At 32.9% G+C, this 72,089-nt stretch overlaps 1 protein-coding gene across 1 annotated transcript; it reads left to right on the top strand.

Moving 5' to 3' along the window:
- Nucleotides 1–23,750: 23,750 nt before the first annotated feature.
- LOC111393060 (VAN3-binding protein-like) lies at nt 23,751–48,358 on the top strand. The gene is made up of 8 exons (XM_023018460.1): nt 23,751–24,065; nt 44,848–44,958; nt 45,476–45,589; nt 46,083–46,500; nt 46,705–46,938; nt 47,218–47,267; nt 47,494–47,551; nt 47,723–48,358. Exons 1-8 carry the CDS (start codon nt 23,751–23,753, stop codon nt 47,935–47,937), a joined length of 1,515 nt encoding a protein of 504 aa, XP_022874228.1. The 3' UTR covers nt 47,938–48,358.
- The last annotated feature ends 23,731 nt before the right edge of the window (nt 48,359–72,089 follow it).

A 72,089-nucleotide genomic window follows, 5' to 3' on the forward strand; every position in this document is an offset into this window, starting at 1 on the left:
ATAATATTAAATAATAGAGTCCGTAAATTCAAGTTTCAATAATTTGTTAATCATAATGAGTTGTGATTGTGATATACAAATTATGTTTAATTGGATTTTAAATAATCTATGGTCGTAAGTAATAACGAGATAAAGATACCGTCATTACAGATAGACCATAATGTATGATATTTTTTACTTGTGAAGTAAGTAGCTAATCTCACAAGTTAAAGTGTAGTGATATTTAAATAAAGGCGTGGATGTTTTGTCATAGAACAAAACATTAGAAACTCTTTGGGAGATTCCACATGTATTACCATCTGAGTGTCAATGATTAATCTCTAACGTTCGTTAGTAGAATTAGTCCTTTGACTTGAGGTCATCATAGTGTCTTATATGAGGACAATCATACTTTGGTGGTGTTAGATGTTGCTCTACTAAGGGCTGCTAATACGACATCGCTCAGGTATGTCAAGAATTGTATGAAGGTTGTGAGTAACCAATAGAGGATTCTCGCTCTTAGATAGTAAGAGATTATGATCCACAATTTATTCAATTAAGTTAATAATGAAATCTTTGGCCAAGGTGCACTCGGAAGTCGAAAATGAGTTTTCGACTTGTATTGACTTGATAGTGAAATGAAACATACAATTGATGATCAGGATTGACACACTTTCATATCTCATAACTGATTGGATCATATTAACGAATGGATTATAGTTTCACGGTAAATGAATGAATTTAGTTTTATCATATCACGTGACATTTTCCATCACATGTATTGCTCCGATACATTGCTAGATGTCAATTTAGGACGGCAAACGTGAGTTGGTGATAAATTAAAATGGTGTTTTAATTTATCGATTTTGATCAGATCAAAATAATAATTCATGTCGTTAGGTTTCGTGATCGGGATCTTGATGGGTAGCACATAAAAGGAGAGCTGGAAGATTGTGATTTATCAATTAATTAATTTAACAAGCGTTGGATAAATTAATTAATTGAGTTGTTATTTTATAGTCCCAAATTAATTAATTGGATTAATTGATTCACGTACCAAATTGAATTAAATCGGTTAATTAAATATTGGATCGGATCAGGTCAAGCCCGTTTGGGCTTATATAAATAAGTGAGTAGAGTTTTCAATTTGTAGAGAATCATTATTCTTGCTAACACAAGAAGAGAGGACTATGATTTTTATAATCTTGTTCTCTGTGTGGAAATTTCATTGAAAGTTGGACAATTGAACAGCTGTAGGTAGAAAATCAAGGTTGTTGGAACAAAAGATAAGTAAAAGAGTTTGCAAATCTTGCAAAATATATAATTTCTATTACAATTTCTATCTAAACACAAAGTAGATCATTGGTGGGAATTGAAATCTATTTTTATTTCTGCTGCATATGATAAGTAAATTCCCAATAAAACTCCCTGTTTTAACCCTTTTTACGTGAAGAATAATACTATTTGTACATAAGTAGTTACAGAATAGTTTACATACAGAAGATGAGTCAAAAAATAGTGGTGAATTTATTTATTTTTAATTTAGTTGAAGAAATTTTGATTCAATCATATTTCATAACCATCATGTGTATATAAATAATTATGTAAACATGTTATATACGTGTAATAAAACCGTTCCATGAGATACGGTTGTATAAGAACAAAACAATCATATTCAGTAGACGTCCTGGTGTTCTAAAGCAGCTACTTATTGGAAGTGATTATAGGATATGGATTTCAGGGGTGGTGCCAATCAGGATTCTAGTAAGTATCAATGTTTAAACAGGCCAATTGATGTTAAAATCCTAGTATCATTACCCTAGAAACACTAGATGTTCTCTCTTCCACAAAACACCACATTTGTCCAACCAAATGCAATGCTTCATATGGGTTTCCAACACATTGGAAGTTGGTGGCCATTCTAGTATTTAATTCATATTATTGCACACCACTGAATTTAAGTTCTATAACATCTCATTTTCCTATCACATCAGTTGGTCCATTCTAATAAGATTTACACACTATTGCCTCATGTCTTTGCTACGAGAATGAATGACACATCTTTTCACTAAGATTGTAGTCATAGTACTTTGATAACGACATTAAAATACGGGGATTTTGCATAGATGTCCCTACATTATTAATTGTAAAAAAATTTGTCACTTTCATATAAAGTACTCAAAATGTCATTTTTTGGGGCAAAATGTCCAAAACACCCTCGTAAATACCTTTTTGGGTGCATTTATTGCTCATCAATGTATACATTTAATGATAATTAGCCCTTGTTTGAGCCCCATTTTGAAGAAAAAATGAATTTTTGAATAGGGTATTGATAGGAAATGTGTGGTTAAAAAATAAGAAAAATTTTTGGATTTATGTGTAATATTATTTTATTAGAGAATGTATGGTTGAAATGATGTCAAAATAGTGTAAAAGAATGTATTTTTTCTAAATAATGCGGCTCAAACAAGCTGTTAATATCATGATTTGATAGTTGACATGTGTAAGAAAATCCTATAAATATATCTAATATACAATGTGTAATAGAAAAGTTAATTTCACAAACAGTCACTGAACTTACCTAAAAATTACAAAATAGTCACTGAAGTTTAGAGCGCTTTCAGAAATGGTCACTGAAGTTTACAAACTTGCAGAAATGGTCACCCAAAATTTTTAGATTTTTGGGTAAGTTTTACGACAATTTTTCGGCAATTTCTGACCACCAAGACAACTGAATTTGGATACTGTTAAAAAGCCCAAAATATCCTCTTCAATTACTACCCAAAATGTGCCCATAATTCCAAAGGATTTTGCTAGAATAAACCCACAAAATCACCTCTTCGAAATCTGAGAATCTGCTAAGATGTTTCAGATTTTTGGGCGAGTTTTGCAACAATTTTCGAAAACTTCCGACCACCAAGATCGCAGGATTTGAATACCGTTGGAAAGCCCACAATGTCTTCTTCAATCATCACCCAAAATCTCTCCATAACTCCAAAGACTTCGGCCAAAATAAATCCACAAAATCAACTCCCCAAAATCTCGTCCAAAAATTTGAAAAATCTAGGCAGATTTTCAGATTTCGGGGAACTGATCTTGTGGGTTTATTCCGATCCAATCCTTTAGAGTTATGGGGATATTTTGGATGGTAATAGAAGAAGACATTGTGGGCTTTCCAATGGTATCCACATCCGACAGTCTTAGTGGTCATAAGTTGCGGGAAAATTGCTGCAAAACTCGTCCAAAAATCTGAGAAATATGGGCAAATTTTCAGATTTCAGGGAGCTGACTTTGTGAGTTTATTTCGATCGAATTCTTTGGAGTTATGGGGATATTTTTAGTGGTAATTGAAGAGGATATTTTGGGTTCTCTAACAGTATCCAAATTCGACAATCTTGGGGGCCGTAAGTTGTCGCAAGGCTCGCCCAAAAATCTAAAAAATTTGGGCAAATTTTTAGATTTTGGGGAGCTGACTTTGTTGGCTTATTCTAGCTGAATCCTTTAAAGTTATGGGGAGATTTTGGGAGTAATTAAAGAGGATATTGTGAGCTTTCCAATGGTATCCAAATCCCGCGGTCTAGGCAATCAGAAGTTGTCGAAAAATTGCCTCAAAACTTGCCCAAAAATCTGGGTGACCGTTTTTGCAAGTTTGTAAACTTCGGTGTCCGTTTCTGAAAGGTCTAAACTTCAGTGATCGTTTTGTAATTTTTAGGTAAGTTCGGTGATTGTTTGTAAAATTAACCCGTAATAGAAATGTTAACCACAAAAATATATAATTAAATTTATTTCATAACATTTTGCTCTGTAAATGAGTGATAATTTTTCTAAAACAACACAAGTTTTATTTATTTATTTATTAAAGTCTTCTTCATTGAAAACACAAGAAAAAAGTAATTTTGGATTCATCTTCAAATTTGAGGGTTAATATTTATAAATTGTTAATATTTTTATCCTATAACTTATTAGTATGGAATTGTTAAATACAATATGCTCATATTTATTAGCAAATTATTATTCATTCATTTGAGTTGCTTTTGCAAATTTTTTTGAATGATTATATCCTCCATAAAATTTTGTTGAGAATTCCCTATTTAATGAAGTACCGTGGGTTGCTTTTTTTTTTTTTTTGGGGGGGGGGGGGGGGGGGAAGATTTTGTCATTTGGTAGTTGAACATTGATGAGCACACCTAATGCTATGAAGAACGTATTCTAATTATACCCATTAAATGATTTCCATCAGCTGCGAGCCATAAATACCAACAGTTCAACTGTATGACTAGACTGTGCAGATTGATAGTTAAAATGTCGAATTCGACAGTTTGTAGATGTCAGGAATGACAATTTACTAGTCGGTCTCACCAGTTTGCTACAATTCAGTATTGTCTATTCGTAGTTATCACTTACATGCTATTAAAGTCCGATATATTAATGTGCCGAATTCTTATAGTTGATATCTCAAAATTTTCAGGTATTAGTAATAATCTAAAATTCATTGTCTCGCATTAAGGACAATTTGTCCGCATAGATACAAATGAAAGTGGCAATATCTATTCGTAGTTATTACTTACATGCTATTAAAGTCCGATATATTAATGTGCCGAATGCTTATAATTGATATCTCAAAATTTTTAGGTATGAGTAATAATCTAAAATTCATTATCTCGCATTAAGGACAATTTGTCCATGTAGATACAAATGAAAGTGGTGAGGAAATAAGACCACTTCAATCGTAGTTTCAAGTAATATAACCCTAACAAGACTTGTATTACAATTGATAGAGAAACTTCATACTCTGTAATATTGATGGAGAAACTTACAATATCACGTGGTTGAAGAAATGCAAAACATGACAAACAATGCTATTGAAACTGTAATCTGTAATATTGGGACTGCCTCTCTACATGAGAACTCGGATAAATATAGCAATTTTCTCTATAAATTTTTGGGATATTCACTATTTTCATATAGTATTGTGTAAATTCTTTGTAAAGATTTGATCATTTGGCTGTTATGCATTGATAAACATATTTAATGTTTTATCAATAATGTTTTTCCATCATACACCTTAAATGTTATCTCGTCATATGCTAATTGTCAAGACAGATGGTTCAAATGTCAATCTCCACATTTCTAGATTGTCAAGATAGACATTGTAACTTTTCGACTAACAATTTTTCAATTGGTCGGCATAATTTATTCGTAGATGCCTTGTGTATGAATTTAAAATATGATATATTAAATTTATACGAAACGTAACATGCCTTATAGTTGTAGTGCTTGTCTTGACAGTTTGATTTTATGTTCATCGATAATTCGAAGTCCTACACATTACGTAAGAATCAACTTACGAACTAATGTGTACGACATAATAAAACTGATTTTTCACATTTGAACATAAACTACACACATCCACAACGAACATAAATATATTTTCCCAAAAATCCTAAAACTACACATGAACATAAAATTATTTAGAAAATCATTCATTTACATGCAAAGAATAATCCATAGCATTCAGTTCAGACAGTTCAAATGTAGATCTTGACAAATTTTCTCTGACTTTCTCGACATTTCTGCTTGCTATAGGTCACGTAAATTTATAGATACAAAGAAATTACGTGTAAATTATAAAATTCAAGAACATAAAATCAAAAAATTATTAACAAATTAAAACAAGAATCTAAGCAGCTTAATTATCAGAAGCAAGAGAGGGATGAGGGGGGTTATGAAACAAAGTGGGAACAGCCTTTGAAATAGGGACAGCAATTGGGACGTCAGTGGCAGATTCAGCTAGACTTTGAACCATACTGGGCAAAGCTAAGACACCAATGATGGATGAATAATTTTGTGAACTTACTAGTCAAAAGCATGATTTCCTTTACTTTTTTAGTTTCCGGCTCAAAATTTGTCCTACTGCTGCATAAAATCCAATCAAAAAGTTATAAGCTAAAAAATTATAAATATCAACCCATAAATTCAAGGCTGATAGTAGACAACAATTTTAACTTGAGATTAGTTTTCTTTTGAGAGATAATGAGCGTGTTGAGTTTTTCGTGGGTCAGAGTTTTATATTTCTCCATTCTTTGAAAAAATTTCGCCGTCTCAATTGTTGGTGGATCTCCTTTTGTAAAAAAAGGATTTTAACAACGAAGGAAGAGGATGTGAGGAAGAATAAGTGAAAATTCTAGCAATGATGTGGGTTGTGTGTTAGCATGTGGGTGTAGGATGGGGTGGGGATGAGTTTGGTGCGATGTTTTCAACTTTTTGGTACAACTTTTTTAACTAGTCAAATTAAAAATTAATGAAGGACATGTAAGGTATTTAAAATTATTAGAAGGGCAAAAAAATCCAGAAGTGAATTTTTTCTCAAAATTATTAAAAGGTGGCATTTTTGTAAATGTCAATCCAAAAAGTGAAATGGGTTACAATTTCCTCTTAAATAAAATCTTATGTTTCGATGTTATATATACCTCTATTTGATTTTAATAAAAAATAAATTTTTAATAAATTTAGATAAAAATTGATGAAATATGTAATTGATAACTTGATAAAATTGTTGCTTCCATTAAATGTATGATTGAAAATGAGTTTGAGAGAAAATACATTTTAAGAAATAAGGGTCAAACATTGGCATCTACTTAATAAAGCTTGAAGTTCAATTTTGAAATATCAACCTTATTAAAAGAAGTATTTCATACCATTATATGTTTAGTTGAGATAATTTATATTTAAAAAATGTAGGGTTTATTATTTAACATGTCTTGAAAAATTGTTACTCCTTTTAGCATACCAATATTGAAATCTGAATGCTAGTTCATTTTTTCGACTAGTCGAACTATTCATTTGAACTTAATTAATTCAAATATCATATATAACCTGTTAATATGATAATATAATTAATGTGGGACTTATATCATTTAACATGATTTCATGTACCCTCAGAAAGGGAATATCCACTTAATTGCAAACAACAAAGAGTGACTCTAAGAGCCCTTTTTTTCCCAAAGAGTATATTGGATATAGGAGATTAATTTTTACCACTATAGTTTGTCCCTCACTCTTTAATATGAGTTCTACTCGAATTAAAGAGTAGTTTGGGCTTAGGGTTGATCAAATCCTCGGTTGAGAGCGCGCTTTGATTAGAATACGGACCATCCGATTATATAGTTTGAGGTAGTCATAGGATAAGTTGTGGTCATGAGTGGAGACAGTTCGACTATTAAAAGCTTTTGTTGGGAGATTACCGCGTACTTGCCGAACCGTGTGAATTTTTGGAAAGCCGTATGGCACTTGGGAGAATACCGTATGGCTTGTCGAGCCTTACGATTTTTATACTAATTTTTGTTTGAAAGCAGTTTGATTTTTGATATGGTATAGCTTGAAAGTTATTCGATTTTTCGATACCAAATGGTTCAGAAGCTGTGTGGCATACTTTGGAAGATTTCCGTACTACTTGTCGAGTCATACGATTATTTATTACTGATTTTTGTTTGAAGGTCGTTCGATTTTTGGTTCAAAACAGCTTGAAAGCCTTTCTCAATTTTTTTTATTTTTTATTTTTTTTATTTTTATGTTATACGACTCGGAAACCGTGCTGTATACTATGGAAAAGTACTGCATGGCTCAAAACCATGCATCCTTTGCTGCCACATGACAAGTTTTGCCATGTACCAGCGAAATGCCAAATAGTGACATGCACAAGCACTTGTTGCATAGCAAGCGAATGTATTACCAATCGGCAATCTACCAACTGGTGACTTCTGTTCTTCTCTTTATTTTTTTTATATATGAATCCCTTTATTTATTTATTTGTTTGTTTGTTTATTGATAAATTATCAATTGTTTAGATCGTACGACATATTTCAATTGTAGTTTTAGTCAATCGGTAAATATGTCCATCCAAAAGATTGATTGCACACGGTTGGTTGACGACTTTGAACAAATTTGGGGAGTTATTTCTCCACTTCGTTTAGCGTGCCTATTTTTACAATTTAAAGACTTCATTCATCTTATATGGCTTAGGCACAAGCCAAGGATTTTTAGAGATTTTGGTGAATCGCTTTTCGTTCTTCAAGTTCTTATTTTATTTTTAATTTTTTGAATGTTTGAGTTTTCTTAAAATATCTTTTCCAAGTTCATCAGTGGTCGCACTTGTTAAGAGATTCCATCTGCAAATTTTTCTTTTTTTATTTAAAGAAAAGGACAAATTTGTCATTTAGTGATCAAAATAGAGAAAAATGCGAAATATTTAGACCGGTTTGATTGAGGATATTTTTCGTGGATTTTTTCATTTTTCAACTTTTTTGGTATTTGATCGCAAAAGTTTTATATGTAATTCATTTTCCATATTTTCCTCACATGTATGCATTTTCCTTATTTTGGTGAAAAATCAATTCTCACCAAAACGGTGAGAATTGGTTTTTCACCCTTTTTTTGTGGGGCTTTTTTTTTTTTTATATTTTTGGTAAAGAAAGCAAATTCTAAGAACAATTATAAAAGGGGATATTCCTTAAATTAACAATTTTCCTATAAAACAAAGCTAAACGATAAATGATTTTCGAATTTTTTTCTGGCAATGGAAACAAATTTTAGGAACAATTATAGAAGTGAATATCCCTTAAATTGACAATTTTCATGAAAAACAAAGTCAAACGAACATTAAAAGACATTTTTATTTCAATATTTTTCAGTGAAAAATTATATCAATCATACACTATTAATTGACAATTTCTAGTAAAACACTTTCTAGACAATTCAATTCCCTAGAATTCGTTTTCTTTTCATCCAAATTCCATATTTGCACTCAAACGGACCCTTAGGCCATCTCTAATCCTGCACCAAATTTTGTACCATTTTGCACCAAATTTTGCATCAAATCTTGCACCAAACTAAAATTCATCTCCAACTATTACACCAAAAATTACACCAAATGAACAGTGTTTTACCATTTTCTTCCCCTTTTTTATTCTTTATAATTTATTTATTCAAAATATTATTTATTTAATTATTTCATAAATACATAAATTAATAAATAAATAATTACGTTAAATTACGAAAAATATTAAATTCATTAATAAATATAAAAAATATAGAACAATTAATAAAAATACTACAACAACGAAAATATGAAATCATGCTATCAGAAAATAGTACAATGCATTTCGAATTTGGATAGACGATATTACGAAGTAGCTAAATTTTTGCAATTTAATTCTTAGAATTCATATGTTCATCCCACAAATGATCGATTAATGCATTTCAGTTAATGCACTTTTAATGTATCCTTTTTTAAAAATAAAATTATATTATCGTATGTATGTCGTTATTTAATATATTTCATGTTAATTTTAATAAATAATCATGTTTGATGTATTTTAAATTGTTTTCGTCTTTTAATTAATTTATTAATTATTATGTCTTACATTTAAAATTTATTTTAAATACAAATACAAATAATATTAATAAAAAAATAATAATTTATTGTATTAAAAAATATATAACACAAATAACATAAATACCCTCAACAAATTTATTTGGAAAATGTTAAATAAGGGCAAAAGGGACTTTTACACTTTGTACCATATTTGGTGCAACACTATTCACTTTGCACCATTTTGCACGAAAATGGTGTAAAGTTTGGTATTGGGTTGGAGCAATTTTGCACCAAAAAATGGTGTAAAATGGTGCAATGGTGTTGTGGTTGGAGATGCCCTTAGTGATTAAAATAGTGGAAAATGCAAGTTTGAGGGTAAATTTGTTGTGTTTAGCAAATGTTGAGAACGAAAATTGCAAATTTCCTTATAGTAAATTGTAAAGATAGATAACCTTAATAAGTAAACAAAACCATTCCAATCATATGTTCAAGTGAGTTGGACAATCGTTTAACCAAAGCTACCTAACTTCTGTTTGGACCGACTATTGCCTAGACCGTCTCAACTCTCAAGACAAGCCACGCACGCGTAACCTGTCTGAAAATGGAGTCATGGTGGACTTGGCTTGCTGGTCTCCTGGTTCTATTGGAGGCTTAGCATCTTACCATTTCGAGCTAGAAATTTTTGATCGTGTCAACTTGTCCATCTCAATCCGACTTATGCTATAATAATAAATAATTATAAGTAAAATATATTTTTGTTTTCTCGATGTCACAATTATCTATTCATTTGGAAGAAACAAGGGAGCAAAAGAGCAGTTCTGCAAAAGCTTTTGGATGTTCTAGAGAAGATGAAACCAACAGAGGGGATGATGACGTACACTGTATATGCTCCCCACGCTCATTTTAGCAGTACCTAATAGACTACTACTCCGCATGCGCTTATTTCTGGAATTGGAGAAATCACAGAGGTTGTGCTTCGGTAAAAACTGTCTGACATTTGGCCAACAGGCGGTAGCAAATTATTGTATTATACTATTTCCAATGTAATATCTTATCTTACTATAATATACTCTTTGTACTGTAGAGGTTAATATAAAATTTTAAAATAATTTGATAAACATATTGCTATTAATGAGTTAATTTCACTAAAGATAGTTAAAACTTCAAGCAAATTTTCAAATCATTCCTTAAGATATTTTTTGATGCATTTAGTCATTAGAATTATATAACATCGTGTCTTTATTTGAGCCCCATTTTGTTGATAAAATAGATTTAGTGATTTTTGGAGAATGTGTGTTTAAAAAAAAAAAAAAATTGAATTTACGTTATAACCCAAGAATAAGTAATCAAGAGAAGTGTTGAATTGGTTTTTAAAACCTTTTCAAAGAATTAATCTATATTCAAGCAAGTAAAGACTAAATAGATTAATTCAAATAATAAGTGCAAATATGAAAGAGATAAGTAAAAGGGTAGAGATAATGCAAACGATATATAATTGTTCAAATTCAATTCAAAACAATGAGCTACGTTTTTCGTTATCAAACTCTCCGCCACGAGTAAGACCGTTTTACTATATTGATTGAATTATTGTGCAATCTAACCCTTTACGACACTTTCGGTGACTTACGAATAAAGAGCACCAATTCTTATACAATATTGAGCTTTACAGGACCTCAATATGACCCACAGATATAACAAAATAATTTTACAAACTCCTCTCTTGATAAATGAAACAAATGAATTATGTACTAAGAGAGGTTAACACTTCAATGAATAGCCAAAAATGATAGCTCAAGTATTAGATGAAAGCGTAGATGTGTATGATAATTGAAATTTTGATTCAATCAATCAAAATTTTTTCAATAAGAAGACGAAGAGGAAATAAGTGTAGTGTAAGTTAAAAAAAATTTCTCAAAATATTTTTCTCTTTTAATGAATAATGGTAATAAATTAAGTACCAAAAGAGAGATGAGAAACTTTGATAAGTATATGATTTTACAAGTTCTATTCAATTAATCAAAGTTTTGATATAGAGAAGTAGAAGAAATAGATGCAATGAAAGTTCAAAACATTTCTTAAAAATTTATCTCTTTTATGAATGATAGAAATAAGTTAACAAAAATAGAGATGAAAAACTTTAATGAAGATGATGAAAAGAATTTTAATCAATCAAGGTTTTTTATATGAAGAAATAAATGAAATGAATGCAATGTAGGCTTAAATATTATCTTAAAATATACTCACTTAATGCATTTGAAACTCTGTTTGAAGAATGGAAAGAGTAAGAGTATTTATAGAACTCTAAAAGCAAAAGTTTGTCGTACCAGACAACCAATTGGACATCCGCCCTTGGATCCGAATGGCCAAAATAGCCGCTATGCATTTGAAGTTATAACAGTAAAAAAATTTGACCGTTGCATCAAGTAGACATCCGCCTTTCATGAATTTATAGAGAAAGATTTGCAAAACTCTCTAGGGATCTGGACAAGTATCCTGACGTCCACATACTCAAACAGGACGATTGGCTGGTTTGGTCAATTTTTTCATTTTTGACTACGTTTGATCCAATTTGAATGTTTTGACAAATGCAAAACTTTTAACAAGTGTTTTTAACTATTTTTCAAGTTAAATGGTGTTTTAAAAATATGATCTAAGTTCAAACGTCATTTTTAAAATCAATTTTACTTTTGATACAAACATTTTATGCAAGTGATAATCGGAATAGCTTTTGGTGCTCAGATTGATTTTTGAGCTTTTATCACTTATTGCTAGAAATCAAGGTGTTAGTACCATTACATTTGATATAAGAAAGCTTAGTCTTTGACATTTCTTTGAATCTAGGCTCTTAGGCTGTCATTTTGGTCTTTCTTTGACGTTTGACTCTTGAACTCTTGATCTTGATATTTCTTTGACGTTTGTCTTTTAAACTTTTGTCTTGAATGTTTGGATGACTTGATGGCTTCGATCTTGACCTTTATTGTGAGATTGATTTGATAGCCTTGATATTGATCTTTTGACAATGATCGATTAATTTATTATTGAGTGTTTTGAAAATTATAATCACTTAACTTCAACTGTTAGAAAATTAGATTAACTTGTTTGTTATAATCAAAAGTTTAAGATTACAATCAACCATAGTCAACATTTACGTGTAAATTATTTTATTGATAGAATGTATGAATAAAGATAAGTTTGAAAAAATGAATTTTGAAATACAATCACTCTATTAGAGGCATTCATCGTATGTATGGCTGGCATTTTTAAATCTTGACATGATTTACCAATCTCAATGTCCAGGACGTGAAATTAAGAATCTTCAAAATAAAATACAATTCTCAAGAGAAAAAGTTTTATGTTCAACTAAAAAGTTCCAAATTGCCCTATTTAGCCATGATGGGATTCAAGGAAGGTAATAAACTATCAATGGCTCGATGCATGTTAAGGAGAGGCTAAGGGTAACTTCGAGATCTAATAGAGTCAATGAAACTATGTAATCACTTGTTCAAGCTACGGAGTTGAAGAGGAGTGAAGTTAACAATCCAAAGACCAAGTTTCATGTTGGCATGGGAGCGAAAACAAGTTGGACTGCATTAAAATAAAAAAACTCAAATTTGGCAGCAAGACGGACTATTATGCGATCGCATGGCACAAATCTGGGTATGGCCAAATGTCCCTATACCGAGAATCAAATGTGACATTTTGGATGAACTATACGTCGCATATCAGAATTCCGGAGTGGAATAATTCAAGTTTTGGAAAGATCCTAGTTTAGTTAAAACTATAGTTTTATGGTAATTCTTGGTATTTAAACTATTAATTCCGTTTTTAAGTAGATTTTATGGATTTCCTATAAATAGGACCGAATTATTTCACAGTAAAAACACACAATTTGAAAGATATTATTGCAAGGCATATTGCTTTTGACTCGTTCTTCATTGAACTAATTCCGAACTCATCAACAATTAAATTCTTGTGGTGTTGAACAATTCAAGTAAAGTTCATAAGTGTTGTGAACATGGGGTCAAGATGTTGTTTGCAATTATCTTAATTCTTGGGTTCAATAAATTATTGGGTCAAACTTTCAAACCATGATATTTGACTTTTTTAGATTCGATCTAATCTGTCGCGGGTTTCATAATTGTAATTGCTATATGGGTTCGCAGCAGTTGGTATCAAAGCTTAGACTTCAAAAATTAAAGTTACATCAATTACTTTTTTGTTTGGGTCATCATCTTTGTTCTTCGTGTTCTTCATTTTTGAGTCATTCGATCCAACTGAAATACAAAAAAAAAAATTCAAAAGTCATTTGTGGGCTAAATTAGTGCCCAAATCAATTCAATTTTGATTTTTTTTTTGGGCCCTTTGTTGAATTTTCATGCATTTAGTTAAAGCATCCAATTCAAATTCAAGAGCACGTTTTTGAATTTATCCTTAATTAAATTCCTACTTTTTTGAGTTATTCTAGAGTCAATTTCCTTACTCAATTCTTTGTTTGAATTTAAGGGTTGAATTTTGTTTGAGATTGAATTAGTTCTTTGAAACTCTTGCAAGAAACATTGAGTGGAAAAAAGATAGAGTGGTAAGACTAATAGAGGGAAAATGTAAAATTGAGTAATGCACGTGCGAACATGCATGAGGCAAATATTATTCTAGTTTTATGTTGTCTAACAAAAATGATTCTACTGCAAGCGGAAGAATAATCAAATCATCTTGATGATATGATGATTTGAAAATTTGTTTGGGGATATGGGAAATAAGATGGATAGACAAGAGGCTTGAATGAAAAGACATCACACTGATCAAAGAAATATGAAAGCAAGTAGAGAAATCAACTTTCTCGAATGAAATCTTGATTTTGGATGGATAATCTTCAAGAATCTTACACAATTTCCTTGAATGTTGATGATTTAGCCTCATTCTTCACCTCCAAAATATGTTGAGCCGATGAATTTTATTAGGTCTAGGAAGGTTTCCACGTTTTGGACAGATTATGTTATTTAAAGGATACCCAAAATATTGTTACCAAAATAGAGTTTCAATTGGAAAAGAAAAGAAAATCTCACCTCGAAAAAGTACTATGACGTTGCATTGTACAAATCGAAGTAGTCGTATAGAAGAAATCATAACGGGTCTTGGAAGCACTGGAGGCATGGATGTTGTCGCGTTAAATTAACACTATGCGACCACATAGATACACCTTTTTTCGTCGGACATCTTTCAATATTTTGGTCATATCTTTTTGTTTCGATATCTGGTTGAAGTTATTCAAAGTGTGTTAGAATGATAACTCAAAATGCTACAATTTTTTCAAAGATATCATTTTTTCAATTCAAACGTTTGCTATGTCAACAATGAGTCTCAAACTGAGACTAAAAATTTGAAACATAACTTTTTCATCTTAAAGTTGATGTGTGATAATATTTTGATTGGATTTCATCTTTTTGACTCTTTCCTCATCCAATTGATCCGTAACATTCTCAAATATTTATCGTGAGGTTCACACAATTTATATGTATTTGCACTTTAGTCCCTGAACGTTAGATTTGTTTCATTTCGACACTTTCTCTTGTAATCTTGTTCCTTTATCTTACAATTGTATCCAATTAAATCCTTGGCTTCTTCGATCTTCATTTTATCGTCGGTTTCATCTATGGATTGTTTGCAATTTAATTCCTGAATTTTAATTTTCGTCTTTTTCACTATTTTTATATTCTTTTCTCCAATTATTCATTAAACATCGAGTTTTACCAACAAAAGGCAATATAACACAAGTTAGGTAGTATTTTATCCAAAGAACAGTAAAACATAATCTTAGGACCTTGAATAATTGCAGAAACTACAGTTATCAATAATTATATCAATTTGAAAGGCATACTGGATGTCAATAAATGAACTGACCTAAATTTTGTCTATTGACACTGCAATCTGGACATTATTCTTAAGCATGAATAATTTGGTTATATACTTGAATAGCCCTTTCCAGAGACAATCTCTGAGGATTCGACTAAGGAAGGGGTGGCTACATATAATAAACACAGTGATGTCGATAGTATTGTAATATATGTGATGTTTGCAGCTATATTACTTGAGGTGCAAAAGCAACATGAGGGTATGGATGCCAATTCAATGATCTTTTATCTCAAGGAGTTTTATGATGAACTATCACGAGTAGAAATATCTGATACTTCCAAACAACTACATTGGTGCAAAATGGTAGAATGATCTTCAGTCAATGCTTATCTACTGAAAATGATTGGCTTTATAGAGAAGTTTTCTCAATTGTGTTTAGTTATGAACCATGAAATAATTAAGACTTGATTTTGCAATCTCTGCTAGAGAGCTTTTTCATATTTAATTATAAATTTCAACATAAATAAGCTCGAGTACACATTCATTGAGTTGCTGAACATGTTTAAAACTGTTGAGCCCAACATCAAAACTAGTAGTAGGCAAGTCGTCGCTATTGATTCCTCTAAAAGCACTAAGAGGAAGTCTAAAGGAGGCTTTATGAATGTATGCAAGATGGTTAAGACAATCAATGCGAATAAGGAAAACACCAAAATCTAATGGCCTTTGTTATCAATTTGGAATGAATGTCATTGGAAGAGGAATCGCAAGGCTTACCTTGTGAGTTTGAATGGTATGTCTACTTCATTAACTTATTGGGTATTATTAGATACTGGATATACATTTCATATTTTTATAAATATGTGGAAATTAAATAGAAGTAGACCATTGCAAAAGATAGAAGTTGATCTGCAAGTTGGAAATAAGTAAGAGTTGCTGCATTGCTTATAGAAGCATACTCCTTTCCTTGCATTTATGCTTAGTATTAAAATTTAAAAAATGTTACTTTGTTCCCATAATTACCAAGAACATTAATTTAATTTCATGTTTGGACATGAATTTTTTTAAATTAATGTTAAGGACAATAGTTGTTCTTTTTATCTTGATAATAACTTAATGGTTATGGTAAATAACAAATTAACATTTATATTCTAGATACTGAATATTCTATATGAGTATTGAAATTAAAAGCCATAAAATGATAATCTAAACATTACCTATATCCGGCATTACAGATTTGGTCACATAAATGAAAAATACAATTGCAAATTACATAGAGATGGATATTTGAAGTCAAATGATTTTGAATGACTTGAAAAATGTAATTCATGTCTACTAGGCAAGATAACCAAATTTCTTTTTACTTTAAATGAGAAAGAACTACACAATTACTGGCCCAATATACACTATGTATGTGAACCTATGTCAATCACCGCAAGAGGTGGTTTTACTTCATAACATTTACCGATAACATTCTAGATATGGTTATGTATACTTGATAAAAATCACACATGAAGATATTGACACATTGAGATCTAATTAAGGTGGAGAATATCTAAAAGGAGAATTTTCAAGTTATCTAAAAAAGAATGAAATTCTCTCACAGTGGATTTCACCACATACACCACAACATAACGATGTATTTAAAAAGAAGAATCGCATACTATTAGATATGGTGTGATCAATGATGACCCATGCAAGCCTCTTAAAATATTTTTTGGTCATGCACTAATTGTAGCATGCTATACATTAAATCGTGTCACATCTATATCAATTGACAAAAATTCATAAATCTAATAAATATATATTTGTCGGATGTCCAAAAGAGACAATTTTATATCAATTCTATAAACTTATTAAGAAAAAAGTATTTTTTTAAAGATGTGCGATAATCCTAGAGAGCTCATTTTAGGAAAGGATAGTGAGAGCAAATTAGAGTTTGAAGGAGTTCAAGAATCCACATATATAGTTATCAGTAGATGAGTTCGAGTCTAATCCCACCCTTGTTTAGAGTCAAATTCTTGATCAAAAAGTAGAGACTCCTGAGGACAAATTAGCTTGCGTAAATCTAGTAGGATCATTTGACGACCTTCTAAAAAGTATGAATTCATGATTAATAATTAGATATTACGAATAGAGAATGATGAATCTACTAAATATGTAGATGTAAAGTCAAGTATTGACTCAAAGAGATTATCAGATGCCATGAAATTCGAGATGAAGTCGATATATGTAAATAAGGCTTGGACCTTGGTTACCCCGCATAAAACCCATAGGTTGCAACTTGCAAATGGGTTTAAATGAGAAAGATCAACATGGATAAAAACATCCATTCATAGAAAGCAACATTAGTAGCAAAATGTTATAATCAAAGACAAGGAATTGACTTTACTGAAACCTTTTTACCTATAGTTATGTTTAAGTCCATTTGAATTTTGCTTACAATAGCTACATACCATGACTATGATTTATGGCAAATGGATGTAAAAAGTGCATTCTTAAGAAATACTTGCAAGATAAAGTGTATATGACACAACTTGGCGGTTTTGAAACCAAATATGCTTCTAAGGTATGCAAACTTGATTGGTCCATGTATAGATCAAAGCAAGTTTGAAGGAGCTGGAATCTCCACTTTGATGAGACAATCAAATGGTTTGATTTTATCAAAAATAAAAATGAACCTTGTCTTTATAAGAAGTCAAATGAGAGTTTTGTCGTATTCCTAATATTATATATAGATGACATATTATCAATTAGAAATGGCATCCTATGCTTCAATCGTTGAAATTATGATTGTCAAGATATTTTTCCAAAAAAGATATGGGAAAAATAACTCAATCTAAAGAGATAGATCTAGAATATTACTTAACTTATTTTAATCTGTATAATAAAATCTTTTTAAGATTTTATATGAAAAAATGAATTGAGAGTTCATTGATAGACTGGCGCTAACTTCTTGATAGACTAGGATGGTAGCAAATCTCAAATAAGATATGGATTTACTTTTAATAATGAAGTGATTAGTTGGAAAGGTTCTAAACGGGAAATATAACTTAAGCTTAATACATCGTTATTTCATAAGTAACAATGATTGTGGTCTGAATCAAGAAGTTCATCAATAAATTTGAAGTAGTTCATAATATTTTTGATCCCATACATCTTTATTGTAATAATAATGGAGCTATCGCGAAAATGAAAGAACTAAAATCTCATCAATAATCTGAATGTGTTAAGGTGGTATTATCTTATTGGAGAGATAATACAAAAAATGACAGAAAGAAAAAACAATTTTCCACAATTGATAATACTACAGATCCACTGATAATGAGTTGTTGTAGTATAAGTATAATCGTCATGTAGACTTCTTTAATATAAGATACATACATGATTGGATCTCGCGCAAGTGATAGTTTGTCTGTGTTATACGCTAGGTCCAATCGATTTTGCTAAAACACTTTTAATATGATTAATGCATTAACATTTGTGGCAAATCTATTATTCAATTGAATTACTATTCTATTTAATTAAATTAATGTAGTTCGTAAATTCAATTCATGATAACTTGTTAATTATAGTGAGTTGTAATTGTGAGAAACAAATTATATATGAATGAATTTTAAATTATCCGTAGTCATAAGTAATAATGAGATACGAATGTCGTTATTAAAGATAAACCATCATGTGTGGTATTTCTCAGTTATGAAGTGAGTAGCTGATCTCATGTGGTAAAATGTTGTGATATTTAAATGTACATGTTTTGTTATGAGAACAAAACAACAAAACATTGGAGACAAGCTACAAAGATTCTATATGGATAACTATTTGAGCTACAGTGGTGAATCTCTAACGTTCGGTAGTGGATTTATCTTTTCGGCTTGAGGTCATTATATTGCCCTATATGAAAACCATCATACTTTGATAATGTTGGATGTTGCTCTGTCGAGAGTTGCTAATACGGTATCGTTTAGATATGCTAAAAGTCATATTAAGATTGTGAATGATCAATAGAGAATTCGTCGCTCTTAGATAGAGATTATGATTTATATTTCATTCAGTTAAGTTGATAACGAAATTTTTGACCAATGTATGTTAATATGTCAAAAAGAAATTTCGACTGCTATTGACTTAAGAGTGAGATTTAAGATATGATCGATAATCGAGATTGACACGCATTCATATCTCACAATTGATCGGATTATATTGAAGAATGATTACAAATTCACGGTAAAAGAGCAAGTTTGATTTTGTTATACTACATTACACTTATAGTAATATGTATTGTCCTAATATGTTGCTAGATGTTAATATGGGACTATGAATGCGAATTAATTAATCTAGGTAAATAAAGATAAATTGAAAGGGTATTTTAATCTATCTTATTTAGATTAGATCAAAATAATAATTCACATTATTGGCTATCGTGATCGAAAACCTAATGTCACACACAATAAGGAGAACTAGAATAATGATACTACTAAATATTTAATTGACAATTGTTGGATAGTTACAGAATTAATTTTTTGGGGTGCTTATTAATGAGATTAAGTCAATTAATTAGAATAGTTAATTTATGAACCAATTTTAATTAATTAGATTAATTAAACATTTGACTGTGTCAAGTTTAATGGACGTGCCAAAACCCACTTAAACTTCTATTAAAAAGTGTTAGGGCTTGAGAAATCATTACACATCTTCATAATCTTGCTAGCACAAGAAAAGAAAAATCCGAATTTTCTCATTCTTGTTTCTTTGTATAGATTATTATTGGCGGTTGAACAATTAGATAGTTGTAGTGTGCAAATCGTGATTTATGTGTTCCAAGATTATTAAAAAAAACTTCACAAAATTAACTAAAGGAATAAGTTTTATCATAGTTTCTATCTAAACATAAAGAAGATCCTTGATAGGAATTGAAAATTTTTAAATTTCGCTATGTTAGTAAATTCCCAACACCTTATCCATTTCTCAAGTACATTTTAATTATTATTCATTTTATAGCCTCAAGCATATATTTTTCTCTCCAATCGCTTTCTTATTTAGGCATAGGAGGAGTGATGGGAACAACTCCCCTAACATTTTACAGGTTGTTTGGAGGTCCTGTTTGTCTTGATCCCTTGTGTTCTTCAAGCTCAAGATGGTGCCATCCCGAGTACGCTTTATGATAGCATCAAACTATAAACGAGGGATATCAAGAATAAACTACAAGGGTGGACGATAATTAAGATCACAAGATATTATCAAGAAAAATTAAATTTAAAGGAAATTATGGCTCAAAATTGGCTCACGTAGAAAATGAATTGAACATTATATAGTGATATGAAAGTAAAATCATCCAACATGTTTTCACTTACAAAAGAAGCATTAAAAGCATTTTTCGTTTCAAGGCGATCCTTTGTCACCAATTTGTCCTACACAGACTTCGGTCGCTCTCTCTGGGGTGGCACCCATGACCATCGCATCTTTAATGCACGTTTCCATTTCTTCCAGTAAATTTTCAGCCTCGATTGAAGTTGCAAACACAACAATCATGGCAATGAAGAACACAGCTACAAATTTGGATGAACCCATATCCCTTATAAATATGATAATTAGTTTTATGGAATTATAGTGCTTATTAATGACTTAACAAAGGCTTTGAATAAAATAGAGACAATGGAATTATTTATAACGTGAAATACAATAACGTAGACATTTTTCTTACATACATTAAGGTTTGTGTTACGAGAAAAGAAAGGAAAAACTTACGACTATAACCATCAAAGATTAATGGTGAATTTCGGCATCCAATTACAACCTCAACTTTCACCTACATTCACCTAAAAGCCAAGGGAAAGATGAACCTCTACTGTATCCCAAGTAACATATCGTGGGTGACAAATGCCATTTTATTTATTTCCTGTTAATTTGAGTAATTAAGCAAATCTTCTATCTCTTAATTATTCATCTCTTGAGCATTTTCGGCTGTTAAGACTTTCTTTCCAGAAAATAAGTTATGTTAGTAGCATAATTGTCTATTAAACTTAAGTTTGGGAAAAAAATATTATAGGTAACTTAGCTAAACACGTTTTATATCCATCTTTACTTTGTACCAAAAATAAAAATAAAAATTACTATATCATGCCATATGATGGAGCAACGATATTTATTTGTAATTCACACCAAATTTTGTGTCATTGCTCGTCTGTATACAGTTTATTTTGAGTAGCCATGTTTTTCCAGCTTAGATTGAAAATAATTGAAGGGATGGACAAACATTTTGCATTACACGCAGGAGTCATAACTCCCAATCATTGATTATAGAGTTATGCTTCAAGTACAATGAATTTGACAATATTGTTGACAGTATGTCACATAGCATGTTGTTATTAGACAGTTTAAAAAACAACCAATCTTTTCAATCAATATTTTTTTGCCACACCCATCATTGTCAACAATGTTGTACAAAATAATTGTACAAATATATTAATTGTTGATTATAACCACTCATTGTTGACCCGGAGGGCGGGGGTAGGGTTCTTCCTGAATCATGATCTCAAATGGATATAGCCCTTCAATTAATTTTTGTAGATATAAACAAATTTAGGTTGCTGGGTAGGGTATGTTGTGCATTGACTTTCATTTTTCATTCTTTTTGGATGGATACTAAGAAGATAAAAGGGTTAGTATCTAACAAAACGATGGCCGTTTAACCATGTAAGAGACACTTTTAGTTGGAATCGTGAGATTTACTATAGTAGAATTACTGGGTAGCTATAATGGATATCGTCCTGACTCCTACATTATCTATATTTAAGTACCGTACACGTAAAAAAAGGCTTATTTTGCAAAATCCTCCTAATCTTTCATTCTATTGCGCAGTATCACCATATCCTGTAAAATTGGTGGAAAGCTCCCCTATATGACCTTTTAAGTGAGCAAGACTCCCCTATCATCCATCCTCATTACTGTTTTCGTTAAATCCACTTAAAGAGGTATAAAATAAATAATTTTAAAAGGGCAACACAGTCTTTTCACACACTTCAACCAATTTCTTCCCCACCACAACCAACCCATTCCATCCCAACCTAACCCAACCCCAAAAATCTAAACATACCTGTTTGTGGAAAAATGAGGTTACGATGAAAACCATGAAACGAAGGCTAGCAATGATCTGTTGATTGTGGAAGAAGAATCAATGACCAGATCACAAGAAAAGAAGATCAATGAAGTCATGAGATTACTTGTTCAAGATACATGGGCCGAGAGGCTTGGGCATGGAAGAAGAACCAAGGCGGGTGCATTTGATTCAAGTAAAGGATGAAACGGAGATTCCAGTGAACCAAGCATCCGTATAGGCTTAATATGCATTCGGTTGCAGTCAAGACTCAAAACCAACCCAAGAAGAAAAGAAGGCCTATATTTGGCTGCACAATTAAAAAATTTGGACTCGTATTTTAGTTGTTATCTTCATCAGAGCTCATTTGTTTTTGTAACTTTTAGATTATTTCCGTTTTGTTTAAGGTTTTTATGAGTTCCCCTATATATATGGCTCATTCTTTTCGTTGTAAAAACAACAAATTATTGAGAGATTAAATCAAAGCAAGGTTGCTTTCTTATTGTTTTCCATTGAACTCAATTTCGAACTTATCAAAGATTTCATATTTGTGGCATTCAACAACTACATAGCACGGTTCATAATTTTGGTGATTAATGGATCAAGCTCTGTTATAATTTTGATTCAAAAAATTATTAGGTCATCCTTGATTTTAGCTTTTTGGGATTGTAATTCAATCTTGTGTGGGTTCGGGGCTACTATTGCTACATGGATTTATATTAGTTGGTATTAGAGCTTTGACTTTAAAATCAAGATTGTATCTTTATCTTTCCGCAATTTTTTTTTAGTTCCCATTTTTTCGTCAAGTCTCCATCATTTTTTGAGTCTTTTACATCAATATAAATACCAATAACATTCAAGAATTGTTTTGTGTATTAAGCTTAGTGCACCAACTACAATTTTTTTTTCTGATTTTTCTTGCATTTGTTGATTTTCCCCATAATTAAAGTAAAAAAAAAAAAGGAAAACTCTAGAAAAAAATTCCCGTAAAAAAGAAAATTCAAGCCAAAAAGAGGCTTATTCGATTTCAAGAAACACTTTTTTGAAATTTTTTGAAGCGCAATTTCCTTTAAGTAATTACCCAAATCATCAATTGGTATCATTTTTTTTTTCTTTTTTGGTGGAAAGGCATAAATCATTTTCAAGAACCACTTTCTTGGAATTCTTGATTGTGTTTTTATTCAATTCTTTCATTCCTTCCTTTCTTGAGTCCTTTTTTCTAAAGTCTTTACCCTTCTTCAATTTCTTGTTCTTGCTGAGGGAAAAAATGTTTTGATTGAGATTAATTAGTCCCTTAAAGAACTTGAAAGAAATCATTGAGTGGAAAAACCAAGACCGGTGAAAATATTAGAGGGAAAAAGCTAAATGAGTGAACACAAGTGCAAGTACGTGAGGCAATTAAATTCTAGCTGCAAAAAAGAATCAATATCTAGAAGGGAAAAAAATCGAGCCTTCATGATGAAAGCCATGCAACAACAATTTGAGCGGATGAATGTGGTATTTGGAGAAAGTAGAGATATAGTGGATCAACATGATACGATGATTGCAAACTCACAAAAGGGGCAACCTAGAGGAGTTCTTAATGTTAGGAGGCAATGTAGGTGTGACCCTGAAGTTGAGTTGGATGATGAGACTAAATTGGGTAATGAGAATGATGATGATCAATTATTGGAGAACGAAGTAGCTAGGATGAGAAATAGAGGAAATATGCATAAAAGAAGGCCAGAAAAAGATTATAGAGACTTTAGTAGGGATGGGGTTGATTGGAATTTGGTTAGCATGAAGATAAAATTCCTTCATTCCAAGTTGTAGCTCTCTTCTTTCGGCAAAAACAATTCAGAGGTGTATTTAGAGTGGAAAAAGAAGTTGGAGTTATTTTTATTTTTTACCAGAACTATTCTAAGGAGAAAAAGGGAAAATTAGCAGTTATAGAGTTTACTGATTATGGAATCACATGGTGGGATTAGGGCCAACATGGTCCGGTTCGGTTAGGTTCTTTTCATTAGAACCGAACCAAACCAAACCCGAAATTTTTGGGTATTTAGTAAGTGGAATCGTCAAGTCCAAATTTAGTTAAGAAATCGTTAGGGTTCGGTTCCATTCGATTCAGTCTGATTAGGTTCGATTCCAATGTTCTGTACTATAATTAATTTTTTAATATTTGCAAAGCTAAATTAATTCAACTAATGGCATATTCAATCTTATCTCTTACAAAATAACGGAGTCCAATGTTATATATCTTTAGCGTCTCTCTTTAGTTAAAATCACAGGAAAATGATGATAGCAAGCTTACAATAATGAAGAAATTAGCTATGGAGCTTCTATTGGATTTTCTCCAGAATGGTATAAACCACACTATGGTAGAATAACATATTTGGGCAAAACTTAGGTCAATTTGATTAAATTGGGCTTGTATAGAAAATTAGAAATAGTAAAATCATATTTTTGGATTTAAGCTAAATTAACTATTTAGCAAATTTATTTAGGAAAAATAAAATAATTTGACTTATTTAAAATAAATAAATTAAAAAATTAAGGAAATTCGGTTCTTGATCTACTATCGAGAACCGAACCGAACCCGTCGGTTATCGATTCAGATATCTGTTTAGGTATTGAACATAAGAAGAACCAGTCGATTCTGTTTAGTTCGGTTCGATCCGATTCGATTTTGGAGTTTTGCCCAGCCTTAGGTGGGATCAATTAGCAACAAATCGGAGGAGAATTAATGAGAGGCCTATAGAAACATGGGGTGAACTAAAGGCCATAATGAGAAAAATGCTTGTACCTAATCATTATTATAAGAATCTTTATCAAATACTACAGGGCCTTAACCAAGTTCAATGAGTATAGAGGATTATCATAAAGAGATGGAGATAGCTATGATTAGGGCAAATGTTGAGGATGATCGGAAAGCCATAATGGCTAAGATTTTGAATGTTTTGAATAGAGAGATAGCCAATAAAGTGGAATTATAACATTATGTAGAGTTGGAGGTCATGTTACATGTGACTATGAAAGTGAAGAAGCAGTTAAAAATAAAAAGATCAGCTAGAAATTCTTCGGGGTCTTCAGGTTTTAGTCCTTCTTAGAAAACAAAGTAGGATAGTAATAGAAATGATGGAACTATTTCAAAGGTTAAAACCAAACCACCAAGGAGAAAAGATGAAGTAGCTAGGAAAAGGGCAATGATCTTGTATGATAATGGAAAAGTGGTGAGTGATAGTGATATACCCGAATTGGAGGATGCTAGAGATGGTGACGGAGTAGAGTACCCAGTGATAGGTGAAACACTTGTTACGAGATGTGCTCTCAATACATGAATCAACGTGGATGATATGAAGCAGCAAAGGGAGAACGATTTTCATACTGGTGCCATGTCAACAAGAAGATATGTAGTATGATTATTGATGGGTGAGTTGTACTAATATAGCGAGTACTATTCTTGTAGAGAAATTAGGTTTGTCTAGGTGGGTTTGTCTAGTTTAAAACATCATTGACCCTATAGGTTGCAATAGTTGAATGAATGTGGAGTTCAAGATTAATAAGCAAGTCTTGATGAGCTTTACTATTGGGAAGTATAGTGATGAGGTGATGTGTGACGTGGTTCTTATGCTTGTTGGGCATATTTAGTTGGGAAGGTCATGATAGTATAAAGAGTATAAAAATAAATACAATTTGCCAAAGATGGAAAATCAGCTACTCATTTTCTATTAACACCAAAGCAAATCTATGAAGATCAATTGAAATTGAGAGGTGAAGAATAGAAGAAAAAGAAAGATGGTCAAAACGAGAGTGAAATTGATACTTCAGAAAAAAAAAAGAGATAAAATAGAGAGATGACTAAAAATAATGAAAAGATTAGACACAGAAGAGAGAAAAGAAAAGTCAAAAGTGAGCATTTATGCAAAAGATACTGAAAACAAGATGGCTTTAGTGGAAACTAACAAACCCCTCCCTAGTTTTGTTAATTCTTTATTGCGGGAATTTGAAGACTTGATCTTTGAGGTGATAAATGAGCTTCAAAGGTAAGTGGAGAAGTTGATAAGCATTGATTGTAAGGTAGTCAACAATATCAGGGTAAAGTTTCTTCATCCCATACCTAGGTTAGATAATATAATTGATGAATTTTATGGAACAAGTAATTTTAAACTTACTAATGCACCTAGTATTTTCATGAAATTAATGAACCATATGTTACATACACTCATAGGGGCATTTTTACTAGTTTATGATATTCTAGTATGCAGCAAGAGTGTAGATGAGCATGTTAAGCATTTAAGATGTGTTGTTGATGTTTAAATACATGCAAAATTTTGGGACGTTTGATACTCATTTTTATGGAAAATTGAATTTTAGAATAGTAGATTGATGGAGAAGTGTGAATGAATAATAAGAAAAAAAATTGATTTACGTGTAACATTATTTTAATGAAAAATGTGTGACTGAAAAGAACAGAGAGAAAAATGTATTTTAATAAAAATGAGAATCAAACGGGGGCAATATGTCAATCTTAAGTTCATTAACTATTTATGAAAATTATATGGGATAAACTAGGAACTAAAGTATTATTTTCTTTTACTTATCACTCACAAACAGTTGGACAAACTAAGGTAGTTAATAGAATATTGACACAACTTTTGTGTACTATAATCAATAAGAACTAGAAAAGTTAGGAGGATTGCTTGTCATTTATAAAGTTTGCATGTAATAGGCCACACATTCTACTACTTTTTATACTCCTTTTGAAATTGTATATGATTTTAATCTACTAACTCCTTTGAATTTAATTCATTTACCTGTTGATAAAACAGGTAGTATAAATGAAAAGAAGAAGGCTAAATTGGTGAGATCAATTCATGAGAAAGTTTGACTTCATATTGAGAAGAAGAATAAATACTATACATCTCAAGCTAATAAAGGGTGGAGGAGTGTTACATTTGAACCCGGTGATTGGTTTTTGGTACATATGAGAAAAAGAGCATTTTTGGGCTCAAGCGAGGTCAAAATTGCAACCGAAAGGAGATGCATCGTTCCAAGTGCTTGAAAAAAATCAATGACGATGCCTATAAATTAGATCTTCAAGGTGAGTATAATATTTCTGTTACTTTCAATGTTTTCGATCTATTTCTATTTGATGCACGTGAAGATTTGAGGATGAATCCTTTTGAAGATGGAGGGATTTATTAGAACCATAAGAGGAAGGCTATCAATGATTCGTTGACTGTGGAAGAATCCATTAATTGTGGAAAAATGATTAATGACGAGATTGCGAGCAAAAAAGATCAGGAAAGCTATGGGATTACTTGTTCAAGCTACATGGGCTGAGAGTTCGAACGTAACGAGCAAAACATCAAAGTTCATGTAGGCATGGAAAAAGAGTCAAGATGGGTGCATTCGATTCAAATAAAGGATGAAGAGGATATTCTGGCAAACCATGCAACCGCATAGGCTTAACATGCATGCAGCCGAATTCAAAATACAAAACCAACTCGAGAAGAAAAGAAGGCCTATCACGCTAGCATACCTAAGTGCACTATGCAGTTGCATAGCTCAAAAATTTGGACACGTTTTCCAATTTTTTAATACTGTCGGAATTCTTTTGTTTTGAAAACTTTTAGAATATTTATTATTTGTTTAGTATTTTTCTGAGTTCCCTATATTTAGGGATTATTCTTTTCATTGTAAATTTAACACACTATTGAGAGATTACTTCATGGCAAGTTTGTTTTCATCTTGTTCTTTATTTCAATTTCGAACTTATCAAAGATTTCATCTTTGTATCGTTCAACAATTTCATAGCAATGTTCATAATTTTTATGATTAAGAGGTCAAGTTACTTTATAATTTTGGTTCCTTAATTCTTCAAATTGTTAGGTCAAGCTTCAAACAAGATTTTAGCTTTCTTATGGTTGTGATTCAATCTTATGTGGGTTTTGGAACTACTATTGCTACATAAGTTCATATCAGGTCACATATCAATATTCTGAAAAGTTAAATTTACTACATTAGTGCCAGTAAAAAAATCCTCTTTTAAGCAATATTAGAAATGTAAGTTGTGTTTAATTCGACATTGAAGTTATGTGGTACAAGTAATGGACACAATAGTAAACCAAGCAAAAATGATCTATCTACTACTTTTGTAGATGATTGCCCACCATGATGATTGATCGATTGCTGGATGGTCTACCAATTACCACGATGATCAATCGACCAATAGAAGCTCAACCACTAGGAAGCTCGATATTGTTCAGACGTGTTTTTCGTTGATTGGTAACCACTATATATTTACCTTTGATCCTTTTAATCGCCTAGTGAGTCGAGTAACCACTAGATACATGGATGGAATCCCTCACTTGTGTACATGGAAGTAAACACGTATAAATACCCAAAGACATACCTGGTATGGAAGACTTCTTTACAATATCTTTTTTGGCATTTTCTTTTCGCCTAATAAATGTCATTTATTCTCCATCTAAATCTAATTATTAATTTTCACTCCAGAGGTACAACATAAAAGATAGTCCCAATTTCTTCTTGTGGGTATTTTGTTGCTCACCAGAGTAGCAGAATTCACCTTGTTTTGTTAAAAAAATTGGAAAAGTAGTTTCATTGTTATTTTATTGGCATCGTCCGTAAGAATTTTTTGGACATAAAAGTTATGTCGAAAAAGTAAACTAGGAGTGATATGCTCTAAGTTGAAAACATGGGCAAAGTTAAAATCAACTGCCTAGGTTCAAAAGCCATTGCCATAACCTCAATATGTAACACAAAGTAAATTTTGTATTCTTTGGATTCAGTTGCAGCCATGATGGCTCTTTTACAAAACCAAGCTTAAAGTGTGATTGGCCTTGTCTTGAATCCACCAAAAGTTCTACCATAAGATATACACAAACAATCATCCCAAGTGATAAAAAAGGGTTGCCCCATGATTATTCAGCCAATGGTTGGAAACCAAAGAGATTACGAAGTCACTAGTTTTGCTTCCTATAATAGACTTAGAATGCAAGATGGATGAAATGATGGCATAGAAGATAGACGATGCATTATAAAAAAGGAAGGATAGACGAATGCAAATGGTTTTAGAAGAAAATTCCTTTGTGCTGGGAATCATAGGAGTCCCTCTACCAAAAAACTTCAAAAAATCGATGATAGAGGCATATAATGGAGTCACAGATCCACTTGATCATCTTTGGACAGTTTATTTGATGAGACTATATGCAGATCATTTTCACCGATGCCATGGAGAGAGAGGAGAAAGATAAGGACAACATTCAGGTTAATGAAGGTTGTTCAGTTGAAAGATGAGGCTTTTCGTGATTATTTAGCCAGAGTTAGTTGAGTTGTGCTTGGTATAAAAGACTTTCAAATGTCTACTATGGTTATTACATTAATAAAATGAGGTGCAAAATTAGGTATTTAAGATGTCAATCTAAAGAAACTCCTTGGAGTTGATACATGACTTGTTGAAGAAGAGAGATAAATACATAGATGTAGAGAAAGTGAAGAAGGTCACACAAAAATTTCAAGAAGGACGAGTGTCCAAAACTCACATGATGAGAGAAAAGCCTTTGTAGAAACAAGTTGAAAAATAGGCACATGAATAGGGGTATCCACAAGATTGATCAACCAGGTTAAGGCAAGAAAAAGTCAAGACCTTTAGAACACTTTACATGTCAAGGTAATGATGGAAATCCAAAATATGAAGAAGCTCAATTGGTCAAAGCCAATGGCCGCGTTTATTAGCAAGAGGGTTTAAAGCAAGTATTGTCATTTTTATGGAGATCACTGGATTGACATATAAAAATTTGTATTCATCCAGATAAAATTTGAGCTATTTTAGAAATGAAAGTCCTAACCAGTAAGAAAGAGGTTCAACGGCCAATAGGGCAGGTAGCTGCATTGAATCGTTTCATGAGTCAAGAAACAGACCAATGTTATAATTTCTTCAAAGCGATTGGAGACAAAAGATTTTGAATAGACCAAAGAATGTGAAGTGTCCCTCAAATGTTTGAAGCAATCGCTAAAACAACCACCAATCTCAACTAGGACAAGTCCAGGAGATGTGTTGTATTTATATTTGGCAATTTTAGCACTTACAGTCGGTGCGGTGTCAGTAAAGAAGATAGATAGTCTACTATGTTAGTCAAGTATTGAAAGGCGCTGAAACTTGATATAGCCTTGCAAAGCAATTAGCGGTTGCATTAATTATGGCAATCAGAATGTTAAGGCCATATTTTCAATCTCATACAGTGTAAATCATGATTGATCAACTCGTTAAACAAAGTTTACATCGATCCAAATTTCCAAATGAATATTAAAAGGTACAATCGAATTGAGTGAGTTAGATATTGCATCCAATCCAAGGACAGCTATAAAAGCACAAGCTCTAGTTGATTTTATTGCCAAACTTACAACCCCATCTAATTAGCCCATAGGATAGGAGGTAGATTGGAAGATTTGTGTAGATGGGTCATCACATAGCGAATGATCCGGAGCGTGTATTATTATGATAGGAACAAAATCTGAAGAGTTGAAGTATATATTGTATTTTGAATTTTTGACCACAAACAATGAAGTCAAATATCAAGTAGTGACCACGGGCCTAATTTTAGCATCCTAGCTGGGTGTCAACAGCTGAAATTTATGGTGACTCTCAATTGATAGTTATGTAGGTAAGTGGGGTTTTTAAAAATGAAAGACTGTAAATTAGAGGTCTAGTTGATAAAAGTTAAAGACTTATAGAGAGGGTTTGTAAGTTTCAAGATAGCCAAGGTCTCTTGTAATGACAAAGGACGAGCGTATGCATTTTCTAAGTTGCATTGGCGGACCCTAAAAATTTTCCAAGCACAAAAAATGTACAAGTCCTATGACGGCCGAGTGTTTTGAATGGGATCAACATTGTAAACATCGAGCATGAAAAAAGTTAGATGGACTCGTTTACAAACTATCTTGTAAAAGATAAAATGTCGGAAGATAATTGAAGTAAAGAGGCTGAGAGTTCGAGTAGCCTTTTTCACTATTATTGATAGACAACTTTACAATTGAGGTTTTGTTATGCCATATTTGAAATTTTTGTGTCCGATCGAAACATAGAAAGTGCTATTCAAAATACGTGTAGGAGTTTGTGGTAATCATCAAAGAGCAATGATGTGTGTAATTTACTCATTGATTCAGCACCTTCAAAGCTTAGTTTTTGGTTTGTTCTTGAGCACTTTTGAGTGTTTTGATGTGTTTGTTTGTACTGTTTTGTAGTCTATGTAACTTGATGATAATAACGTGTTTTGGATCTTGGAATGAAGCTAAATTGCTGATCATAAAAGTGGGCAAGAAGTGGAGATAGAAGAAGAGAAGAAGAAAGTGGAAAAAGACAAGAAAATGAGGCTAAAAGTAAAAAATTGTATAGTAGGCACCACAGCACCTCATTTGGATGCCCAGGCACCCAAGAAATCACGATAAACTAGCAGAGAGCTAGGCATCGCTAGCAAGAATAATAATTTTGATTTTTTTATTCGTTTATTGGCCCAGTCGAATCCTAACTCCTCCAAGACTTAAAAACACTATAAATATAACCCTAAAAACTAGTTTTTTTTTTTTTTTTGGAATTCGACGATGCAAGAGGCATGGAACAAGAGATTGAATTAGAGAAAGAAATATAACATCTAGGAGGAGAATTCAAGCACCAAATTAGTTTTTCTCATTCTTTTCTTCTCCATGTTCTTAATATTGGATTAGATTATGTCTCCTCTTATTCATGAAACAAATTCTAGAACTAGAGTTTGATGTAACCTAATTTGAAACATGTTCGGATTTTACTAGAGTTATTTCTTTTAATTTCTCATGAGTTTATTTTTGTTGATTCTTGTGCATTACTTTCAATTGCTTGATCAATAGTTGAATGATTTGATACTTTAAATTTTAGCACTTAAGAAAAGAAAATTTAGGCGCGATCTAAGAACAAAACAGCCTTGATTTTATAGATTTCGAGAGAAAGTATAAATTCTTTGAAGTATGTTCCACTTAGGAACCACAAACTTGATAATTTCTAAATATTAATTCGGAATAGATTTATTAGAATTAAAATGTAAAGATAGGTACTATTCGGCACTCAAGAGAGTGAAAGCATTACTTTAGGATTCTTACATATAAATATAGGAAAAATTGATAGAAGTAATTATATAATTTGAGAAATATTGTTGATAGTACAGTGAAATCATTCTCTAGGCCTTTTCGCTTAGATAAATCTCTTGTATAACTTGCATAATTTAGTTAAATTTGCCACGACATCCATCTTTAGATTAGTATAAAAACTGATTGTAAAATTTAATTTTCTAAATCAAATAGAAGATGAAATAATAATAGTACTTAATAAGAAATAAATTTCAATCCTTGTGGGTTCGACATCCTTACTTGATCTTATATTATAAAACTTAACACCGTACACTTGCTGTATATTTTACGGTATAGAAAATGCTTAACAAGTTTTTGACACCATTGTCGAGATTGGTATATTTGATTTTATTACCAATTAGCTTTTATTTTAATTTAGATATTTTATTTTTTGTTTTATCCCCTAATAGTTCTTGATTTTTATTTTCAGCTGTTTATGCAAAGAACAAGAAATCTTGAACTACTACCTGTTGATCCTGAATTAGAAAGTACTTCAATTTTCTAAGTGAAGCAATGACAGTACGGGAAGTAAGGGCAGCTAATAGAAATAATAAACAAGGGGCTATTTGGAACTATGTAGGACCAATTGTCAATAACAACTATTCCGGTATTGCACGCCCAAGTATTTGGAACTATGTAGGATCAATTGTCAATAACAACTATTCTGGTATTGCACGAACCGTTCTATAAAGCATGGAAGAGATTTAAAGATTTGCTTAGAAAATTCCATTAACATGATTATCAAAGTTGGATGGCCAAATTCAAACCATAATGGATGCAACTATAGGAAATACGTTAATGGCTAAAATAACATATGTTGTATATTCACTGTTGGATGACATAGCTACAAAATAGCTATCAGTGGTCGAGTGAGATATCAAGCGTAAAGAGAATAGCAGGTCTTCATGAAGTGGATCCCATCACTTCACTAGCAGCACATGTTGCATAACTTACTAATCAAATAGTTACACTTACTATTTAGAGTAATCAACATAAGACAGACTTAGTTATGGCTACTTCTTCATCACTACAGGAGACAAAAATAGAAAATTAGTAGACTTAGTATGTTAATAGCACGAACTATAATCAGAGAAGAAACTACTCTTCTAATCATTATCATCCGAGACTGAGAAGTGCAACAATAGAAACACACTTCAACCTCATCTTGGGTTTAACACTCAATAATCTAAAGGCAAACTATCCTTAGAAGACATTCTAGGGACTTCTATTTCAGAGACAAGATCGCAATTCAAGAAAAATGAGTCACGTTTGGATAATATTCATGAGACTAACATGGGAGCTATAATAAAGAATCTTGAGGTTCAAATTGGTCACAAATCAATGAAGTCTCAACAAGAGTAAAAGTTTCCAAGTGATACAAAGGTGAAATTGAAGGAGCATTGCAAAGCTATTACCTTGAGGAGTGGTAAGGAAGTTGAAGAGAATATGCCTATAGAGTCACCAACTTCTACACCTTATTAGGAGAAAGAGCAAATAGTTGCAGAACAAGAAAATCCGGCCGATGCAGAACAAGAAAATCCGGCCGACGAAACAAAGAAGGCTTACAAGTCTAATTCTATATCATTCCCTAATAATCCACCAATTATCAAGCTAACACTTCCTTTACTACAGAGATTCCAGAATAAGATGTTTGATGCACAATTTTCAAGTTCTTGCATATTTTGAAGAAAATTCACATATATATCCCATTTGCAGATGCCTTGGAATAGATGCCAAACTATACCAAATTCACGAAAAAGGTAATATCAAAGAAAAAGAAGTTCGAAGAATATGAGACATTGAAGTAGATAAAGGAATACAGTGTTATTCTTCAAAGGAAGCTCCCTTGAAAAATGAAAGATTTGGGTAGCTTCATTATTTTTTGCACTATTGGAGGCTCTTCTTTTGATAAAGTCCTTTGTAATCTTAGAGTTAGCATCAATTTGATGCCCTTATAGGTTTTAAAGAAGTTAGGCCTTGGCAAGTAAAACCAACAACGATTACTCTGGAGTTAGCTAATAAATCCCTAATATACCTATGAGGGATTATTGAATAATTTTTGCTAAATGGTTTATAAATTCATCTTCTCGGTCAATTTCATGATTTCGGATATGGAAGAAGATCAGGAGATTCCACTAATTCTGAATAGACCATTCTTAGCAACCGCCATGATTATGTACAAAGAAGTCACTTAACTCTAATGTAAATGAAGAAGTGATGTTCAATATTTACTGGGCGATGAAATTTCCAGAGGACACAAATACTTGACATAGAATTGACTCCATTAATTTTGTAGTTAAGGAGGATAAAGTACTCATTGAAGAGTTCTTGGAGCATTGTATGATGATTAATGTAACAAGGGATGGCATTGATACTGCTGGAGGGTACATATAAAGAAAAGACTTAGTTGATTGTATATTGGATTTTGAATCATCAACAGTTGAAGATAATCAATTTAGGTTCAAATGAGATCAAGGAAAATGGAAGTAGAAAATATGAATTGAAACAACTTCTAGACCACCTTCAATATACATTCATGGAGAAGAATTCTACTTCTTTGGAGATTATTTCTTTATCACTTAGTAAAGATGAAGAAGATAAACTGCTAAAGGTATTGAGAGAACACAAAGCCACTTCGGATTGATATGTAGCTGATATTAAGGGGAATAAGTCCTATAGTTTATATGTATAAAATTCTGATGGAAGAATCTTACAAACTATCTATTAAGCACCGAAAGATATTAAATCTAGCTATGAAAGATGTGTTAAAAGCAGGGGTTCTAAAATTATTGAAGTTCGGGATCATACTAGTAATTTCAAACAGTACATAGGTTAGTCCAGTGAGGGGGCTACGGGCAGACGAGTTGCCTAATGTTTTATGGGCGTATCACACGATGCCATGGTAGCCAATGGAAGAAATACCTTTCAAGCTATCTTTCAGAATTAAGATTGTAGTTCTAGTTGAAATCCTAAATAAAATTTGCAAGATGAGTGTTAAATACCAGACATCGTGGCTACTAGCACAGAATTTGACTACTTAAGGGACGAGAGCAAGGGTAGCTATTCAAACAGAAGATCTTGTACTCAGTAGTAGCTGGAGACATTCTATCTAAGTTAGAGCCAAATTGGGAGGACTATAAAAAGTAGTTCATAGCATTAGAAAGAGAGCTTAGTCTCAAAGATTTGAAAGAAAATCATCAGGCATACTATGGAATGAGAAGCATATCAAGAAGTACTATCATTAGTAAGGTATTGAGTAGGAGTTTACGTTTAAGTCTAACTTATTATGAATGTAACTAGGATGTCTTTCTATTTTTCTTGCAAATGTAGCTGCTATCCTATTGTAATTATTAGCACCATTCAATGGAATGTTAAGATGGCGACAAATGATAATGGCACTAAGGAAGGGCCAGCCTAGCCAGGACTCCTAATAAGCCTATTGAGTCCCTAAATCTAGGCAAGTTTTATATAAATGCATGGACTTGATTTACAATCAATTTGATCATGGGCTCCAAACTTATCCCAGTAATCAATAGCTCAAGGGGCTAGGCAGTGAATAAGAAAATTAAAAAAAAATTACTTAAAAGCTCAAAATTGCTCTATAGTCGTAGTGATGATTCTTCAAAACTAAAAAATTGGTTAAGGCTCAAAATAATTAGATAGACATCGAACACATCAAAATAGCCCCCAAAAAATTGGTTAACAGCTCAAAATTGTGGTTTACTTCGTAGCAGCAAATGCTAGTTACAATATGGGTTCCAACAAAGCCAATTTAGTCATAAGTAAGGCCAAAGTTAATGAGGGTACTACCATGAAGAAATTCAAGCCTCGAGCTCAAGGGAGTAGCTCTACAGTCCTATTGGTGAGCTTTCAAATTACAAAAAATTTAGTTAAGACTCAAAATCACTAGACTTGGCACTTAACACATCAAAATAGTCCCAGTGGCAAAACAGTGAGGAAGAAAAAAAATTTCTATAAGCTCAAAATTAATATACGGTCCTAGTGGTAAGTTTTTAAAAACCAAAAAATTGATTAAGATTCACAATCACTAGACCATGAACTCAATACATCAAAATTGCCCAAAGGGCTAAGTGGTAAGCAACAAAATAAAAAAAATCGATTATAAGTTCAAAGTCGCTCTACGGTCCAAGGGATGAGTTTTCAAAATCAAAAAATTGGTTAAGGTTCAAAATCACTAGACCACACCCTTAATATATCAAAATCGCCCAAGGAGCTAGTCGATGAGCACGAAAACCAAAAAAATAGTTAAAAGTTCAAAAATCCAATTGACACAACAGAACAAGAATTTGCTAACTAAATTCGAAATTGAGCAAACTATTGAGTAGCAAGCAATGACGACATCAAACAAAGCCAACGCTTTCGATTGCTATGCTGTCGCTATGTAATCGACGACTATGTAGTCAAACAAAAAAATGAGGCAAGAAGAAACCTCCTAACTTGTTAATATCATTTTTGTTAACAATTTTTATATGCTAATAGGACGATTTCCCTAGTTATAAACAATAATGCTAATGTGGAAAGAAACATAATGAATATTGAAATAATTTCATTCAACAACATGATTATGAGTCATTTTTTTCAAAAAGAAGCATAATAACGATTAAGCGAAGTAAAATACAAGATCCAGTCCACATCCTGGACCAAGAAAAACAACAAGTTCATCAAATGATAAAAAGTGACAACAATAAAACATATGAGAAAATAAATAATCTATAAGAGAAACCAAATCACTCTGTGTGCAATTTTCCTTTACCCTCTCTCCAAGATGCAGACCCATCTAAATACCTTGGCTACCTTGTTCGCCACTTCTTCTTCTTTACATCGACCTAAAATTCTATCATAGTTTGAAGGGTCAATAGACAAAATGCTCAGTAGCCACCCACTCCTTGGTCATGCAATGGCCACCATTCTTTTCACCCCATACGCGTCGTGTTTCTAGCAAATTCTGAAAAAGTGTTGTACTACTCTACAACGTCATTCTATGCATGGGCTAGAGAGGAGTGTAAACTATCGTTTTCCTATTCCTACTCGACCACTAGAGACTCTAACTCCTTGACGTGAGCTTTTTGAGCATCAAAAGACTTTTTCAATGCTGAAATTTTCTTCTTAAAGTGGCTCGCCTTATCATCCTCAAAGTCTTTATTTTTGCAAAAAGGCGATTAGCTTCGATGAATGAATCATGTATTCTCAAAACATCTAAGGCAAAAAGCAAGGTAAAATCATATCATTAGAAAAACTCACAGATAGAAAAAAACCAAAAACATAAAAGTAAAGTGAAAATTATACCCTCTTGTTGTAGATGACCAAGACCTTATGTACATCGTCAACGTTATGCGTGGATGAGCTTCTAGCATGACAAGGAATGGTACAAGTCTTGATCAAATCAACATCATGCCCACTCGATCACAGGAAATCGAAAGTCTAGAAGGGAATGACCTTCGCATTCGAGCTCAATCTCATGGCAACTTGAATCATCTCCTCCAACCTCATAAGGTAGGATAGCTTTTGAAAGCTCATCCAACAACTACAAATGTTTCTTGCCATGCTCTTTCCGTTTCCTTTGTCCACACGTCTTTTCTCTTTTTTGAGGATGAGGAGAACAACCCCTTATCACTCTTGAGCTCAAGCTCAAGTAGCGAGCTCAACGCTTCTCTCAAGTCAAAAATCCATATCTATATACATGCAACAAAATTTATCAAACACAATATAAAAGGAAAAAAGATACATGCAAGAGTAGAAGTAAAGGCAAAAAATAAAAGCCTACCAATGGATTGATCGATCCCAATAGATGGGACAACTATCATATTTGGTCTTTTAAAAGAGGAATAAGATCTACGAGACTATTAAAAAGATTAATTTGGGGTGTTTCCAATTAGTATTGAATGGAAATTAACATTGACGGGCCAAATGAAAAAGAATCAAGACTTTCATCCACTATTGGAATTCCTATACTTAGGAAAACATAAAGGAATCCTAGTAGTGAAGTAGACAAAAACATTGTATTAAGGTAGGTTATGTAACTCAAAAAACACCTAAAGAGCTTACTGGAGGGTACGATCCCTTCACGGAGACAAATGTTTAACAAATATAGAGCTTTCCTCCATACATTAGGATTTATCAATTTAGGAGTGAGATAAAATTCATTGCAAATCAAGATAAATAAAGGATGTAGAGGTAAGCTAAAACCTCCATCCATACAATCATTGACTCAATTTGATTGAACAATTATAAGAGCTAGGTCCCATTGGAATGTCAAGGACCGCCACCTCACCAGTCGACTCTTGCTCAATTTCAAAATTTTGATTGGGAGCTTTAAAGGAACCAATATGGGTTTCAGGATAACGCGAATCAAAAAATTGGGATCAATGAGATTTACTGAATGCCATCATCTCACAGAGTGGTTGATCGACTATCTCGTTAGGCATGGGCTGGTGGATTGACCATCGCTCCTCTTTGTTGATCGACCAACTCATTGGCCATCAATCAACCCCTCAAAGGATGGTTCGGTCGACTCTCTCCCATTCTCACCCTTATTCTCGCTTCCACCTCCATTATTTGAGCAAAGAGAAATTGATCCATTCGATGTAGAAAAAGAAGATTTTGAAATTTCTTGACTAGAACAAGAAGATAATACTACTTTATACACAGAAATGGATTGAGAATATAAAAATGGAAAGAGAAATTTCACGAAAATGAGAGTAGATGAAGATATTACCTTATAGATGAAGTAAATGGAGTCGCCTAGGGGTTGCAAGGTAAAAAGTAGATGAAAAATGATACTTCCCTCTCCTTTATATAGGTGAAATTTTTGGAGGGAAAAATCCCTCCAATAAATTGCCAGGTGTCAAAGTCGATTGAGCCTATAACTTCTAGCTATTTGCCAAAGTCAATCCCTTAACTTTCCACCAAATATCAATACATGACTAGGGGGAAAATAATAATATTATAAAAATTAGAGCACATAATCGCTTATGTAATATTGAAGAATGTAGATGCTACCTCTTAACGATGTTTATCGATAAGAGGTAGAAGGGCTAGTGATAATGTGGTATAAGTAGTGGACACGATGGCCAACCAAGTGAAGATGATGTATTGACTACCACTGTGGTGGATCAACTGCCATGACATTGATCGACCGCTAGGAAATTCGATCAATCACCTTGTCTCCCAATCGTTCAAATGTGCTTTGCATTGATTGGTAACTGCATAACTAATCCTCTTAACTACCTAGTGAGTAGGGAGTAACCACCAGACACGTAGGTGGAAACTGCTCAGTGGTTACATGAGAGTAAACACCTATAAATACCTAAAGGTGTGCAAGGTATGGAGGACCCTTTTACAATATTTTTTCTGGCTTTCTCTTTTTGCATGCTAAGTGTCATTTGTTCTCCACTTAAACTTAAGGCTAGGCAAAATCCAAATCAAATTGCTCAACCCAATCAACCCAACCCAAACCAATCGATTTAGGTAGGTTTTTTAAGTTCAATTGGATTAGGTTGGATCAAAATATTAAATTTGAGGTTGGGTTGGACTCAGGTTATGATTCAAAACCTAACCCAACCCAATCCAACCCATTGAATTAAAAAAATTAATATCTAAGATGAAAAAAAAAACCGAAAATAAACATATTGTAAAGATATGAGGAGCCCATTTTATTTACATAAATTGATTCACATAAACACTTTGTACAAATAAAATGTTATTTGATAATAAAGTAAAAAGTAAGAACATGATGATAAGATGAATAAATTTCAAAAAATTGTAAAAATAAAAAATAAAAAAATTTAATGCTTTGTAAATTTTAAACTTATTTATATATTATTCTTCAGAAAGAATTCCTTATATAAGTATTAAAAAAATAAAGGTTTTCAATTCAACAAAAATAATAATTGGATCCAACTTTAATTGGGTCGAAGCCCAAACCGACCAACCTAAATTGACCCAAACTTGATCAGTTTGGGTTGGGTTAGGTTTAAATCATTAAATGAGTTTGATCGTTTTGATTTTAGGTCAAACTAGGGATGTCAACGAGTTGACTCGCAAGCCGAAATTTTAGGCTCGGGCTCGGCTCGGGTAAAATATCCGAGCTTATTTTTGAGCCCAAACTGAGCCAAGCAAAAGCTCGAAAAAAAAATTAGGCTCAACCCGAGCTTTCCGCTCGGGCCTTTTCAAGCCGAGCCAGGCCTGCTTGAATTTTGTTTGGTTTTGGATTTTTTTTTAAAAGAGGCAGCTTCAAACTCGTTTTGATTTTAGATCAAACTAGGGATGTCAACGAGTTGACTTGTGAACTGAAATTCTAGGCTCGGGCTTGGCTCAGGTAAAATATCCGAGCTTATTTTCGAGCCCGAACCGAGCCAAGCAAAAGCTCGACAAAAATATTAGGCTCAACCCGAGCTTTCGGCTTGAACCTTTTCTAGCTCGGCTCGAATTTTGTTTGGTTTTGGATTTTTTTTTTTTTAAAGAGGCAGCTTATAAGCTACCATTTAAGGTAGCAGGTTGCTGCAAAATAAGGTAGCAACCTACTGCCTATTTCTGGCAGCAGCATGCTACCTAATTTTTAAAATTTTTTTAAAAATATATGCTCCGTTCTCCCGAGTCGGCAAGCCACACGGGCTGGCTTGGGCTTTGCCCGGCACCTAAAAATGGGGCTTGGCTCAAGTCTCGGCACGGTTCTCCTGAGCCTCAAGTCGAGCGGGCTCGAGCTTTTTTCGAGCCGAGCCACGGGCGGCCCAAGCCTACGAGCCCGATTGCCATCTCTAGGTTAAACCGATCATGTTATGTTGGGTTTGGATTAGGGAAAAAATCGACCCAACCCAACTCATGCCAATCCTTACTTAAACTCAACAACTAATTCTCATGTCAGAGGTGCAATGGGAGAGATAACTCCAACCTCTTCTCACTGGTTCACTGTTCACCGGAGTAGAGAAGCTACATTGTTCCGTCAAGAAAGTCGAAAGGTTGGTTCATTGTTATTTCAGACATAAAGCCAAATCTTATAGTAATGGAGAATCCATTTTTTTCATTTTTCAATCATCTTATTACAGCTTGTTTGGTTCGAATTAAAGACCAATTTTAATCTAAGTAAAAGTCAAACAATCAATATTAATCACATCTTTCATTGGTCTTACAACTTTTCAACCATACATTTCAAAAACTTCTATCATAATCTACTAAAAAATCTAATTTTAATCCAATTTTACACCTTATACTGATGATCTTATGAAAGTTGATAAGTGTCGGTTTTTGGCACATATTCGAACCATTAAATTTAGATATTTGTGAGTTTCATCAGCAATTTATTGCCTAATTTAATTATTTTTATTGTGTATGTGAAAACCTAATTTTGAGCGATAATTAGAAGGAATTTATGCAAGAAATGAGCTAAAGATGAAGGAAAACGAAGAAGACAACCAAAGACGCAACTGAAAACTATATAAAAAAATAAAAATAAAAAGAAAGCAAAAATAGCGCCCGGTTAGTTTGGGCAAAATATGCATTGCCTAGGCACCACTGTTCCGAGGCCTAGGCGCCACTCGGGTATTATTACTTTTTTCTAAACTCCAAGGACCTTTCTTGAAAATTTCCTTTAGGTTAAAATATTAAAACCTTAGCTTCTGGACTTCTTGGAGGAGGGAGAAATTTAGAACAACCAACTGGACTTCTCTTCTTCTTTGAGGCTGTCGGTTGTCTTCTTTTTATTTTATTTTCTTTCCCTTTTTCTTTTTACTTCTTCTTTTAACCTATATTGGTTTGGATATTTTGGGGAAGATTAGAGCTTAGAGATAGTGAAATAGCTTGGAAGAGGAGACCCATTGCTCTCATTATCAATAAGCTTTTCTTTTCTCTAATTTATTTTCCATTAATGGGTTGTAAGAATTTGTTAGTTATTTGTCAATATTTCATGGGTAACTAAATATATTTGTGATTGGGGATTAATTAAAACCGAGTTATGATTTTCAATTAATTTGTACTTTATAGTTCTCTTAATTGATGTGTTTAATCCACTGTGTTAAATATTGATTTTGTTCTTCTTGATTGTTTAGATGTACAACTAAATGATTGAGTTGTTTCGATTAATGCTATTTTGGGATTAGTAGTACGTAATAGCTATTGATTCTAAACCTTTGTGGCAATTACATTTCAAGAGATTATGAAGAATTTTCAATTGAATGTATGTGGATCAACACTTAAGTTAGTAAATCGAGATTGCGAGTTTGCTCTTAATTCAATTCATCTCTTTTGTCGTAATGCATTTGTTAAATTAAATTTAGAGAGTCTGTTTTAAGTTTAATGAATAGGGTCGAGTAAAGAGCTTGTTTTATTCGACTAACATGTAAGAAGAGATTGAGCTAACTGAGCATGTAATTATTCTCGAATTGTTGTTAATCTTGATAACGAAAATATTTGTGGTAATTGACATGAAAATCATTCTCGTGGTGATGAAATATCCCCCAATCACATTTTCTCATATTCAATCGACAACCACTTTGTTTGTTTCAAATTTCAAGTCTTTTCTATTTCGAATTCATCGCTTTCCTTAGTTAAACGAAACAAACTTCCCATTTAATATATTTCGCATTTAATTGTTAATATTATGTTTTTGTGCGCACTTGACATAATTGAATCAATTCTCTACGGGAAATGACCCTTACTTGCCATATTACTACTCAAAACGACACATTTAAATTAAATAAAGAAAATAATTGGTACACCATTTGGAACGTACACTTGATTTTCTCTCCTAATAAAAAAGTAGGATTTCAATCAATGGGTTTAAACGCTTAAAACCAAAATAGTCCTTTTCAACTGAATCACTTGTACTTGAATAATGAATAGAAGACAATCAATCGAAACGAATTCTCATGTGCATTAATTCAATTTTTTAATACAAAGGTTGAATCCCAATCTTAAGGATCCTCCACCACCTCGATCTTGGAGCATCGTGAGAAAGGTTAATTGCGGAAAGTGCCCCAACAGGGCAGGGAATAAGAGCTGTTTGTACACTAATACCCACAAAGAGTCACAATCCATGTTTTAGAAATCAAACCCTCACACTGCAACTGCTAGCAAGGTTGAGTATACTTCACCCTTGTCCTTTACACCACTGGGATATGCTCCGGAGGGCTCAATTTTCTAATATACTTCTATTTAATGTAACTTGTTACCAACAAATAAAAATATTCTTTTTTGAACCATTACTTAATATACAAGTATATTTAGGTCTTGTTTGAGCTCCATTAGGTCCTTTTAATGTATTATTGAATAGTAAATTAATGGGAAATATATGATTAAAAAAGAAGATAAATTTTGATTTACGTGTAATATTATTTCAATGAAGAGTGTGTAGTTGAAAATGAAAATTGTAGAAAAACTAAAAAAAAATAAAAATAAAATGAGAGAAAAGGGGGCTCAATCAGAAGCTTAATATAAGAAAAATTTATATTTTCAATTATATAAATTACATTTTCTTTATCTGTATGCAAATGAAAGCAAGCGAAAGGAGTGTGGTTTAATTTCTGTTGCCACATCATGATTATATTGCTATGAAGTTTCAGCATTTAACATTCATGCAGATTGTCACAAAATGTTTCATAATTCATCTGGGTAGTAAAAATTAAAAATTAAAAATAAAAAAATCAACAGTTAAATGGTTGAAAAACTTATAATCTAAAAAAAAAATGTCCTTGTTTGATGGAGATTGAAAAAAAAAATTTAGTAAATCTTAACAAAAGTTGATTAAATATGTGGTTAAATATTTATTAAAATTAATTATTAACTTTAACTTAAATAAAAATTTTGATTAATTTCGACCAAACAAGGGAACTTGGTCTAAGAATTTCGTATCATTGAATTAGCTATTTGTATATCCTTGTTGACAATAATTGTTGACAACCTTGATCTTGTCAAAATGCGAGCCTTTGAATTTAAAAAAAAAAAATTTATTTTTAAAGTGAATGGATGTAATACTGTAAAATGTGAAATTTCGATAAAAATTGCACGAGTAGTATGATTCCTAAGTAATTCTCAGCACAAAGCCTTGTGAGACGCTGACATCTCTCTCACACCCACGAACACACACTGACATCTCTCTCTATAGAGACTCAATAAAGAACCAACTCACCCATTAATCTTTCTAACACACCTCTCTCTCTCTCTCTCAACCGCTCCCATAACCGCACTTCGACAGTTTCACTCCACCTCCACTCCACAGAGAAATGGAACAGGCTAAACATAAGTCAATGTTCCGGCCGCCGGAGACTCCAAGAGAGCCAATGGAGTTCTTATCCCGTTCTTGGAGTGTCCCGGGGGCGATTTCGTCATTTTTAACGACTGTGTAGGAATGTGCTAAATTTTGACTGGTTGATAGGAAACAAAAAATCGCGCCGGCGAGTTGGAGGCTGCTGTTTCCGGGAACCCTTTTTCCTTTGCTTCTTCTGAAACTTCACAGTTTGTCATGGAACGCATTATGTCTCAGTCTGTAAGTATATACTCGATTTGATAACAAATTGACGACAAAAATATCTTCTTTTTGTCCACAACCAATCTGCTTTTTTTCTCTTTGTGGAATTATTTGACTAATTTTAACTTATTCTCTTCTGTTTTGGAATTTATTGAGATTAGATAATTAGCCTGCTTTTTTTTTTTTTATCCTTAAAAATTAGCTTTCTTGATTCTTGTTTATTTTCCTCAGTTTTGTGTGTTTATACAGTGACGGTAAAAAATGATTATTTTGGTGTTTTATGGGAAAACCAAGAGTTTCTTGGAACTATAAGCTATTTCTGAAACATTTATGTAAGACATATAATCGAGGAAACACGACGACTAATAAGAATACTAAAAGATATCACGCTTATCTTTGTCAACTAACAATCATTCCTTCCATCTTCTCTCAATGTGTTTTTTTTTTTTCTTTTTTTTTCCAAGATTAAATTTTTTTATGTGATTTGAATTTGGAAAACTTTATATGCTGATATGTGATTTTAAATGCACAGCAGGAGGTATCACCTCGCACTTCTGGAAGGCTATCCCACAGCAGTGGACCTCTTAATGGGTGTGGATCTCTCACTGACAGCCCTCCTGTCTCACCCCCTGAAATGGATGATCCCAAGGTCTAATTTGAGTTTTAAAATCTATTCATTATACTGTCAAGTTGTCTTATATTTGCAAAGCCTAATGACCTTCTTTCAGTTGAAAGAAGAATTGAAAATTTTAACCTTTCGGTACATAATCACTGCAGATTTACTGACCCTTTTTGTCTCTACATGTGATAAGAATGAGATTGTTTGGAATTACTAGTTTGTCCTTTCACTTGCCAATCAAGAATGGAGATATATGAATGATTGTTGGTAATAATTGAGTTTAGTGTTCTTTCATCTCTCTAAGAATATGATCCTAAATTATTATGTACCTAGAGGAACCGGTCCAATATACTTATGGGGGGTGGGTTAAAATGGGTCACATTAATTGAATCACTAGGTATGCGGTGCATTCTTGGCCTAAAAATGTGATTTTAGATTTATTTCATTGCTTATTTTGCAATACTTACTGGTCTACTGCGTAATTTTTGTTAGTATAAATGCTGATGCCGGTTTGCTTTTGCAGTACTGTCGGCTGAACCCCATAAATAGCCAGTACCGTAGCTGTGCCGCTAGTGGTACCACTGTGGGTGCAGGTGGGAAGACAGTGGGAAGGTGGTTGAAAGACAGGAAAGAGAAAAAGAAAGAGGAGAATAGAGCACAGAATGCTCAGCTCCATTCTGCCATTTCTGTTGCCGGGGTTGCTGCTGCCATTGCTGCCATAGCTGCTGCCACTGCAGCATCATCTGGGGTTGGGAAGGATGAGCAGATGGCTAAAACTGACATGGCCGTGGCATCTGCCGCGACCTTGGTGGCGGCACAATGTGTTGAAGCAGCCGAGTCAATGGGAGCTGAACGCGAATACTTGGCTTCAGTTATTAGCTCGGCTGTCAATGTTCGGTCAGCAGGCGATATCATGACCTTAACAGCAGCTGCTGCTACTGGTATGCTTTATTGAATTTTTAATGGGGATTTGGGTGAATTGAATTCTATACTTGTTAATTTATAATTTATATGGAAATTTCTGCTTGCTGCTGATAGTTTTGACATGGTACAAATTGTTAATTAATATCTTGATTGATAATATTCGTATGTTTCTTGCCGATTGTTGATTTTCGTAAGTTCTCTAAATGGTATCTATTCTGTAGCTCTGCGTGGTGCAGCCACATTAAGGGCAAGGGCATTGAAGGAAGTGTGGAATATTGCAGCTGTGATCCCTGTTGATAAAGGGATGGGAGCTACTACAAGTGGAGATGGGGGCAGTAATGGAAGCTCAAACAGTAGTTTCAGTGGTGAGCTTGTTCCCGAAGAGAATTTCCTCGGAATTTGCAGTAGAGAATTGCTGGCCAGAGGTTCTGAGCTCCTGAAACTAACTCGCAATGGTAACTCATCCTAATTGAAGTTTTCCGTTTAAATATTAGTTATAATTGGATGAATAATTGACAATTATGTCCTAGAATTATAATTCCATTAGCACACAACTTGGTGATACTCGAAATGTGGTGGAAATGATTCCTAGAGATTTTCTATTATCCTTATTCTTTGTCAAGAAGTTCTTCAACCTCGCCTGAAGATTTATTTCTTAAATTGTTTCACTCTGTGTAACTTCAAATTGCAATGTTCTTTTAAGTTGCTTGAAAGTTCTATGCCTGTAATTGCAGGTGATCTTCACTGGAAAATCGTGTCCGTTTATATCAACAAAACAGGTCAGGTAGGCTTTTCTTCTTCATGATTGAATAATTAACCATCTTTGATGCATTATTGCACTCACTTTGATAATCTGATGAAAATAATATCTAATCAATCAATGGTAGGGACGATAAGGAAATTGCAATCAAAAGGAAAAGTTAAAGTTCAAAATGATGGGAACAATATGACTCTGCTTTTTCACTTTTTCTTGCCATCTACAACTTATTATTCCTTTCTTTTTGGCTTAGGTAATGTTGAAGATGAAGAGCAAACATGTTGCTGGGACTGTCACTAAAAAGAAAAAGAGTAAGTTGATTATGCTTTTGTCTTTCTCAATCTCTCATGATGAGATCAGATCGGAGGTGGTGGGACTTCCATCTGGGGATCTGAGAAAGTGGAAAATGCAATGAATTTAAAGAAAGTTAATAAAGTATTCACCTTTAACTTTTTAGTTTTCCTTTTCTTTTGAATTTTCAGATGTAGTGCTGGAGGTATTGAAGGACATTCCAGCATGGCCAGGCCGCCACTTGCTTGAGGGTGGTGAAGATCGACGATATTTTGCATTGAAGACCGTGGCACGAGGGATTGTCGAATTCGAGTGCAAAAATCAGAGAGAATACGATATTTGGACTCAAGGTGTTTCGAGGCTTCTTGCTATTGCTGCAGAGAAAAACAACAGATATAGAACTTGAAATTCCTCTACAGTTACGGTTAGATTATTAATTGGCAAGTTTGACAAAATATCAGACAACATTTATATTTGAAGCATGGGGTGGAATGGTTTGATCTTGTGTTAATGTAGAAAGGAAAATTGAAGTAAAAGTTTATCCAAATGGGGTCCTCTTTGCTTTGGTGAATGTAATTTTGGGGTTGTGTTTTTTGTGATTTTGAACTTGTTGAAAAGTAAAGTGAAGGAAAAGCAAGAAAACCATGTGAACCCAAGTCTTTTGTCCTTTATTTATATTGTGGGGCAAGAAAAGAAGGATCTTGGACTAGGGTTTGGTCAAAAAGAATGTACGAATCCTATTGGGATGCTCTTTATTCTATATTTTGCTTTTCTTGAAATGCTGTTGGTTGGATATTAATAGATTAAGGTTCTAATTTGGTGTAAAATTGATTTGTCTTCATCTGTAGTTACCACTTTATGTGTAGCACATATCTTTGGATTAGTTTCTTTGTTTGACAATTAAGTTCACTCTCTTTCTTAGCGGTGTCTTTTTTCCCAATTAGTCGATGAGACATGCTATAAATACAATTGTTTTGGCAGCAACTATGGCAGCCTTCTAAGGCACGGGCCCCACGTTTTGTGAGAAAGCTGTAAAAGTTGTACACTTAGCCTTTTTCTTAATCGATTATTGGGTATTAAAACAATTGAATATTATGTTTGATATGTTACATTTTAGACAATATTCGCTCGTGTTGTATTTATGTAACAAACAACAAAAACACTATTAAGCACATGATCACCATAAATTAAGTGAACATATGTAGTACGTAACATCACCACATGCTTAATTTTATTAAGGTTCAGTTTGGTTCAGTTAAAGTCAATAATTATTTTTAATCATACGTTTCATGAGATTCATAACTTTTAACTTTACATCTCATAAATTTATTAAAATCTGATTTTTATGTAAATCAAAAAAAGTCACTTGCGAGATTAACACTTCTTTTATTAAGTAGGTTCAAGCCAAAGCCAAGACAGGTATGGTCAAAGAACACGAGTGCTTCAATTGTTAACCCGCGAACCTAGGTCCACATTAGTGAGGTAGAAGGGAAAATGCAAAGGAAACAAAGGAGGCATAAAGTTCGTGAACCGTTCCCCATAATTCGACTATTAGAAGCACATGGGCACGGTGAATAAAGAGTAATTATTAACTGAATCGATTACACCTGTTATTCTCTAAATATGACCAAATTACCCCAATATTTGAAAGAAAATTTATAAAAAATCACCCTTTGACTTGAAGAAAGATATGCAATTCAAATATCTCCCTTTCAAATAGCTATTTTTCCGCTTGTTTTAGTTGAAACATAGACTAGTAAATTTAGGATGTGAAAATCATAGTTAGGTGAGAGAATTTGTTGATTGTATTTACATTGATCTTTGATTGTGATTGATTTTCATCAATAAAATCATTTTGTTCAATTTGTATCATCAACAAATTTGTGCCGTCTATGGAAAACTTCAAATAAAGGAAACTTCAAATCCAACCATCGAAGTTTAGAAGCTTTAAGGATCTGGAAGAATGGATGGAATGGAAGAAGATCCGAATATACTCAAACTACTAAAAGTCAGAAAAGAAGAATCTAGCAATGATTCAATTGAAAAGTCATATGAATCCTAAGAGAGAGCGAGAGAAAATGCTAGCAAGATTCCAAGCCAAAATTTTCCCCATCAGATGCCATCTTCAAGGGAAAGGAGGGCCCACTCCGAAGGCAATCCATGAAATGCCAAAAAAACTAGAGACGTTGAAGGCCAAAAACGCACATCTATGCACAAAATATGAGAAGTCAAAAATAATTAACAAAGGAAAATCTAAGAAAATTATTGCATGATGTTGAGTTTTCCCCCAAAAGCAATAATGATTTGCAGGTATCACAAGCTTATGGTGCTGCTTCGATAGGAAAGTGGAAAAAATTGTAGAATAGAAAATTCTTAGTAAACGAAGTAGTGAACCAGGAAAGCGCTCACGATTGGAAGCTTAACTGATGGAAGAATTAGAGAATGAGGAATTATAAAAATTTCGATGATGGCCGTCCATACAAACAGCAAAAGGCCAATCTACCACGAAGAATGCGATGTATTAGTTACCAACGAATTCAACTAGCGCTTAGCTTCCTCGTCAACAAACAAATCTCAGAATGATACAAGAAGTTGTGAACTCAAGTAGCATCGAATAGAAGGAAGGGAAATCTATTAGAAGTTATTTCTAACCATTTAAAGAAGAGATGTTCGTTAGTGAGATTGAACCCAATAAGGAAGCAAATGAAATGTTGTGGAACGGCCTACGACCAGGCGCGGATCCAGCACCTGGCGAGCACCCACGGCCGCCCATGCTGGATCCGTCGGAATGTTCAGTTGCCGCCAAGACCGCCGGGCAGCAAGCGCAGCCATGCAAGGTTCGCAGAATGCAGAGCCAGTGCCGGAGGAGGAAGAAAGAAGATGACTTCCATTTTTCTCTTTGGAGCTTACACTAATGACCGGAATTGGGCGGGCCTCCTTTTGTTTAAAAAAAATTAGGCCCAATAGAGGATCCATCATCCATGATATTAATTTTCCCCAACCCAAATCAACCAACAACCCAAACTCCAAATCCCAAATATTTGGAAGTTGTAATCGGCAGGGCAAATTAAGCAAAGAGCCGAAGACCTAGACCCAAAATGCAAACCCTTCCCTTCCATTTCCCTTTTTCCATTCGAAGCAGAAGCAGCTGTGGCGCCTCACGCTTGCGAAGTGGGAATTGGGAATTGCAACTGACCTGTGTTTCAACTGGTTGGAAGTATGCAATTTTCTGGAAACTCAAGCATCGATCACGAATGTGAGTCCTTTTATTCTTTAGTCTTGTTTTGAATGTTAGTCTTGATGTGAGATATATCATGATTTTGACATATGTACTCTGTATTGTTTTTATTTTTTGGGGACAAAAGTCGTGATGACGACATAGTTAATTTGTAGTGTTGGTTTTCTGTTATAAGTTCATTAGCCATTCACTTAGTTAAATGTACAATATCACATTTATTTGTTAATTTAATTGAAATATATGAAAGGAATCATTGTCTTTTTTAGGAAAATTCTTGCAAAAAAATGCTAAATCAACAGAGAATATTTGAATTAAATGTTGAATTAGAAAGGAGATCAAGTATAGTGCCACAACAGAGAGAAAAAGGGGGAATTTTTAGATTACAAGATGTGACTAACAAGTAATTTTGGGCATTAGTTTTGCGGGTAACAATAAGAATTGAAATGTTGTAATGGAAAACCAAAGCACCGGCTAATATGAGCTTAGATTACCAGTTCTTAGAAACTATCTTTCTTGTGATGGAGATTCCCGAAACTTGATTTTTGGTGTCAAAGTCAATCTCCGCCCTAGCTGAACTTTGATGCTCGATTCGCCCCTGCCTACGACTAGGCACTCTCATCTGGAAAACTTGTTGGAAAAGATCCAGGTAGAAGACGTGTTGGATAATCAATGGAGGATGCAAAATCAGATGACGATTAAGAAGAAGAAACAAAAAAAAAAAAAAAAAAAAAAAAAAACACTTTTGAGGAGAATAAAGGATAAACAACCACGTTCACATCTGGACTGCAAAAGATCATAGTGCCACATGTAAGTATTATGTCCTAAATCCAATCGATTTAAGTTGTAAATACTTTTAATATGTTTAATTTATTTAATTTTGACAAGATCTATTATTTATTTAAATTAATTTTCTGATAAATAATATTAAATAATAGAGTCTGAAATTCAAGTTTAAGTGATTTGCTAATTACAAGGAATTGTGATTGTGAAATACAAATTACGTATGATTGGATCTTGAATAATTCGTGGACGTAAGTAATAACGAGATACGGATATCGTTATTACAGATAGACCATCACGTGTGGTATTTCCTACTTTTGAGGACTAAAGTGTAAATACTAAAAAATTGTGTCGAACCTTACAATGAAGATTTGAGAGTGTTAGGGACAAGTCGGATAAGGAAAGAAATCAAAGAGATGAAATATAATCAAAATATTATCACATATCAACTTTCAGGCGAAAAAGTTATACTCTAGATTTTCAGTCTTTATTTGAAACCCATTTTTGGGATAGTAAACTTTCGAATTGGAAACATTCTATTTAAAGAAAAATTGTAGCCCTTTGAATAATCTTTTCAACGCATTGAATCGCTTCAATCAGATATCACGAGAGAAAATTATGATCAAAATACTAATAATTGTCCGACGGAGAAAAAATTTGAACTATGCGGTCGCATAGTTCAAAAGGTTTGCGGTTGCATTCAACCCTGCAGAGAAAATTTTGGAATTCAACAAATGACCTATGCAGTAGCATCCCAAGGTCGCATAGTACAAGATTTTGGCCGTATTCAAGTTTCCTTTTATGATTAAAACTCAATTGTCAAGGGTTTAGGCAATATCTTTAACCTAGATTTGAGCCATATAAGTACCAAAACGTCCCACACACATAGGAGAGCTTCTTTTATGCAACAAAAAACTCAAACAATTAAGAGAATCATACTGGAGAATTGGGCAAATTCATCTTTGTAAGAGATTACAAATAAGGAATTGCAAGAAAACTATTGAATATAATTCACACCACGAAGATTGCCCAAGAATTGGAAGGAAACTTCAAGAGATGTCAAGATGTCATTCAAGAATTCAAGATTTATCACCAATTATTTAAATTCCGGGTAATGTTTATTAACTTTAGAATGTATTCTTGTAATTTCATTATGCTTGGCTAGGTTTTTATATTGCTAAGATGAGATGAACCCTTGTTATGAAGTTTTGGTTTAAATAATTGAATTCAAGTTAATTTGCTTTAATGTTTAGATGTTTATGATTGTTTAGTTTGCTTTCAATTAACTGGCCATTAGTTGAATTGTTTGTAGGTTTTTTTTTCATCGAGAGAGATAGTAGGATCATTAGCAAGTAGTGATAAATATTGTGAGGTTTGATAGAGAATAGAGATATACATCTATGCTTCACATGGTTATATAGATGCTCTAGCACGTTCAATGTTTCTTGAATGTTCGTATTTTTTATAAAGATATAGAAGGGTCATGTGTAAGATTAGATTTAATTACTATCGAGAGAAGCATTTAATTAAAATAAGACCATCACCAGCAAGCATGATTTCGAATTGTCAATTCAAATTGTTGAAGTAAAAATTGGATTACCAAGGAGAATTCTGCATCTTACCTATGCATCTCACGCATTTGATAAACTTTTACTTTGCATTCGAGTTAGTTGATAATTTAGGCTTCGATTTGCTACAACTCTTTATTTATATTCGATTAAGGGTATTAATAACTTTAACAAGATCAAATACATAGTTCTCGTGGGTTCGACACTCTATGATAAATGTGTTTTTACAAACCTATTAGGTACTTTAACAAGCTAATTACTGATGATATTGAGTGGATTCTTATTCATAATTGTGTAATTATGGTGTTTGTAAGCCAAAAGTCCAAATTGGAGGAGAAAAGAGCTAAATGAAGGAAGAGGGGACCAAAAGTGCATAAAATCATGACTTGGAGACCAAAGTACACAAGTGTCGAAAGTCTAGGGACCTATGATTACAATTTTGGAGGGCAAAAGTGATATGAAAATCAAAATGTGAGGACCAAATTGTATATGATCAAAGTTAGGGGCCTTATGTGCAATTAAATGAGGGACTAAGTTGGAAAAAGAAATGAAGAAAGCCCGCATATGTGTAGCCTTATTATGGCTCGTGCGCAGAAGGCCCTTTGTGATATACCAAGGCCAAAGGGGTCTCATGGTGCATATGCCGCCTTCCGGCTAGGCGAATTGTGTTTATTTCTCGTAAATTTCAGGACTTCTTCCACAATTTCACGTGCGGCTATTTTTGACCATTTAGATACCAGTTTGTTGGTCACTTCTAGGGCAACACCTATAGGAAAACACTTAGAAAAGCATTCATGGAGAGAAGAGGCAAGAAGAAAGGGAGAATATCTAGCAAAATTTGGGAGTTTGCAAGAATATTTAAGATTTCAATCCCTTATTTCTTCAATAATATATTCAAAAGGATGGCTTTCTTCCTTTGTCTTATATTTTTCTATTATCTCCTTCATTTTGTAATGGGTTCTTTCTTTATTTCATTTTTGTGCTTCTTTTTTGCAATGGGCTAAGTGTGTAACGTTTGGATTTATAGTGTAACATGACCTAAGTTTCTTTAATGTCAATATTCATCATTTAATGCTTTAATTACAATGTTATTGTGCATTTATTATTGTGCTTATATTTTCATCATGTATATGGCCAATAGATGATTAAGTTAGGTGGTTTGTGCAATTATTAAGAGATTGTTATACGTTCTTGACCAAAATAATTAATGCCCTAAGTTGTTTTAAGAGATAGAGATATACTTTAAACATAGTTGACCCATTGAGTTATTTTCGTTATGACTTAATGCAATCTATTGCATTTTTATCAACATAGAGATATAGTAGATAAAACCAATCGATGAAGGTTAATTTTGCTCAAAAGAGGTAATTAACTAAATTTGGAAAATCGGGTATAACTAGGTAATTTGCATTTTTGGTTTGTTGCAATATTAAAAAATGACGGTTAAGTGACATCGTAAATCCCAACTCATTTATCATTTAAATTTCCTTCTCTTTCATAATTGTTATTTTAAATGATCTTCAAATTCTTTTTCTTTTCTTTTTCACATATAAAATCTAATTGTGTGTTTTCAATTGTTAAAATTGAGTCAACAATAGTATAATTAAAAAAATACTCATCAAAGGATCGATACTCAGACTCACAAATCCATTTTATAACTTGAATGCACCCGTCCACTTACAGTATATAATTTTGGCAAATACTTTGCACACCATTATATTACTTTTTTACGATCCCGTCCATTTGCAGGTTTTAAAGGTCAAATTTTTTGTGACGTTGCTAAGGACTATTGTTTTTGATAAGTTTTAGTTAATTTAACTTTTGTCTGAATTTTATTTTTTATTTTTAGTTTAGCTTATTGTATTAGAAAGATTTTACTGTATTTTTTGGTTCCATTTTCAAAATGTTGTATGAGAAGTTCGAGAAATGGTGATCTTGCTCAATTTGACCCAAAAATTGAATGAACATTCAACTGTCGAATAAGATAATAGTTGGAAACACACCAAGAATAGAAAGAAGAAGAAATGGCAAACAAAAATTTGAATCAAATAGCCAGCTAATCTGAGAAATGTAGAACCAAATATAGATGCAACTAGTGAAAACGTAAGGCTCATGGATGAATATATGGTCCTACCAGTCATGGAGAGCCAATCTAGTATAATATATTCGGAGTCTAGTCTGGCAATCTTTCACTTGAGGACTGATGTTATCAACATGTTACAAAATGCACTACAATTCTTTGGGAGAGCTACTGAGAATCCCAACGCTCATATATCAAGATTTCTGGACATGTGTATAGCAATTGAGTATTCAGGGGTTTCAAGCGAAGCAATCAGACTAAGGCTCTTCCCTTATACATTGAGGGACTCAGCAAGATGGCAGTTAAACACATGTCTACCACAGAGCATCATTACATGGAATCAACTAAGTCAAAAATTCCTTAGCAAACATTTCCTGCCAAAAACGATTGTAAAGTTAAAGGACGAGATTACTACTTTCCAACAACTAGAATCAAAATACTACACAGAGGCTTGGGAACTATATAAGGTTTACTTTCCCAATGCCCATAGCACGATTACAAAAGTAGCTTCAGGTATAATATTTCTACATTGGTCTGAGTTCGATTAGCAAAGCTAACGTAGACTTTACGTGTGATGGTTCTATCACAAAAAGAACCGCAGATTGGGTCTAGCAAATCATGGAGAATTTGGCATTAACTAGTGCACTTTAGCCTACTGAAAGGACAAGTAAAAAGAAAGCTGCTGGGGTATTCGAAGTTGGATATTCGACAACAATTTCAGCACAATTGGTATCATTACTGCAGAAGTTAGATCAATGAGCGCAGCCCAGATAGTAGGACCAAAATGCAAACATTGTGGAAGGAACCAAAAGAGTGTTTTCTATAATGTAGGATCTCCTTTTGCTTAGGCAGCGAAGGATGTAAACTACATTCAGAATTCTCAAAGGCAACAACATAATCCAAATCCTAACACTTATTACCGAGGCTAGCTAAATCACCTAGGCTTTCAATGAAGTAATAATAAGGGAGCTCAGATCGCACCAAGTGGATTTCGATTTATGAGGTCGTTCTCTGTTGCATTAGTCTTTTTACTTCCCATTCGCTACCATAAGTAGACTACGCTTCCTAAATTTCTGCAGAATGAGAAGAAGTCTTCACCAGAAGATCTTGTGACTAAGTTAACACATGCAACAAAAGATAAGAGCTTGCAAGTTTAGGATGTTGCCATAAAAGATTTTGAAAATTAAATGGGATAAATAGCCAAGGCACTCTCAAAAAGACTACCAGAAGCATTGCCCAGTGACACTGAAACAAACCCTAAGGAGCATTGCAAAGCTATAACTATTCGCAGCGGGGTACAATTGCCTGATATAAATGTAAGGAGACCAATTACCACACAAAAAAAATGAACCTACCATGATTGAGGAGCACTTAAAGGAATCTGAGCAAAACAATAAACAAGAGAAAGTATCAGAGGATATAATGATTGAGGTAACCACTCCTGCCAAAGAAATTGTTCAACGACTCATATTCCCACATAGGCTATAGAAGCATAAGCTACACAAGTAGTTCTCAAAGGTTCTTGAAGTGTACAAAAAGCTGCAGATCAATATACCATTTGTAGATGCACTTGCACAAATACCCAGTTATGCAAAATTTATAAAGGAGATACTCACAAACAAAAAGAAGTTGGTGGATTTGGGGACAGTGGCATTAAATGAAGAATAGAATAAGCTACTACCTAAACTAAAGGACCAAAGGAGTTTCACTATCCTTTGTACTATTAGTAACATGAAAATTAATAAAATTCTCTATGATTTGAGTGCTAGTATTAACCTCATGCCTTACTTTATTTCAAGAAAATAAACTTGAGAGAGGCAAAAGGAAACATCGATCTCATTACAGTTGGCTGATAGGTCCATAAAATTCCCAATTAGAATTGTTGAAGACATACTAGTGAAGGTTGATAAATTTATCTATCCTGCAGAATTCATCATTCTAGACACAGTAGAAGAGGACACTGATGTACCATTGATATTGAGAAGACTGTTATTTGTAACATGTTGGGTTTAATAGATGTTCAAATGGGACAATTGATGCTACGACTAAATGATGAGTAAATAACATTTAACGTCTTTAGTGCTATCAAGTATCTTACAAAATCAGATAGCTGTCTGCGCATTGATATGGTAGATTTGGCTGTGGAAGAGACTTTTATTCTTGAGCACCCTCAAAACTACTTAGAGAATCTTCTTGTACACTTACACAAGATAAAAATCAACAATTGAATAGATAAGCCAGATCCCCTATATTATGGAGTCTAGAGGCCCATCAACAGAAGACAATTTGAGGTACTTGGTACAGGGCGTAGTAAACCACTACATTCTGTTCAGAGAGTACCAAATCTTGAGCTCAAGCAATTGCATCACATTTAATGTATGCTTATATTGGAGAGTCATCTATTCGTCCCGTGATCATTGCAAATGAGATGATCGAGTTAGAAGAGCAAAGATTACTAAGGGTTCTGTAGGAACACAAAACAACTATTGGGTGGTCTATAGCAAATATCAAAAGGTTTTAGTCTATCAATATGCATGCACAAAATCTTGATGAAGGAAAAATATAAGCTAACGATGGAAAATCAACGTAGATTGAACCCCACCATGAAGGACATCATGTAGAGTTATTGAAACTCATTGATACAGGCATCATGTATCTGGTCTCTGATAGCAAGTGAGTCATTTGATTTACATTGTACCAAAGAAAAGATTTATTACAGTGGTAAAGAATGAGAATAATGAGCTAATACTGACAAGACCAATCACGAGATGGAGAGTATGCATAGACTACAAGAAACTGAACAATGCAACTATAAAAATCACTTTCCCTTGCCCTTTATCGACCAGATGTTGGAAAGACTAGTGGGGCATTCACATTACTATTTTTTAGATAGGTACTTGGGTTATAATCAAATTGTAGTGGCTCTAGAAGATCAGGAGAAGACTATATTTACATGTCTCTAAAGTACTTTTGCATACATAAGGATGTCATTCGTGTTGTGTAATGCCCCAGCCACATTCCAGCAATGCATGATGGCAATCTTTTCATGTATGGGGAAAAAAACATTGAAGTTTTCATGGATGATTTTTCAATGTTCGGTTCATCATTTGAGGATTGCCTCTCAAATTTGGGAATGGTGTTGCAGCAATGTGAGAAAACGAATTTGGTACTAAACTGGGAGAAGTGTCATTTCATGGTGTATAAAGGAATAATAATTGAGCACAGGATTCCAGCAGATGGTATTGAGGTATATAAAACAAAGATTCATGTGATAGAGAAGCTATCCTACTCACTTCAATTAAGGGAGTATATAGTTTCCTCGGCCATGCAGGATTCTACAAGAGGCTTATTAAGAATTTCTCCAAAATTACAAAGTATGCTTTGAAATTTTGTTGAAAAGGACACATCATTCAACTTTTCTAAAGAGTGTTTGATAGCTTTCAACACTCTGAAAGAAAAGTTAATTTTCGCACCAATGCACCAAACTAGGAATTTCCATTTAAGTTTATGTGTCACGCTAGTGACTATGTAGTAGGGACGGTACTAGGTTAATGAAAGAATAAAATTCTCCATGTCACCTACTACGCAAGTAAGGCTTTGATAGAGACACAACTAAATTATGAAACCACATAGAAGGAGCTACTAGCTATTGTGCTTGCTTTCGATAATTCAAAGCATATCTCATGGGACAGAAGGTAAATGTCTCTACAGATCATACAGCCCTGAAATATATGATGTCAAAAAAAAAGATGCAAAGCCTAGGTTGATTCTATGGATACTTCTTCAAGAGTTTGATCTGGAGATTCGAGATAAAAAGAGGTATGAAAATGTCATAACAGACCACTTTTCAAGGCTTGAACAGGTAGAACAGAAAGATGAGGTTGATATAAAGGAGTCATTCCCAGATAAGCATATATTTGCAGTTGACAGTGGATCATGGTATAAGGACATAATAAATTACTTGGCGTGTAATGTACTTTTCCCTGGATTCACACATCAACAAAGGAAGAAGTTCTTCTCGAAGTTGAAATACTATCATTCAAAAGATCCTATATTGCACAGGAGGAGTGCTAATCAGATCAATGGAAGATGTGTGCCAAATGAAGAAATCTCTCAGATTCTGGAGTGTTTTCACTCTTTGGCTTACACGGGGCATTTTGGATCTTCTAAGATAGGCGCGAAGGTTCTACAATCAGGATTTTACTAGCCATGAACATGTGAAACACTATGATCAATGCCAATATACAGGGACAATCTCCAAAAATAATTAGATGCCTTTGAATTCGATTTAGAAGTAGAGCTCTTCGATGTTTAGGGGATCAATTTTATGGGACCATTTCCATCATCCTACGGCAATCAGTATGTGTTGGCTGCAATTGATTATGTTTCAAAATGGGTAGAAGCCATAGCAACACCGACTAATGATGCTTGAGTAGTCATTAACTTTCTGAAGAAGAACATATTCTCACACTTTGGTTTCCCTAGAGCAATCATTGGTCATGAAAGTAAACATTTCTGCAACAGGCTTTTGGAGTTAGTGTTAGCAAAATATGGGATGAAGCATCCGGTTGCTACATTTTATCATCCCCAAACAAGTGACCAGTTGGAAATGTCAAATAGGGAGCTGAAAAGAATACTCGAGATGACAGTGAATAGCTCAAGAATTGATTGGTCTCGATAGCTTGACGATGCATTGTGGGCATATAGGACTGCTTTCAAAACACTAATAGGCATGTCACCATATCACTTGTGTTTGAAAAAGCTTGTCACCTTCCAGTGGAATTGGAGCACCAAGCATATTGGGTAGTAAAGCAACTGAATATGGACTTGACAGTAGCTAAAGAAAAGAGGATATTGCAGCTAAATGAATTAGACGAATTTCGAACGGATGCCTATGAGAATGCAAAACTGTACAAGAAGAGGACAAAGAAACTGCATGATAAGTACATCCAGAGGCGTGTGTTCACTCCAGGTCAAAAGGTGGTGTTGTTCAACTTTCGACTGAAACTATTTCTCAAAAAATTGCATTCTAGATGGTTTGGACCATTCACAGTTGTCCAGGTCTTCCCACGTGGAGCAGTTGAGGTGACTCATGTGACAAAGGGCACTTTCATAGTAAATGGGCAGCACTTGAAAGCATGTTAGAATGGCGAATTTAACAAAGAATAAGCGCTGATTGGGAGGCAACCTAATTTTTCAACCCTTTTATTTATTTTATTCACAGAAAAAATCGTGGAGTACCTTCTTCCTTTTCTTCCCTGTCCCCTTATATTCTTACTTTTACCTTAGGAAATTGAGGACAATGTCGATTTTAAGTTTGGGGTGGGAAAAACTTTGAGTTTGTGATTTTTTGTTTGTTTTGTGTTTTGTGTGTTTCTTTGTGTATTTGTTAAATTTAGTATACAAAAAAAATCTTTTTTTAGGGTGTGTGCTTGTGTGGATTAGACAAATTGGCCGATAATGATGATTTAATTTGAGATTTGTTGTTAATTTATGAACTATGAATGAGATGCATCTAGACTGATGGAAACTTTACCTTGCAAAATTTGATGTTAGACACGCACAAGAATTGAGTTTTACATTATGATGTAATAAGTTGATTCATACACTTGTTAGGTTGAGTTAGTTTAACATAGATTTCAAACCCAAACCACATTAAACTATTTACTCTTAGACCAAATTTAGTACAGTTTGGGATGATATTATTGTTGGGGAATATACGGATGTGAATGTAAATTCGTTATGTAAAAAAGTTAAGTGTGGATTGTCTTAAACTAACGAAATTAAATTGGGCAAAATTCTTTAGTTGGAGGTTGATCTACTTGAATAGGTGTGTGATAAGGGGCATTGCACTAATCATGGCATATAATTTTTAGAAACTTCTCTTTAAAGCCTTTATGACTCGAGTAGTTAAGCCTGCAATGGTATCTTAAAACTTGATGACCTAAAATCATCTGATTTGGGAGTCATCCGCCTAAAATTCGCTACAAGAGTCATTTAGAAAGCACTTAGAGAGGAGGTTGCACAAAAAATATTTCTCTTCGAAGCTTTTTTGACTTGGATTATTAAGCTTGTAAGGGTCTTTGAAACCTAATGCCCTAAAATCGTTTAATTTGGGAGTCATCAACTTAAAGTCTACTACATAGGTCATCTAGAACGCTTAAAGAAGAGAATGCTTGGAAAAGTACCTTTGAAAAAAAAATGCAAGTGCATGAAAAATGGAAAAGCACTAACTGCCTTGATTAAACCCTATCACCTATTTAAGGGAAATTGACGTTAGATGAAGGATAATTAGCCTAGTTGAGTTTTGACGTTGAAACAATCAAATAGTTGGAGAATCCTTGTTCGTTGATGTGTTGACTCGCAGCTAGTGATATCCCTCTAAACTAGAGAAGGTTAGTATAATAGTGAATAATTGAACGTTAAATTACACACTGGGAATGAGTGAAAAGAAAAGTAATTGGGAGTTTGTGAATCATACAAGAAATGAAAGGATATAGACCACAGAAGGTTGGAAATTGAAACAACTTGTGTATTCATAAATGATCACTAAAGTCTTCACACACACGTCGATTTTGCATTGTAAGAGTGAATATTGGTTTGGTATGTGATTTTGAAGCATGTGTGTGGAAGTAACACTAAAATCTCGAATCCTGAGGTAAGAAGCTAGTTTGTCTAATCAAATATTTTTGCATACTTGTGTGTTGGTTGTTATTTAGGTTGTGATTTTGTTTTAGGATAGACAAATGTTTAAGTATGGTGGTGTTTGATAAGTGTATTCTATACACTTATTCTAAGTGTAAAATAGTGATATTTGCTATTTTATTTTTTTAAAATATATATCCTAAATTGTTGTGTTTTATTTTAATCAAGTTCAACGATTGAACAAATAATTGGAAGAACAAAAGAAACCTCGTTAAAACGATTGAAATCCATAAGATGGAAACCAATTTGCAAATAATCCATAGATGAGATGGGGTGATGAAATGAAGATCTAAGATGTTAAAGCTTTAATTGGATATAATTGGAAGATAAAGGAACATGATTACAAGAGAGAAGGGCCGAAATAAAGCAAAATCAAAGTTTGAGGACTAAAGTGTAAATATTGAAAAGTTGTGTTGGACCTTACAATGAATATTCGAGAGTGCTAGGAGTCAATCGAATAAAAAAAGAAGTCAAAAAGATGAAATATAGTCGAAATATTATCACATATCAATTTTTAAGCGAAAAAGTTATTCTCACGATTTGCAGTCTCTAGTTGAGACTCATTTTTGTCATAGTAAATGTAACATCCAATATTTTTGTAATCACTAGAATGTTATAAAAAATTCAATTATTATCATTTTAAATGTAGAACCAACAAATAAAAGTAATTCTTTTATTTTTCAACTATAAATATCAATTAAAACGTGGAATTCAAGTTTCAAAAGAATTCAAATATAAGGATAATGTTACTTGTACATTAAGTAGTGTCCTTACATGGAGAGGGCCCACTTTAAATAAATAATATTTCATTTGTAGTGGACGCCTCCATGTGAGGGATGGACACCCCAATGTACATATAGCATGACCCCAAATATAATCAATTAAGTAATTAATCAATGTGTCGTTGAACAAATAAACTAACTAAAATAAAGTGGGAGATAAAAAAAATAAAAATTAATGCTTTTGTTTCTTCTAATCCTCTTGACAGTCTACATCACCATCCCATCACAATTTCAATAGATCTCAGCTAATCTCTAAAATTTTTGTAATAGTGAGTATTTAACGATACTCAATAAGATACGTACAGTTTCCACGCACAATTATATAACAATAAATAAATACTTTATAACACTCTTCTCTTATAGAGTATATTGGTTTTCAAGTGACACATCCATCTTAGATCATCTTAAACTCCCTTAGGATTTCATCTATCTTTATAAAGAATCCGAAGGTCCACTGACAATTCATGTATATTTAATTGAATACATAAAAATATAAGGAAACAAACCACTTGCACATAAGTATCTTACCCTGATATATTTGAAGATTTGTAAAATAATGTGAAAATAATGCACATGAAAATTGTTTTCTATTCCTTTCGCTCCCTCTACCTTTAATTTCTACCGTGTATGTATAATATCTTTTGTGTGGTGAATTATGGGACCCTTGTAAAGTATTTATAGTTTAAAAAAACAAAGTGGTTGAGTTATTATAGAAATGGGATAGAAAACGTGTACCACCAATTTGGATCAAACTAAGTTTAGGTATTTGGATTATATTTTAATAAAAAATTCATAATCATGCAAAATAGGATACTTGGACAATGCTATCACATCAAGCCTATTGATGTTTGAATTAACTAAATATTCTAATAAGAATAAGATAGAATATAATAATAATAAAAAAACCATTGTAGTTGTAGCTACTCGTGTGGTACCAAACACCAAAACTAATTAACTACTCTAGATAAAGACAACTTCTTTAAACTTTAATATCTTGGACCTAACTTATTCAAATAGATATTTAAAACCTATTCCACTTTAGTATCCAACTTCTAAAAATATAAAAAACAAAACAAATAAATTTTATTCTAATTTTTTTCGAGTGTTACAATCTCTCTTCCTTAAGAGAATTTCGTTGTCAAAATTACATGTGTTCAGGTCTTTTGTGACTTGTCCTTGAGTTAAAGCAAAAACTTGGGTCTTTCCCTTCTTTTATTATGGCTCGTCATTCTTCTTCAAAGGGTCTTCCTTGTAATTTTTAGAAATATGTCTTGTTTTGCCGCATCAATAGCAAACATGTTTTTCAAACAGACATTCACCCCTATGTATTATGTTGCACTTTGAACATGGTGAAACGGCTTGTCCATAACTTGATTCGAAGTTAACCTTCTTGTTCTATCCCTCTCCTTTTTTCTTCATCATACCAATTCCATCTCTACTTTCCTAAAAGCTTGGCCCCTTGCTGAGGAGTTTGATCAATTTCTAACCTATTTGAGATTGCCTAACAGTCTGCAATACCTGACTATAGACGGTGAATTGGTGAGATTCCAGTATTCCACCAATCTTCGGATGTAATCCTAGTTTGAACCTCTTTGCTTTCTTTGCCTCAGTATCCACTAGGTATGGTGCATACCTCGAGAGTTGTTTGAATTTTCTCTCATTATCCTCAATCCCTTTATTTTTCCCTGTTTAAGTTGAAGGAATTCTATCTCCATTTGATCCCTCAAAGTTTATGGAATGTATTTTCCCATCACTTCGTCCTTGAATTGTGTCCAAGTCAGAGCATGTTGTTTTATTTCTATTCTAGTGCACGATACTGACCTCTACCAATGGCCTGCAGCGTCAACTGACATGAATTCTGCACATAGTACTTGCTGAGCATCAGTGTAAGATAGATGTTTGAAAATCCATTCTTCAGCTGCTTGTGGGTCTACCTTGCTATTAAAGGTTGGGAATTTATAGCGACAAAACTATTCTACAATTGAACTAGTGTTGTTAGTGTTTGCATTCTGGGAACCAACGTGTGCTTGTTGTCTACCCAGATCTTGTACAGCCATCAACAAATTCGTAGTGACCGTTGCTTGATTTTGTTGTTGTCTTGCCATTTTCTTAACACCAAATAAAATTTTAATTTAGAAATATTTGATAATACAAAATAACTATAATAATAATAGTAATAATAATAATAATATTTATAATAGCGAAAAACTTAAAATTTTCCAACACTTTACATACACTATTTTGTTTAGAAAACTAATACTAAATAAGAAAAAAATAAGTAAACTTTTCCTAAGTAAGCAAATAACATCTAATTCTAATTTTTATGAGTCCTAAGAATCTTCTTTTGGTGGAGTATCATAGTTTGAAATAATGCATGACTCTGGCTCAAAATCCGTAACCAAATCAATGAAATTTTGTGGCTCGAATTCTTGCTCAGGTTATTCCGGCTCTAGTTTTATTTCCTCCTCTAGGTCCTCCTCACGCTCTTTCTCTGGGTCCTCATCAGGCTTTTCCTCTGGCTTTGGTTCTGGTTCGAGCTCGAACTCTAGCACTAGTTCTTGTTGTCTGTGGTTCCACAATATAATGATGTCATCACAATATCCCTTAAAGTCAATCATATCCCAACTTCTTGCAAATATAGCTTGTAGTCCATATCCCTCACGAAGCAAGCAGCGTCTCTCCATTGAAACTCCATAGTGCTTATAAAATGATATATCTAGAGGACTGTCCCCTCATTATATCCTAACGATCTTGCTTGCTCCCACTTAGAAAGGAAATCCTCAACATGTTCAACAAATGTTCGCTCCCATCTTACTTCATAATTTATGTAGTTATCGATGGCCATTTCAGCACGATGAAAATATATTGGACTATTCCTAGTCATCCTAGTTATTTTTCAAGTCCTAATCAGATGACAAATATAACCTTGATTGTGCTTAATCTATCGATGACAATATTATTTTATTTCATGCCCGCATACAGATATAAAAAAATTTGATTAATAAATTATGCGGGATAAACATACTTATGCACTTTATAACATGAACAAGATGGCTCATAATTCTATTAAAAAATATAACATTACCATATCATACTTGGGGTCAATTGGAGAGTGGTTAAGTAGTGAGCGATGCGTGCCAGGAATTCTTTATCCCATTACATGTTTAAGGTAAAAAAAAATTCATTGTCTTATTGTTTTATGATATTAAGGAAAAAAAAAGTTCTACCTTTATTGTTTATTTTTATTTTTTTGAAATTTCCCAAAATAGGAGTTTTCTCAAATTAGAATTTTCTAAAAATAGAATTTCTTAAATATAAGATGGTCTGAAATATTGTTTTTCGTCTTGTTGGTTTGAATATCACGCAATGAAAAGGCATCCAGATGAGGAGGGGGTTAAAAGTGGACGACTTAAATCCAAGCTTTATTTAGACAGTTTAGGCCTTTTTGACAAAACTTTTCAATCTTGTGAGTATGCCAATCAAGAAAACTCAAACAATAAGTGGAACATAAAATCTCTTAAAATAATAATTTTTTGTTTTTGTTTTTGGTAATTTTAAAATATCCCCTAGAGATTAAAGCTAAACACATAAATATTCATGACGTGAAATCTTAAAACTTAAGCATTGAACCATAGCAATTTAAAGTTTAAACTACAACATTCAAAATCAATTTGAAACAAACATTAACCTTCAATACCATGTATAAAAATATCCCATTTTTTATTAAAAAAAAAATCCACATCACCGTGAATAGTGATATGCACCATTCACAATTTTTTTTTTTTAAATGTCTACAGGAAGATAAACCGTGCTCTGATGGTCTGAAATATTGTTTTTCGTCTTGTTGGTTTGAATATCACGCAATGAAAAGGCATCCAGATGAGGAGGGGGTTAAAAGTGGACGACTTAAATCCAAGTTTTATTTAGACAGTTTAGGTCTTTTTGACAAAACTTTTCAATCTTGTGAGTATGCCAATCAAGAAAACTCAAACAATAAGTGGAACATAAAATCTCTTAAAATAATAATTTTTTGTTTTTGTTTTTGGTAATTTTAAAATATCCCCTAGAGATTAAAGCTAAACACATAAATATTCATGACGTGAAATCTTAAAACTTAAGCATTGAACCATAGCAATTTAAAGTTTAAACTACAACATTCAAAATCAATTTGAAACAAACATTAACCTTCAATACCATGTATAAAAATCTCCCATTTTTTATTAAAAAAAAAAAAATCCACACCACCGTGAATAGTGATATGCACCATTCACAATTTTTTTTTTTTAAATGTCTACAGGAAGATAAACCGTGCTCTGATACTAAATTGCAACACCCCAAATTTTGAATGTCTCTAGAGTGTCACCAAAAACTCACGTTTGTTTGTTTTAAATACGAAATCGTAAAACTAAATTTCTTTAAAAATAAAATACTGAATATCCATAGATTTGAACCTAACATGGAAAATTGTTTCTTTAAAAAAAATAAAAATATTCAACTAAGTAATTAAATAACATGATTTTGAAATAAATTCAACTAACTAATGAATTTAAAGACAAAATAAAATAAAAAAATTTATAGTAAGGGTGGGTATTTAACAATACACAGTAAAATACGTGCAATTTTCATACACAATTATATAACAATGAATAAAAACTTCATACCACTCTTCTCTTATAGAGATCATTAAAAGTATAACGTAACCTAAAATTTTTTGCAGATAGCACTTTCTTATCATAGGAATGGGTAGGAGTTAATTCCAAGTGCTCGTTGAATCTTCAAAATTTAGTTGTCAACCAAGATTTTGGAATCTCCAGTCAACAAAGTTAAGTTACCATTACAAAGATCCTTACGTAGTAGTCTTTTAAGTACATTCCCCTCGATGTACAGTATACTTGATCTTTAGTGGATCCACAAGTTTACACCGTTTGAGATCAATTGTTTTATGGTATTATGCCTATGACGTATATGTCTAGACTTACCATTATGGCAGACTTTGTATCTCATTAAATATAGCTAGTTATTACAATTGATTCATTTAATAGATACAAATTGTCACCAACTAAGAAATCCGCCCATAAACATAGATAGCCACGTGCTTCTATCTCGCTATAGATAAAGCTAGATCATTTTCCAAATTACAATTTGGTTGGAGGATTTCTACCACATAACTATTCAAGACATAGTAAAATAACTTTACTAGTTGATTTTTAAATCATGGATATTCAATTTACAATTGAACCAATATAAACTATAATGCAGTTCAACTTCTGAATGTTCTTCAAATATTCCAACAATCCTTATTGCCTATCTAATACAAATACAATAATCGATTTTCATCCCATTTATCCACGTTTTAACTTAGAGCGCATCGCGTTTTGTCAACCATCCTTATAATTAGTATAAAGGTATCCTACGTTTTTACCTTCATAGATCATTTCCCTCAATTAGAAATGTATGTGCAAGTAGTAGTGTTGCATTCGTACGTCTTGAACTTTTCATGTAAGTTCGCAAACATTAATGGTAACCCCACTTTTTTGGTTGTACTTGAACTTAGAGTTTATGAGCTCTTTTATAGTTCAATTCATCTATCAAATAGATAATGTCCATATCAAATGCTTCATAAAAATCAAGTCAGGGTTGTCAATTCACAAATAATACAAATGAAACACATTTGTACTTCAATTGAACTCTCTTTAATTTGATCAAGGTCAACAAATAGACCCAAGGACAATTTAGGGTTCGTAATCCAACAATGCTTTCAACACATATACCAATTTAATTGGTCACAAGATTGAAGTTAATACTTACATCAATAACTATACACATATATTAGTGTAGTACCAAATTGAAGAAGGCCTTACATCTTGACTCACTAGAACTGCAACTTGTCGAAACGTTTGCAACTTAACAAACTTATGATGCTTCACGAAATAGTGCCATTTGTTGTCAATATGTGTCATTTCATATCTTGTTGTTTGAGAAAGGGAACGAAGGAATTCCGTCTGTTGTCACAAGAATTGTTCAAGTTTTGAAATGACTAAGTACCAAATAACATAATTATTTGGAATCCAGTTCTCACATGACAGTTGTGCAACTAAATTCATGGACCAAAATCACATTTTGTCATAGTTCCTTAACACACTCTTATTGTGCAATGTCTTGTGAAAGTCCACGTACTTCCACATTTAAATATATTGCAATCACAATCAACACATAGATCTACATTACTTCGTAGGTCCAATCATGTTTGATTTCCTTCTCCATGAAACTACCAACCATTTATGTGGTCTATGCCTAGTGGCACATGAAATCACAATCCTCTGATAAAACTCATATGCTATGGCCATTAGACAATTTTGTCGACGCCCATTAATTGGGTAACTATATCTATGATGGAGCTGTTTGACTATACAACCATATGAAAATGAATAAATACATGTTAATTGACAAGAATAGACATACTTACAATTTATCATCATATCAGTGTTCCTCTATCCAAAGACCCAATTAATATGCAATCTTTCACATTTAATGGCTTTTTTTGTAGTATGTACAACAGCCTTAGAAAGCCAATTTCTTTCTTAACTCCCCAAAGAAGTGGCGTTTACCATCACAATCTATAGTCGTCGGAACCATCATAAGTGGGCACTTTCCATCGCCTTCTCCATTTGGAAACTGTTGGGAATTTACTTATCATGCACAACGAAAATAAAAACGAATTTCAATTCCAACAAGAATTCATCTTTATGTTTAGATATGAATTGTGATAAAAGTTATACCTTTTCGAGATCTGCAAACTCCATTGCTTTTTCCTTGTTCCATTAGTCTTGATCTGTCACCCACAGTTGTCCAATTGTCCAGCCTCCAATAGAGTTTTATACAAAGAACATATTATAGCCATTAAGATTTTCTCCTCTTGTGCTAGCAAGAATTATGAGAATTTCTACAAATTGAAGACCATAGTCATCTATTTATGCCCAAACGGGCTTGGCCTGAACCAGTCCAATATTTAATTAAATTCGGTACGTGAATTAATTAATCCAATTAATTAATTCGGGCCTGTAAATAAGTAATTCAATTAATTAATTTATCCAACGCTTGTTAAATTTATTAATTGACAAATTAAAATCTTCTAATTCTCTTTTTGTGTGGGACTCATCAGGTTCCCGATCATGATGTTTATCGACGTGAAATATTATTTTGATCTAATCAAAATTGATAAATTAAAACACCCTTTTAATTTATCACCAATTCACACTCACCATCCCAAATTGACATCTAACAATGTGTCAGGATAATACATGTGGTGGGAAAGGTCACGTGGTATGACAAAATCAAACGTGTTCGTTTATCGTGGAATTATAATCCTTCCGTTAATATGACACGATCAATTACGAGATATGAAAATGTGTCAATCTCAATCATCAATCATATCTTTCATTCCGCTATAAGTCTATATAAGTCGAAAACTTCTTTTCAACTTCTAAGTATATCTTGACCAAAAATTTCGTTATCGACTTAATTGAATGAAATACAGATCATAATAACTTACTATCTAAGTGTGACGAATCCTCTATTGGTCATTCACAATCTTCATATGATTCTTCATATACCCATGCGATGTCGTATTAGCGACCCTTGGAAGAGCAACATCAACACCGTCAAAATATGACTGGACACAAGGCACTATGACGACCTCAAGTCAAAAGATCAATTCCACTACCGAACGTTAGAGATTAATCACTGATATTCAGATAGTTATCCATGTGGAATCTCTTAGCGGGTCTCCAATATTTTGCTCTATAACAAAACATCCACACATTCATTTAAGTGTTATTACCCTTTAGATTGTAAGATCAGCTACTTACTTCACAAGTAAGAAATATCACACATGATGATCTATCCTTAATGATGATATTCATATCTCGTTATTACTTACGATCATGAATTATTTAAAATCCAATCATATGTAATTTGCATCTCACAATCACAACTCCTTGTGATTAACAAATTGTTGAAACTTGAATCTTCGGATTCTATTTTTTAACATTATTCATCTAAATATTAATTTAAATAAATAATAGATCTTGTCAAAAATAAATACATTAAACATATTTAAAAGTGTTTACAATCTAAATCGATTGGATCTATGGCATAACACTTACAGAAACAAGATATTTTTCCCACAACATTGGAGACTTGCTAAAGTCAAGTTATACTTAAGAAGACCCTTCTTGCCCTTAGTTCCTTTAATTTTAATGGATGGATATAAAATACAAAGAGAAGTGATGGTGCCCTTCAACAAAACTTGATTTCATACAATATTAATTCAATGATGAATTTATAAAACCATATAGATTCAGATGAGAATCCCTACCCAAGTTGAATTTTCACTTTACATTCCATGAAAAGCCATGCATCTTAGGTATGTTTCTATACACTTCAATTATACTATTCTGATTTCGCATGTATAGCAAATAAAACAATGGGCTATGGTGCATTTCATTATGACATAACACATAATAGTGAACATTGATTCAATTAAAATAGAATCTTCATCATTTATATATCCAACTCGTAGGATTAGACCTATAAAATTCATATCCTATTTCTGTCTTTAATAAATTATCCACATAATATAGATTAGAACATCAATGTATATGCAATTATGACTTTTTCTATTAATATATGTCAAATTCAGATTAAAGTAAAGACACATATTGAATCTTATTGAGTCAGAGGCACGCAACTTTGAGACAATTAAACATGTATGATCCTGGTGCCCATGGAAGTCATTTTGTATTTAAAACAAGAGAAAGTTATTGCCTTCCATAGAATAATAAGTAAATCATGCATTTTGATTTAACTACTGTAAACGTATTCTTAATCTTAATGTGAATATAAATTTCAAATGTCAGCACAGATTCAATTTGAGACACAACATATAAAGATGCATGAAACGATTCAATTGAGAACAACATGCTGTATTAACTATGACTAAAGAAACCAACAATTGTTGGTAGAAAATGATGCATAGTGTCTAGTTAATGCAATCAAATTATTGAATGCAATAGAAATGATACTTTATTCATGCAAACGAATTATTGAAGTACGAAACTCAATTATGAAATATAAAATGCATGATATTATCGTCTTAAGATTATTGGAAAAAATAGATGTGCATAAATTATATTCAAATAACATACTTTCTATGTGTATAAAATCGGATAGAATCTTGACTTACCAAAATCGAATATGTAAAGTAGAAACGAGAAATGAATGAACGTGAATTTGGTTGAGGCAAGAGTTCAACTCTTTGTCCTTAAGACAATAATACCCCCACATGGTTGCTAATGATTTTCCGACATTCGTCTCCTAAAACACAACAACCACTTCACTCAATAA

The sequence above is a fragment of the Olea europaea genome, chromosome 4 (genome assembly GCF_002742605.1).
Source record: "Olea europaea var. sylvestris chromosome 4, O_europaea_v1, whole genome shotgun sequence".
Taxonomy (NCBI): Eukaryota; Viridiplantae; Streptophyta; class Magnoliopsida; order Lamiales; family Oleaceae; genus Olea; species Olea europaea.

What these genes read in the sequence shown, in the direction of transcription:
- LOC111393060 (XM_023018460.1), top strand. Translation starts at nt 23,751, where the DNA reads ATGAAAGCCATGCAACAACAATTTGAGCGGATGAATGTGGTATTTGGA. An exon ending in ATGGGGTTGATTGGAATTTG is followed by an intron (nt 24,066 to 44,847) that starts GTTAGCATGAAG and finishes ACTGGTTGATAG; the next exon opens with GAAACAAAAAATCGCGCCGG. An exon ending in AACAGCAGCTGCTGCTACTG is followed by an intron (nt 46,501 to 46,704) that starts GTATGCTTTATT and finishes TCTATTCTGTAG; the next exon opens with CTCTGCGTGGTGCAGCCACA.